General features: G+C 34.1%; 1 protein-coding gene across 2 annotated transcripts; it reads left to right on the forward strand.

The window, feature by feature from the left end:
• The first annotated feature begins 18,054 nt into the window (after positions 1–18,054).
• Positions 18,055–27,944, forward strand: LOC149537871 (F-box protein SKP2B-like). 2 transcript variants are annotated; one of them, XM_089799266.1, is made up of 5 exons: positions 18,055–18,125; positions 23,409–23,780; positions 26,270–26,621; positions 26,831–26,972; positions 27,076–27,944. In XM_089799266.1, the coding sequence occupies exons 2-5, from the start codon at positions 23,479–23,481 to the stop codon at positions 27,624–27,626; spliced, it is 1,347 nt and encodes a 448-aa protein (XP_089655392.1). In that variant the 5' UTR covers positions 18,055–18,125; positions 23,409–23,478; the 3' UTR covers positions 27,627–27,944. The 2 variants fall into 2 exon arrangements, with proteins under 2 accessions (XP_089655392.1, XP_089655391.1); XM_089799265.1 differs by having other exon boundaries at positions 18,055–18,107.
• Positions 27,945–72,089: the final 44,145 nt, after the last annotated feature.

Below are 72,089 nucleotides of genomic sequence, written 5' to 3' on the forward strand. Positions count from 1 at the left end.
TATATAAATTTCACCTTTATATTTTTTCTTCACATTTATATACTTGTGAATTATTATATAAGCATGTATCTTTTTTTTTTTTAACTCTTTTAATGCGTCGGGTAAACTTTTTAACGTGATCGGTAGCGCTGGCGCGACACACCCACCGGTACCACGGGGACGGGGGAGACTAGAACCCGTGACCAACCCCCTGCAACAGGGAAGATTTAGCCAACCGAGCTAGGGCCTCTGCCCCTATAAGCATGTATCTTAAAATAACTAAATACTCACAATTAAATATGCGAAGAAAATATTTGGAAGTAGAAAAAGATTTAGATCCCTTACAAGATAATGAATTCCTCTCGATGTTGTTATGGTACTAAAAATCCTTTAGCATATGTGCTTTATGTGAACCTAAAAAATAAAGAAAATATGCATTAATCTTAAGTAGTAATAATCATAAATGCAATTGAATTTACTATTAATGGCCATGAAAATGACAAAGTGAGGTTGGGAAACACGTATTTTAAAAAAGTGGTGTAGTGTTACTTCTCCTAGAGCAATTAACATGTGATATCATGGCATTGGGTGTTGTTTTGTCATGTGTTAATGGTTTTTATAAGCACGATAGTGTGTCTCTATGAAAGCCTTTTTAACTATCTTGAATCTCAATAGAGGAATGTTAGTAATGCCCCAAAAAAATGCCCTTCACAATGTTTGCATCCATTGAATGTATAAAAATAGAGGCAATAAAAACAATACATAAAATGTAAATGCAATACATACATGCAAATCATGTAAGCTAATAGTATACTAAACATATCATGTAACAAGTAAGTAAAACATCTCAAATAATAATCGTGGTAAGCACATGGATTAGGGAAATTGATATAGCTTTATTGTTTGTTGCTTTAAATGGTAGGTTTGACTTATGGGTTGAATTATTTAATTTTGTTAAATTATCCGATCTTAGATCTAGATCATTAGGAGTGTAGGCATATATCTAAGGCTGCATAACGCTATTTTATCTTATGAGTGAGTTATGATTGTAAACTTGGGGCTTGTCCTAAGTGTTATTTAATCTACTAGGCCAACTTGTGGCTTGAGTGTTTATTTAATGTAATTTGTCAGGCTGACTTGTGGCTTAGTTTGGCATAAGTATAGGGTCTTGTGATGTCTAGAGTCATTCAGTTGAGCACGAAGTATCTAGGAGCATGTTAAGGGATGATAACTAGGAAATGGATCTTCACATATGGGGATTGAGTTGTATTCTTCTTTGTAATGGTCATAACCTAGAAGGCCTTATAGTCAAGCATGTTGGATGTAAATATTATGGTTCTATATTGAGAATATGCATTGTTTTGGGTTTGAATACCTGTGTTATTATTTATTTTCAATTGTGCGACTCCTTGTCGGGGGCTAGGTCCCTCCAAGTAGGGTACACCTAGCCTTGCACTGCATCATGTAGACACACATGTATACACACACACATGCATGCACACACACATGTACACAAGTAAATGTGAATATGTATGTCTAAATATGTACATGTATTGAGAAACATGACCAATAAAAAGGTAACTAAGAGAGTTTTTTTGGTATGGTAATTATTTTTTCTACCTTTGTTGCATTGTTTACTTATGTAATAACATGTTGTTCAAAGTGTTCATTTGTATTGCTTGATCCAAATGTATTCAAGTAGTTGTAAAATTAACTTGTAACTCTATGAGGTTTTTGGTTTCAAGAAACTTTGTTGTAGATGTTTTGTCAAGTATCAAAATTATGTGGAAAAGGAGGTAATGCCTAGCAAATGTATTTCAAACATATAAAAACTAAGGGTATTAATGTTCACACTATTATAACTAGTGGTGTAGCTATTTTCAATTGATATACTAGAGTTGCAATTGTACAAATACGTCAAAATGATCAATCTAGTATATGTCCAATACAGTGAATTCACAATAGGATTATCAATATTGCATAACCAAAAATGGTCCAGTAATTGCATGTGTGTGTGTATTGTTGGCTTATCCTAAAAAAAACAATGTTGAACTTATATCATTGTATAAACTCGAGGAGCATTGTTTGTACCTTTCTTGTATACAAAATGCCAATGTAAAGTTGACAATTGTAATTCATTTACAAGTTGTTGGCTCTACCTTTTTGATGATTTTTATTACACTAAATAGTTAACTTATTGCATGTGGTTTAAATTTCAAATTTGTAATTCACAACGTCATAATAAAATATTATATATTGATTGTGATTGACTCAATGTTGTTGCTTGCAAAGGTATTTATTTTAAGCACTATGATAATTTTAGTGCAACAAGTTATAAAATAATGAACAATTGTTGAAGCAAAGAAATTGAATCTTGCATCAAACAATTCAAGTTTGAGTCCTTTTGTTGCTATTTTTTCTTGTAAGAAGAATATTATTGTTGCAAGGAATTGATGACCATGTGCTATTTCTTATAAATGAAAAGTAAGACAATGTGTATTTGAAGAACACACCTTAAATAGATTTGTTGGAACAACAGAAAGACTATGTTACCATTTTTTATTGTGTAGAGGCTTTGAGACATCCCATTTCGCTATAAACATTTATGATGTTCTATAATTTTGGTGATCTAATGTTTTCATCAAGTACAATGATTCAATATTTATTTTATGGGCAGAGCAATGTAGGAAAGGCCACGTTGATAAACTTTGCATGGATAAAAAGCCACGACACCAATATTTAATCAATGTGCTCTATGAATGGTGTGTTTATAGGCTGGTTGAAAAGGGAATTGGTATTAACTATGTCCATAGTTATTCTCACCTTTTGAGAAATTCTTGTTATTAGTGTCCAGACAAAACATGTAGACGTTGTGTGCAAGCTTTGCATCTTTTATCATCTTAATTTTCCAATTGTAGGATCTTTAAATTGGATCCAAATAGTCTCTTGTTTGTCAAACTATGTGGAATTAGAAAATCTCATCTACACCATTGATCAAGTCATTTTTTATGTCATTATATTTAGCAATCGCAATAACTAAAATATTTGCTTGACAAAAACAAAAACATGTAAAAGACATAAACTAATTTTTATAACTACTTAAATGTATTTGACTTTACATATACAAAAAGTAGAGTGAGAAAATACTTTTGGTTCATTTGAAACATAAAATATTTACAAAATACGACCCAACGATTCTACTCAAGAAATATATATTGCATTTTTAAAAAAATAAAAAATGTGTAAAAACCACACACTAATTTCATAACTGCTTAAATATATTTGGATTTGTCAATACCAATAGACACTTTGAACACCAACATGTGTCGCAAATAAACCAAACAACAAAGAAAAAAAAAAATTAATTGTAGAGGTCAAAACCCTCCCTTACCTCTAGATCTTTATCATGCTTTGTTTTGCCTCAAAGGCTTCTTCAAACAAAAATACAAAAATGAACACTAAGATAAATTCCATCAACTTCAACTATGTCAACTACTTACTCCCACTATTAAATGCCATAAATAAAACAATGCACAACCCACTAAATGTATTATGGGCTCAATATACATGGAGTCCTTTTTTCCTCCCAAATTTGCACATTAAAAGTTAAAACCCACTAATAAAGTTATAGTCAACCAATCAACTAATTTTACAAAATTGTGCAAGAAAAAATAGTTTTGAAATATAAATATCTTGTACTATTGAAAACTATATCCTTTTAACACAAATAAAAAAATAATAGACCTCGATCAATCAAAAACATTAGTTTCATGTCTATAAGAAAATGGAGTAATAAAGGTCCAACATCTTTTCCAGCCAAACAAATAAATTATTTTCATGAAAGAGAAGTATAGTAAGTTACGTGGGCTACTAGATCTTGACTGAGATTTCTTGAATTAACATCTTTTCCAACCAAACAAATAAATTATTTTCACGAGAGAAAAATATAACGAATTATGTGGGACACTTGATCTTGAGTGAGATTTCTTGAATTAGATTGGCTAGAAAAAATCTTTCAAATAGATCAATAATTAAATAACCAAAAATTGTGTGCCATACTATTGATACTTATCCTTTACCTATGCCACTTTTGAAATTTGTGTTCTCTTCTACAAATTATTTATTAACTACACTTCAAAAGTTTGTGTCCTCCATGAAAATTAATATTAAATAAACTTCTTTCTTTGTAAGAAACAACATTTTTTTGAAGGAAAATATTCTCAATGCCAAGACCATGACATTAAAGCATAGCAAAAATATTGAAAAGAGTATACAAATATCATACGAGACTTTGATGGCATTTAATTTTACTCACATTTTAGTAATTTCCTTATATTAAAATTAGTTTTGAAAAAAATGCAGTGGGAGAAATAGAGATGAGAATAAATAATATAAAAAAGTAGAATATCATTTGACAAATAATTTATAAAGATTTTAATCGTAAAAAAGTATGTAATGATTAAGTAGTCACTTTGTCATTAGATTTGTGATCTTTTATGAATCTCTATAAATTTTTTTAAGTTAATCTATAATATAATTAAACGATTGTACATATGGGCTTAAATCAATCTAGATTAATGAGATGAACAATTGTTGGAATATTGAATAGCAAAATTAATGTCAATTGCAAACACAAATTTTTCACAATAGATGAAGATAATAAGATAAACAAATTTATCCAAAACATTCTTACATTGTTTAATCCCTTTGACATTCTTACTCAATTGATTCAAAGATAGGAAATTAAATACAAAAGATGCCTTAGGCACTTAACTCTATGGGCAAAGTCGCTAAGTAATTTGATGTAGTTTTGAAAATAAATCCTTGAAACTCAAAATTTATCTTCTCTATTTGTCATTTCCCTTAAAACTATAACATTTTGTCAACTTTGTTGTTGAGTGCTTGATTCCTTAAAAATAGGTCATTATGGGCATGGATATGTTTTGTAATTTATAAAATTGATTTGGTCAACTTTTTTGATAGGTAAAATTGATTTTGTCAACTTGACAATTATCTTCTAATTTTCTTAATTCTTTAAATTTTGTCGAGGATAAAAACTAACTATATTGAGAAATATGTGAGGAGGCTTCTAGATTGCTAGGGTCAACTTCTCCAAGGTCAATGCCCTTGAAAGATTTGTTTTATGATTATAGAAATGATCAAGGACAACCATCTTCACTCATATAAATTACCTAGAATAATTGTTCAAACGTGATTCCTTTTAGCACTCTAGTTGAAGTATTCTTGGAATGATTCCAATGTATATTATCTTGTAAATGTTCATCAATTTTGAGAGGAAGATACATGGATAGTGAATGTCTATAAATACAACTATTTAGGAATTAGTCATTGGAAACATCTATGAACTCAACTATTGGTAAGATGAAAATGGGTATAAGTTAGTGAGATAAAAATTCAAATTTTCAAGGGTGATGAAGTGACAATATGAGTCTCGCACCTATAGAATTGATTGGGATCAAGGAGTAATTGTATTATTGTGGGTAATAAACACTTAGATGGGTGATGTAATAGATATAAAGCATAACCAAAATGTGTGGGAACAAATAAAGCATGGTTGGATATTTGGACACATGTCTAAATAGATAATTGTGACAAGTACATGCGAATTCAACTTCACATAAGATTGTATTGTTTGTCAATATGGAAAATTTCAAAATCATCCTCTTAAAACATGCTTAAAACTATATAAGAATTGGCACAGGTATATAAATTTCACCTTTATACTTTTTCTTCATATTTATATACATGTGAATTATTATATAAGCATGTATCTTAAAATAACTAAATACTCACAATTAAATATGCGAAGAAAAATATTTGGAAGTAGAAAAAAATTTAGATCCCTTACAAGATAATGGACTCCTCTCGATGTTGTTATGGTACTCAAAATCCTTTAGCATATGTGCTTTATGTGAACCTAAAAAATAAAGAAAATATGCATTAATCTCAAATAGTAATAATCATAAATGCAATTGAATTTACTATTAATGACCATGAAAATGACAAAGTGAGGTTGGGAAACACACATTTTAAAAAAGTGGTGTAGTGTTACTTCTCCTAGAGCAATTAACATATGATATCATGGTGGTGTTATTTTCTCATGTGTTAATGGTTTTTATAAGCACAATACCATGTCTCTGTAAAAGCCTTTTTAACTATCTTGAATCTCAATAGAGGAATGTTAGTAATGCCCAAAAATAATGCCCTTCACAATGTTTGCATCCATTGAATGTATAAAAATAGAAGTGATAAAAGCAATACATGAAATGTAAATGCAAGACATACATGCAAATAATGTAAGCTAATAGTATAATAAACGTATCATGTAACAAGTAAAACATCTCAAATAATAATCGTGGTAAGCACATGGATTAGGGAAATTGATATAGCTTTATTGTTTGTTGCTTTAAATGATAGGGTTGACTTATGGGTTGAATTATTTATTTTTAAAATATATATATAATCATTTTTTTATGGTTTTCACTATATGTGGATTGATTATATCATTTTCATAATTTTTCATGTAGACTAAGCTCAAGATTTATGAGAAACTCTAAAAGTTACAAGTCACTAGCATGATGGGTTTGCCACCCACAAACACAAACTTGGCTTTTTTAGAGGCAATGTGAATGTGAAATATGGTGATCATGATTTTGTTTTTCCATGACAAAGAGGCAATGTGAATGTGAAATATGGTGATCATGATTATGTTTTTCCATGACATTCATATGCTCTCTATTATTGTAGGGAAAATGTGATTGAGACACCAACGCCACTCACTCGTTGGAATAGAGATATGATGATCTTAGAGGATGTGTGAGAACTATTCCATTAAGGTCAACAAGTTGAATCTTACTATAAGACTAATAAGAGAATTGAGATTTATGTCAATGTAAACAAAACTTCCAAGATGTTGTCAAGATGGAATCTCATGCGAAGAGAGAGTTATTTGTGATACATTCCATAAATACAAGTGGTTGAATACTAGAATCTCATAGAGTAAGATAACTTTCTTTGTGATACATTTCATAAACACAAGTGGTTGAATATTGAAATGATTCTTGGAAAAAAAAGAAAGGAAAAAGAAGATTAAGATACCATCCTAAAGAAGGAACTTATTCTAAACAGTTACAACCTGTTGAATGGTATGAAGAATCCTCTTGAGAGAGACTTGGTTCTTCCTCTTATTGAAATTCTAAATAACTATGACCTAGATATATTAGATGTGTCCCATATTAGACTGCGCTAGATTTCAATGGTGTGTGTGCTATGAACATGTGTACGTACCCCAAGGGAACTAGTTTCACCCGACTCGCCCCAAAATGAATTGTTAGATAGGTAATAGAGACACCGCTTAATAAATAATAATAATTCACCTATTCTCTTATAAAACTTCTCCTTGTATAAACTAATCCAAAATATAATACCATTTCACCTACTATTAAAATAACATGTTATAAATAAAAAATAATATAAAAACACATCAAGGTATACTATCAAGTTAAAAGATTATACCTCTTTGAGAGTCCTTATGATTTTGCAAACATTGAAGGAAAAACCAGAAGGAATCTTAAATCCGTTTCTTTCACAACCCATAAGAAGCCATAGAAAGGACCTCACATACCTTTATCCTCAAGAGAGATATGATTCGCTTTGCACATCAAGGTGGTCAATTCTTTGTTTGTACAAATATAAAAGAAAGTAGATGCCACCGCTTAATATCAGATGGCTTGTTGTCAGAGTAATAATGAAAATATATGAGTAGATTGGTATACGGTCAGATGAAAAAGGAAAATATATTTTATTTTAAAGAAAATTTGTTTTGCCGTCTTTCCGTAGAATAGTACTTTTTGTGTGACCATTTTTGTTTGTAATATATTATTGAAGATCAGATTTTGGGGCATGAAAGATGCCCTAAATTCCCAACTTAAAGAAAATAGAGGAGATTCTTTCCTCCTAAACTGTTTTTATGACGTTTACAATAATTTTTTTTGGGTTTTTGACTTTCCCCGTGCAATTCTTGTGTTCCTCAAAATCTGATTTCGCACCGTCTCAAGGGGAAATTATTAGTAAATTTTAAAAAGTTTGGAGCCTCATAAAGTGGAAGATGTCATTATGGAAAATAATTGGAAGTGATGATTGTAAGGGGAAAATGTAATATTTACGTACCTCTTTCTTATGTGAATTTGAAATTTTAAGTTTCGAATTTTCAAATTCAATTTTGAATCTCGTTGCATGTTTCTATTAATTTTTATGAGTGATTCAAGTGTAGATTATAGTAAATCATATGATAGGGAGTATATTTAAAGTCAAATATTTTTGTTTTTGTCTAGTAATCTTTGGTTGTTTGGTAGAGTTGAGTGATATACAAATGGTATATTAAGATTGAAATCTTATTAACTGTGAAGCATGTAATGCTTTTAACATGTCTTAGATAATTCTAGCAGGATTGATTTAATTTAATATTTGACTATTAATAGAAAAGAAGATGAATATTCATCTAATCTTAATTTGTGCTCATGACACATACATTTTGCACAATAGTTAATTATGCAAATAATTCTAAAATATATGATGACTAATTCTCATTGTCTAGTAGTATGTGGTTTATTGGAGAAATGGGATGATTTATTGAGAGTTTATCAAGGTTCAAATCTTCTTGAGTTTGAAGTGTAATTATTTAAGGGGATAAGGCTAAATTCGTACATTACATGAGTTTGATAGACTGGGTAATCCTTAGTCCTTGACCATCAACTAAAGGATATTAATAATTACTCGTCCAACTTTAATGTGTGCTCGTAAAACCAACAAGTTGCATACCAATCACAATTTGGTTTTCCTCTCAACAAAAAAAGACCAACCCTCATTGAAAAAGGATGACACGCTTCTGGTTTCAAGGAGATGGTTTTCAAAACTACATCGAATTATTCATTTTTCTTTGCCCCCTTTTGCATTTCATTTCCTAGCTTAGTATTAATTAAGAATGATGAAGGAATAAACTTGGTAGGAAACATTTGCATCAAAGTTCTATTTATTATGTTTATGCTTGTGGGTTATAGAAAAGTTGTGTCTACAAACTTTATTTGGCACTCTACTCTTAAAGAAAAAGGGATTGATTATTTGCTAACTTTATTTTGTGCTCATACCACCAACAAGTTGTACACCAATCAAATGTTGTTTTTACTTTCAATAGAAATAGGCCAATTCTCATTAAAAAATGAAGAGGAATCAACAAAAAAGGTCTAGAAATTAGTAAGTAGAATAGAGAGCATCAGTGAATATTTTTTAGCTCAATATAGCCATGTCAGTATTGCATTGTCACTCTAGGAAGATATTCCACATTTGCACGTTGTTCTTAACCTTAATTCACCATTGTTGGAAAGTTTATCCAAGAGTTTGAGAATATGATAGTTGTATTTCAACAAATTCCTCTAATGTATTTGTAAACATTTCTCATTCCTTATTAAATTCTTGGTGCATACACGTAGTTTAAATAAATTTTGGAAATCATAACTTGTCCATTTCAAATCCATAAATCATAGATTGAATTCCGTAGAGAAGTTAATGCACAAATTCACAAAGATCACTTAAAATCTCATGCATACTTCAATTTCCAAATAAATAACAACTATACAATAGATCCTTGTCCTCTAACAATCAGACAATGCAATCTATGTCATATCTAGAGTTGAGTACCTCGCATTTTTATTATTCATCCTTGAATACAATAATATTAAATATAATATACATTATTAGTCCCAATAATACTACTAAGGCTAGTCATATATGCGTGTTTGATTGCATTGTTGAATTAGCTTAGATAATTTTTGTAAGTATTGTATATTTACCCTTAGATTTTTTTTGTGAACTTTTCTTAAATAACCTAGACTTATAGCCTAATGCCATGTCCTCCTTTTATTTAGTATTATATTTACTTATGATTTAAGCCTTCATTTCGTCATACTTATTTGATCACACCCACCACCTTTGAATTATCCACCATCATAGATCCTCATAAGTCGTTACCTTTAGTTGATTCACATGCATGCTTATTTGATTATGATGGGTTCCTATCTTATATTACTATTGACATTTCCATCATTTATGCCTTGTATCTTCTATGTTATAGACAATGATATACTTTGTTTGGAGATATTGTTCTAAATTGGCTTGCTCTAACATCCTTCATAAAGTTGATTAATTCTTATCCCTTTTCTTTAGACACGCTCATGTCACATTATCACAAGCTTCGTCTTGACTTGGTCTCACTTATGGCTTGGAATAGCTATGGGCATGCATTACCATATATTATTGATACACCTTGTATGATGGAGATTAACGAAGTTACTCTATTTACTGCCTATGCCTAATCTTGTTGTGAATTATGATGATATTCTTCTTGCATGTCATGTGATAGCCCCATGCCAATAAAAATAAATCCATATTATTTCAACGACACACTTTGAGATTAATCTAGAGATAATAAATAGTGTAAACTAGATCTTCATACATGTGTATATGTATGTACATATATTTATATATATATGTATATTTACACATACATACATGTACAAATCCTAAACCAAATGCAAACATACAAAAGTTCAAGAAAAATATATATCATTGATTAGTGTGCTTGGTTAATTCTTATCCCTTTTCTTTAGACACACTCATGTCACTTTACCACAAGCTTCATCTTGACTTGGTCTCACTTATGGCTTGGGATAGCTATGGGCATGCATTTGGTGAGGCATTACCTTATATTGTTGATACACCTTGTATGATGGAGATTGACGAAGTTACTCTATTTTACTACCTATGCTTGAACTTGATGTGAATTATGATGATATCCTCTTGTATGTCATGTGATAGCCCCATGCCAATTAAAACATATCCATATTATTTTGATGATACACTTTGAGATAAATCTAGAGATAATAAATTGTGTAAACTAGATCTTTGTGCGCGCGCACGCGCACACACACACACACAAATGCTAAACCAAATGCAAACACACAAAAGTTCTAGAAAAATATATATCACTAATTATTGTGTTGTGCTATCACTAATTAGTGTTCTCTAACATCCCTCATAAAGTCTGTTAATTCTTATCCCTTTTCTTTAGACACACTCATGACACTTTACCACAAGCTTCATCTTGACTTGGTCTCACTTATGGCTTGGGATAGCTATGGGCATGCATTTGGTAAGGCATTACCTTATATTGTCGATACACAATGTATGATTGAGATTGACAGGGTTACTCTATTTTATTGCCTATGCTTGCTCTTGTTGTGAATTATTATGATATTCCTCTTGCATGTCATGTGATAGCCGCATGCCAATTAAAATATATCCATATTATTTCGATGACACACTTTGAGATTAATCTAGAGATAATAAATTGTGTAAACTAGATCTTTATATGTGTGTATATGTATGTACACATATTTATATATATGTATATATACACATGCATACATGTACAAATGCTAGACCAAATGCAAACACAAAAAACTTATAGAAAAATATATATCACTAATTAGTGTTCTCTAACATCCTTCATAAAGTTGGGTAATTGTTATCCGTTTTCTTTAGGCACACTCATGTCACTTTACCACAAGCTTCATCTTGACTTGGTCTCACTTATGGCTTGGGATAGCTATGGGCATGCATTTGGTGAGGCATTACCTTGTATTGTTGATACACCTTGTATGATGGAGATTGACGAAGTTACTCTATTTTATTGCCTATGCTTGATCTTGTTGTGTATTATGATGATATTCCTCTTGCATGTCATGTGATTGCCCCATGCCAATTAAAATATATCCATATTGTTTTGATGACACACTTTGAACTTAATCTAGAGATAATAAATTGTGTAAACTATATCTTTACGTGTGTGTAGATACATGTACATATATCTATATATATATATGTATATATACACATACATACATGTATAAATGCTAAAGCAAATGCAAACACACAAAAGTTCTAGAAAAATATATATCACTAATTAGTGTGCTTACACTACCTAATGTACAAGCTCACTACAAGGAAGGGTATTTTATTTGAAAACTGTCTAAAAAGCCTTGAGTGTACATACACCATGCTAGTTGTGTCTACACGACAAGCTAGTGTAGTTACACTACTCTATAGAGTGCTTACACCATGGGCTTGTGTATAGGATTTAAGGTAAATAACTAAATGTAAATGCTTTGTTACATAGAGCACCTACACTAAACTAGGAAATAATAAAACCTATTCAAGCATATACAAAATAAATAGAAAATTACTTTACATGATAAAAAGTAGACAGGAAAAAGGTCCCACTACACATGCCATTAGCACGTGTACTAGAATAATAATAAAATAATGCATAAACATATATTTCTATTCTATATATAACAACACCTTTAATTGAGCTAAGGCAAGCCAACAAATAATAGGACTCGAAAAAAATAGTCTTATAAAAGAAACATTGTTCATGAAGTGATCTACTCAAGATGGTTGATTGGTTTGAGAAAGAATGTGATTTCTCAATCAAACAACATAACCTTGTCTTAGATTTTATTCCTATTCTTGAAAATGGTTCGTAGAAGGGAGGATTTTAAGGTTTGGATGAGAGCTCTAGATGTATAAGATTTGATCTTGTGTAAGGAAGGGACATTGTTATGTTAATATAGTTTACAACTTATTATTATTAATTATTTTAGTATTTTACTTTTTTATTAATTATTAAATTCTATAAAACAAAGGGGACATCACAAGAATATATATTATGTACATATTTAATTTTTAGGATAATGCGATATGCATGTGCATGTGTGTGTTGGAAATGATTGAAATGATCATAAGAAAAGTTGTTGGAATAATATATGGAACTGGTAAAGAATGTCCTCAATCATTGTTTTGTCATTGATGTCAAACTTGCTACTTGCAGGAATGACAATTGCTTTAGTGATCCAAATACTATCAATTAGTTGATTGTCAAGGTGGAGGCAATCAATAAGATGTAATTAGAACACCTAGAGAAAGGTTGAAGTTATGATGTTGTAATGAAAGTACAAAGATCAGGTAAGCCATTGATGAAAAAGTGTATTTGATGACATACTATAAGATACAAAGAATGGGCACACTGAAACATATCAAAGATTTAAGGTTTTAGCTAAGTCTTTTGTAAAGCTCAAACTAAGTTCATTAGAGAGAAGGAGCCGAGCAAATTCCTAGTTAATGCCGAGTAAACTTCAGATGTCAAGTGACACAGAGTTCATCAAGTGCCGAGCAGAACCAAGTGCCGAGTAGAACCAAGTGCCGAGCAGGTATAGGTGCCGAGTAACACAAAGGTGCCGAGCACCAGTAACTCAATAATTTCGAGTTGCTGCATTATTCTGGAAATCAAAAATTCGCCAGATCTAAGCCGACAAGATTGTTATCTAGAAATTTGTAAATTAAAAGAAAGATAAGAATGATGAGCTGGTGGTACAGAACACCATGTAGAACGTTTTTAAAGATACAACTGGCGAAGTTTCTAGAAGAAAACAAGATATGGGGCAGATACATTGTATCCTACCTAATCCATTTTGAAACCCTAAAATTGGAGAGGGAGAATTGAGTGGCAAAGGAAAATCAGATCTCTATTTAAGAAGACATAAGTTAATGAAAAAAAAAGGGAGAGAGAGAGAGAGAGAGGTGGTCAAGCATAAAAAACATGAAGTACTGAAGAAGGTGCTAAGGAGAAGAAAGAACAGGAACTTTGTTTGGACAGACGACCACAAGGATGATTGCATTGGAAAAATGAGTAAGAAGACTCAAGGAGACAAAGCTTGAGAGGAAGACAAGCAGTCAGAGCTAAAGTGATTGAAGCCAAGCATAAGGATTGAACTGAAAGTGTGATATGAAATCTGCAAAGTATGTTGTAAGTTATATCAGATCAAAAGGCCATTATCGTTACTTTCTAGCAATTGTAACAGTAAGTTTAAATCCTATGGATTTAGGTTGGTTTAATAGCCATAAGATAAATCCTTTAACAGGGTGACATTCCAAGCGAATGTTCTAAAGACCTTTAACCAGGCCCATTCCTAACAGTTTGGTGAAATCCTCTAACAAGGTCACATTTAACAGTGTGTTGTAAGCCTTTAACAGGGCAGGCTTTTAATAGGGCATCACTTCAGAAGAGTGAGAATCAAGTAGCATGTTACTGGTGGTTTTTCCCAAATTGGGTTTTCACGTAAATCATTGTGTCATGTGTTGATTATGGATGTTTTATCTTTGCATATTGATTTACTGTAACTTGCTTATATGATTGATTTAATTTTGGATGGATGAAAAGTGTATGGATTCATTAAAAGTACTAAAAAGGTATTAATAGGGCATTTAGACCTTGAATAACTGATTCACCCCCCCCCCCCCCCCCCCCCCTCAATTATTCTAAAGAATTCTAACAGTGTGGTCCTCATCCACTGAAAAAATAGTTATATATATATATATATATATATATATATATATATATATATATATATATATATATATATATATATATATATATATATATATATATATATATATATATATATATATAAGGATAATTTGATGTAGGAGCATGCATGTGCATGTGTGATCCTCATCAACTGAAAAAATAGTTAGTGTTAATGTTTGGTAGTTTCAGTTGGATAAACCCATGAGACTAAATTTAAGATAATATATATATATATATATATATATATATATATATATATATATATATATATATATATATATATATATATATATATATATATATATATATATATATATATATATATATATTTTAATGTCACATAGGTAAGAAGACAATTAATTTGTAGAAAATAGAAATTAATAAGAGAGGATATAATCACAGGGAACAAATGGAAATTAAAGTTTATAATTAGGGATCAAGTCTACCGACAATCAGATATTCATAGATGGCCTTTATTAAAAGATAAGAAATTTAACGAATTACATAATCATTAAATCTAACGCAAGGAATTATATGGAACAAAGGAGATATTGATAAAAATACCAATGACAAGTTCAACAAAAACACCATATACGACAAAGCCAACAAATTGATAAATTATCATTCAATCATTAGGAGACAAGATCCTAGTCAGTATGCAAAGACACAATCAACAATTGGAAATTATCAAGAGTTCCCAAGCCATTGAATCAACAATATCATTAGTGAAGCTAGCGAATTGCAAGAATGGAGGAGTGAATAGTAATCTATATACATAATCAACAATTAAACTGAATATACACCGTGAATAGGCAAGAGCCTACAACACAACGGTAAATTATGAGCCTCTTATGGAAGAGGTCTTGGGTTCAAAACTACTCGCACTTGATAAACAATAGTAATAATTAATCTTGGCTTCGACCTCTTACCAATAAAAAAAAAAAAAAAAACACCGTGAATAATAATAAGACTATTTGGTGACATCTAAATATTGCCAATGAACGTAGAGTAAGGAGACATACATTATCAAATATATAAATAAGGAGAAGCTTGTGTGAACGTTCAACATTACCTTGGCAAAAAATAGGGAATGATCAAAATCAGATTCCTGAGCAGCGAACAATTGCAGCAAAAATATTAGGAGGATTGGCAGGTAACATATAAGAGATAAAGGAAGACTAATTAACTAGAAGTGTTGAGAGCATATTAAAAGTTATTGTTTTTGGCATTTGAGAACCATTGCCACATGGGCTCTCTTTAACCCATCCTTCCACTGTAACAAATATTTACTCATGACCTTTAAAGTCGAAGGCTTATCAATGTGTTGTTTGCGAACAAGAACCATAGTTCCCATGACCCCCTTTCCCAAAAATTTCATTGCCTTTTCTTTCCAATTGCCACACGCTTTGTTAAGATCACACCTTCATTGGCACCTATTCTTAAACAACACAACTGGTGCCTAGATTAGATAAAAACCAATGTTCAAAATTAAATGGAGTTGCAAGTCGACTCAAACCTTCCTTCATCAGGCCAAAAACACAATGAACAAGAGTGTTAATAGAGAAATGAAAATTATAGAAAATTCTAAATAACTATGTTTTTTCCAAGAATAAATAAGGATAAGAATGGAAACAGATCAATGTAATTTGTCAAAACAAGAATGAGAAAATCGAAAGTTGTTTTCATAATTGGAAAATTAAAATTCAGGGAAAAGGCTGACAATTATTTGGGAAAAAAGACATTTTCGGGATCAAAGCTCCCACATATAAGCCTATCAGCTTAAATTATAGTCCTAATGAAAATAGTAACAATAAATAATTTAATTTTTAATTAGTTACATTTAAAAAGAAATAATCTTTTTTAATTACTACTTAAGCCATAAAATGATAGCCTACAACAATTCCAACAATGAACAATAAATGTTGTATAAAAAATTGGTACTAATAATGAACAATAAATGTTGTATAACAAGAGACACAATGTGTCAAAGTTCATACCAATAATCGGAAAAGAATGAAAATGAAGATTTATAGGTAGAAAGGAAGGATATGAAGAGAGAGCTAAAAAAAAGAATGATATGCTATTATATACAATTAAAGGTAGAATGATATAGAGAGTTGAAGAGAATTTAAAAAATATTAACGATTATATTATTTAAAAATATATATAAATAACAATAGAAATTATATTATATGCATGAACTAGCTATTTCTACCAATTCAATTGAAATATTTGATTTAAAAAAATAAATTATTGATTACTAACTAGCGATTTCTACCAATTCAATTGAAATATTTGATTTAAAAAAATAAATTATTGATTACTTAATTCAAACTACCAAAATATCAGTTAGTTTGAGGGGGTAGTATTAGTTTTACAATTTATAAAATGGTATAGAAAAATTAGAATAAGATTGTAAAATAGTAGCTAGTAAAATATAGTGTAAACTTAAGGAAATAACATTTTACAAATGACAAAAATAAACATCAATGTAAAACTAATCAATATATTTAAAATTAGAAATATAAAATATTTAACTCTATATTTAGAGAAATAGATAGTGATAATTAATATTGATTAGACATTTATTTGGAAGGTAGAAGATAAAAATGATTATTTTTTTTGAAAAGTTAATCCACTTGTCACAAATGTAGAAAAGGTAAAGTTGTAATTAATGTATGATAGAGTTGTTACAAAATATTTATATTTTGGTTAGAGAAAGTTGAATTTTCTTCTTACCAAAAGTAGTATGATCCAATAGAATGAATGAAAAATGTGATTTAGAAAATAACGAACAATTAGAAAATGATATAAACATTTGAAATTTCTTTTAATCTTTTATATCCTATGAACTTATTGGTCAATTAAATTGAAAAATCGAATTGAATGATTCCACGAACTAAAAAATTGATACTAATAATGAACAATAGATGTTGTATTAAAAATTGGGAGAGACCTAGAACATACACAATCATATACATTTAATAGACCCAAACATCTAAAATTCATGCTGTCATTCTACGTTGGCTTGTGCTCTTATCTTTACTTTTCCCAATTGAGCACAACTGGATTACAAAATACCTCAAAGTCTCTACTTTTAAAAAGTCCCAAAGAAAAATTAAACAATTATTAATAAAATAAAATAATATTCGTTCAAAATTCAATTTCCTTCGGCAGTTTCAATGGCTCACGCCCCCAAGAATTTCAGAGTACACGTGGCGCCCAGGAGTGGACACATAGCTCACAAACGACCAATGATACCCTATTTTCAGACCCAGTTGATGCCACGTAGGCTCATAACCCCTAAAGACTGGGTCCCACAGACGTCACTGTCAGAGGGGGAGGTTTCGTCTTTTACCTCATCAAATGGCGTGGCGGGACCCACGCGCCACGGCATCTCACCCTTCCCGCGCGGCTCTGGTTCTCCGCCAAACGACGACTTCGTTCGATTTTTTTACTCTTGACAAAAAAAAAAAACAATTTTACTTAATTTGGGCATCGGCCTTTTTACCTGTCAAGGCCGGTCGGGAAATTTGGATTATTTATTGGCTGTAAGTTTTGTGTATTTTTCTACCTTTTGAGGAGGTACTCTGGAGAAGATAATCGAACTGGTTCTGTTCTCCTGGTACGTTTCGCTTCTGAGGTATTTATTCTTGTTTTTTGTTTGCACGCCTGTGGCTTGATCATCGAGTTGTGCTTGTGTGTGGAAGATTTGCGATTGCTTTTGTGTGTGGAAGTTTGCGGTTGTTGGTTTAGTGTGTGGAAATTTGGGGTTCATAGTTTAGTTTATGGGAATTTTGGGGTTGTTGGTTAAGTTTATGGAAGTTTGTGTCGCGGTGGATAAGAATTGGGTTTTTTTTGGGGTTTGAAATATTTGATTTTGTGGCGCTTTGGTTATGTTGATTGATGGGGAAATGCTGACCAGTGGGTGAGTTGGAGGGGGGATTTTGATTTTGTGGTGGAAGTCTGGAAGTTGCTGGAATGCTCCTGTGATTCATGTGTTCATGTTTTTATTTTCTCTCTGTTTGAGCTGAATCACTGAATGCCTGCGGGCCGCCTAATTTGTTGGGGGTTTGGAATTTCGGACTTTGTTGCGGTCGGATTATGTTCATTGAAGGGGGAATTTTGATTTTGTGGTGATAGTCTGGAAGTGTAAGAATAGGTATTGTAGTTCACGCTCTCGTGTTTTTTTTTTTGTTTCTCAACAGTAAGAGTTTTTGGATTTGATTGTGTTGAAGTTTTTTCATCAACTTGTCTAATCAATTCATCGTGAGGATGATCATAAGAGAGCAAAAGGAAACTGATTTCTTTTTGAGGCCGAATCACTAGTGTATGGAAATTTGCGATTGCGGTGGGTAAGACCGTAGTTAGAGCAAAAGGAAACTGATTTCTGTTTCAGGTCTATTCGCTGAAAATGCCTACCAGCCCCTCTACCTTTTGTGTATGAAAATTTACGATTGCGGAGGATAAGACTCTTGTTTTTGAGGGCTTGACATTTCTGATTTTCTGGTGCTTTAATTATGTTGATTGACGGGGAAATGCTGGCCAGCCGGTGAGTCGAACAGGGAAATCTGATTTAGTAGTGAAAGTCCGGAAGCTGCTAGAATCTCTCACGTAATTCGTGTTTTTATGTTGTTTTCTATTTGAGCCAAGTCACTGAATGCCTGCCGTATACCCAAGCGTTGTATATTTGAACGATGGAATTATGTGATTTGTGGTAAAAAATGAAATTTTAGAGGGTTTGGGGAATTTTTGTACTACAGTGCTTGTTAGACGCTGATGGCTTGAAGCATTCTGGCTTTTAGCTTGGCTTGGGGTGTCGAAGAGTTTTAGGTGGAGGAAAAATCTGGGTTGTACACGAAGACTATTCATGTATATATATATATTTTTCTGTGTGCTGTTGACTTGGAAAATTAGATTAATTGATAACATGATTGCAATTTTCGGTCTTTGTTCAATTGTTGTTGATGAGGGTTCAATGGTCGAGAACTCTCAGAGGGTAGATTCCTTCATATGGTTTAGTTCAGGGTTTATTTCTAGCTTAACAACTTGTATCATGTTATATTCATTCTTTGTTGTGGTTTAGGGTTTCATGATGTAAATTTCTGGCTTGAGGGCAACTTTTGTAGCTTTAATTTATCAAATTTTCGTTTAGTTGTTCAGATGCTTGTTTGGGGGTGCTTTGTTGAACATTATGATATAAATTACATAAAGAGTATGCAGTTGGAGGAGGTTAGGACTTAGGAGCATGCTCTTTTTATCAGTGAATGAATGGTTATGGCCAACCCCTGGGGCACATATATATTGGGGATACATTCTCTTGGAGCCAAATTTACCGGGATGTCTCCAGTGTGACTAAAACCTGCAGCTGAGGATGTGTAACTTATCTTTGCTTACCATGTCAACATGGCCTTAAGGCATAATTGATGTATTGGTGATTCTAGAAAATGTAGCCTTGAGATTGGCCAAGCACAGAATATAATCGAAGTTTGGAGAATTCTAAATGAGTAAAATGATGGAAACAGGGGACAAAGAAATTTAAAAAATTACAGAAATTGGAAAAGACAAAAATAAAACATATGAGGAATTAGTAACTATAGAAATGGACACGACGATGGTATTATCTGGCAGTTTCTGTTTGTAAGATATCTGTGTGTTTTCTTTGTCTTTTATTTGTTGTGCTCGATATTGTTGGTTGTCTTGGTAAGTTCATCCACCAGTTTTTGTCAAATCCATGACTGGTATTAGCTAGATAAAGACGACACAGTAAATTAGACATCATACACTTGGTCTGCTGTACGTATAATTTAGTAGTGAGAGATGCAATTACCATCAAAGTAATCATAATAAAACCCTCAGACTCAGGGGACATTTTTACAGCATGCATTTTATGCAAAAACCCAAATTTTCTTACTCTATTCAAAATGTCTCGTGCCTGTCAAATCTAATGTAACAAAGGAGCTCTATGGGGAACAAACTCCACAAGAAGTGGGACATGTTGACTAACGGCTGAATGCAGTGTTGAGGGGAATTCTAGCCACAGCTAGCTTCCGCCTACTCACCAACGATTTGTGGGACTATTAGATGAGGCGGATAGGGCCACTGCACAGAATGGCACTTATTAAGCGTGGAGAAATAAGAACAAGAGAAGAGAACAACAGTAATAACACAGCCAGATATTTAGATATGATGATTGGGTGTCATGGCTTATAATCATTAGCACTTTCTTAATCATCCATCACATGTTCATCATAAGGTGTATGCACTTTGCTGTTGTTGTGCTGATCTTAGTTTTAAAACAGGAAGTGACACAGTTTTTAGAGACCTTAGGAGCATCATTAGCTCTATTAGATGGGTGACTTGGAACTAAGCAAATTCAATAATGGTTGCTTCAAGTTACTTTTTCATGTTGTGCTTTATTGTTTATATCCATCTCATATTTGAGCTATATGGTAATCGTTTTTACATCTGTATGAGCTAGAAGGATTTTTTGTATTGGACAGTGGAACCTGCCCTTTGTCTTATCTGACATTCTCTGGTGACTACACACACACACACACACACACACACTAGCTCTACCCTTGTATATTTACTCGTTTCATCTCATTTGAAATGGTACCCTGATAACTGCATCCATGCCCATGCTTCTTCACATGAGCATGCCATGAAGGCCTGCCTTCTACTGAACTCTAAACAGCCAATGTCCACCTGATTGCTGCCAATAAATATCCTAATAGCAAATCTTTCTGTTATGCTGCTGAGTTGTGAGCTGTTGTTCAAAGCTATTTGAGTTTATTAACATTATTTTAAGGATTTTTAATTCCTTTATTGCCTGTGAGCAAAGTAATCTATTCACTGGACTGGCACAGCCAGAATGTAGAAAATAAAACATAGGAAACTCAAGCAGGTCCAGAGCCTTGCAGGTCTTAATTCTCAGTCTCATTTTCTGAATTTTACTTCTGTACTGCTGAATGATAGACATCTGTGACATAGTTTATATTTATGGAGCCTTTTTTGAAAATCACTTCCAGGCTCTTGGATTTGTCCACCTTGTATTATGCTGTACAAGAAATTAGTGAGTTGAATATCTTTCTGCTGTTCGAATTTTCTTTTGAAAATATTCTTTAAATCGATACCGAGGAGATTTCTCTCTAATGACAGTACGCATATAATCATTTCAGAATCCCCATAAAGTTTTATATGTTTGATATCTGAGAGCATGCCTTTTTTGACCTTTTCCTTTCAATCATTTGAGAATCCCCTTAAAGTTTAATATGGTTGAACATGGAATTTGATGGCACGTCTTCTTGCATTCTTTGAACGTTTGCAAATTTGTACATTGCTTGCACTTAAGTTTTTTTAGTTGCCATGCAAAGGCAATGTTACCAACATTTCCTTGCTCATTGACACATCCCCAAACACTGCCTTCCATGTGTTATCTTGACAAATCCACAAATTAATATTTTTGTACTAGCAAATAATTTTTGTTAGGTCTAATTGTCTTAGGGATCTCTACTAAGGGTATCTGCAACATTAAGCAGGACTTGCATATGTTGCACTTAAGTTAAAGGCAATGTTACCAACATTTCCTGGGTCATTGATACATCCACAAACACTACTGCCTATTTATTTTGTTGACAAATCCACGAATTAATATTTTGTGCACTAGGAAATTTATTTTTTAGGTCTAATTGTCTTAGATGTCTCTACCAAGGTGTATTTCATCTGTAACGTTACTTAGGACTTACATTTGTCCTCATCATTGTGGTACGATGGACAGAAGCCTGATGATTTGCCACTAAAACTCATCCCACCCAACAACTCATGAATCAGAATTATTATTATAAAATATTTTGTGATTTACCTTATTTTTGTAGAAGGTGCTATATTCAAACAAAGACACTTACTTGCAAGAATGATGAGGACATTATAATCGTCAAGAATGTTTTCAAAAGGCTTTCTGATCTTTTAATTTGTTTCTTGTGACAATTTATGGAGTATTACTTTCCTGTTGATATTATGCTTGTTTGGCAAATTAATGCAGGAGCCTAATGAATGATAGGGTCTACACTAACTTGATTTGACATGTTTTTCCAAAGTTTCGTAAATGTTTTCATGACTTCCCTTTATTTTTATGAAGTGGATTTTTCTTGAAGTTAAGGTAGATTATTGCTTTCGAGATATTTGCTGGCAGGCTTAGTAGGTACTGGCTAAATAGCAAACTAAAATGCAAATTGTTGGAGGAATGTTTGGGAAAAAAAACCAAGTTTTCCTCTTGGTAAGATATACGTTTTAGTTTGCTATTTAGACATTACTGGCTTAGTAACTTTGCATTGGATGCATACAATCTCTCTCTCTCTCTCTCTCTCTCTCTCTATTTTGGTTGTCTATTGCTGGTGCTGACCTCAATATTGTATAGGCCTATAACAGGGCTGGCCATACCAGCACAAACATGATCAATAATTTGCTATAAGTGCTTGAGATTGAACTCTTAAGCACTTTTGGGAATCATGTAAACAAGTTCTACACATGGGCTTAAACACTATAGATACTCATATTGGTTGCAATTCTTGTCTTTGTAGAATGTAAATTGAAATCAAAGATACCAAAATTGTTTACCTTGTTGTAAACGATATCCTACATGAAGTTGTGGCTGTGTTCTGCCTCTGTTCATATCATTTTTTATCAAGAGACATCAAATGGATAAACTTGATTGATATGAAAATTAGTCGTCTATTAATGTGGACAAGGTTATTTGTCCTTGTAAATATGAATAAGAAAAGAACTTTACAGTTTTGTTGTCTGTTTGATGATGTTACTTTGTTTTGTATTAACCTTCTACACCTTATTTTAAGCTTCATTGTTCGGGAAGTTAAATTTTCTGTTGTTATTTCGTCTTACTTATTCTTTTGGTTTGTGTATGCAGATTTTAGGTATTCAGTGTACACTCTAGCAGAATTAAATTGGGGTCTTGGGGTCTTGGCTGACCATTAACTATGGCAGGGAAAGAAAACATCAAACCTATGACCCCCCTACAGCTCCAAGTATCAGAGACAACGGCCTTCACAATGATCAAGCAAGACAAGAATCCTTCTGCGCAGAATTGCGGCATCTTGTACAATGTGAAGATTGAAACTGAAGATGATGCTGCATATTCCAAATGGCATGATTTACCCATGGAGCTCCTTGCACATGTTCTTCAACTTGTGGATGACCGCTCTATCATTGTTGCCTTATGTGTATGTACTGGCTGGAGAGAGGCAATCTTTGTTGGTGTTCAAGATCTTTCTTTTTCTTGGTGAGAATTGGATGTTTACCTTTTTATAATAACCAAGCTAATTAAAATTGACACTATTTTTTTCACTCCTGAGAGAATTTGTGGTACTGGGGCCATGGAAAGCTCCTTGCCCAAGGAAAAAAACAATCATGATAATAAATAAAATAACATAGAAGGATCTCTAAAAGTCTGATTGAACAATTTAGTTTGATTACAAGAATAGTTATGATAGCCTAAATGATGATAATAAACATGAGAAGCACTACTCCCAAATGACCTTGAAATTATCCTCTTCAAACAAGCTATCCGATTGAGAATGATATGCTGCTTCTGGTTGTGACAGTAAACTTATATTGTGTTTGTCTATTCAGAGGTCATACAAAATACTCCATTTTGTCTATTCTAAGTATTAGATTCTAGTCCATATCCCTTGTATTCCATGAATATATTCTTTTTTAATCCACATGACGGAGAAGAACAGGTATCCTCTATAGCAGTTCAGGAAAGAAGATGGTGATTATGTTTCATGCCCATTTGACTCCCTTGGACATTAGTAAATAATTGATGCCAGCTACTTGGGTTAAGCTACCTGCAGATGTGCAAATTTACTTTGTTACTCAAGTTGACCTTTTCTTGGCATTTTGTAATTTTCATTTTGTGGTTGCTATAGACTGATTGTATCTCAAGCTTGAACATTTTGATTAGGAATCCTGCCAATTCGCAAGTATTTATTAGGTACTTGAAACTTGGAATCTTAACGGACAGTTTGCTTAGTTAATTGTCTAACTGAAACTGGGGTCACCAAGGATTCCTGAGGTGAATTTTTAGTTGTGTGCATCATTTTAACTCTTAGTTATTCCCCACATTCAAATCTTTAGAAGAATTTTCAGCTCTTTCTTTGGATGTTGGAACCAAATTTAGATGATTTGTAATCTTCAATGTACAAACATGACTTTGACTGTGATTAGCTGTAGTTAAAAGGGGGAATAGTTGGTGGCTTTGGTTTTATGTGCAGGGTTCCTTTTTGGGTAAATTCATTTGCTTCTACTGCTCATTTCTATTTTCATAAGCTGCTTGGCTTGCAAGACTGTTTTTAACCCATTCCTATAATTCTTTTCTGGTCAGAAGTGCCAGAATCAATACCCTATTGGAGCATTATCTAAATAAAGATATTCTCTTTCAATTGTGCGTTAACTCTTTCCAGCACAAGAAGTTACTGCCTCGGATCATGGCTATTGGATTAAATACCATGTGCAAACCTTTGCTGCTCTTCTATTCTTCATGCGTATTAATATATTTGGATTGTCCTTTTTTAGGGAAACCCTCCGTGCCACTGCTTGTTCTTGCTATTTGTGTCAAAAGTCATCTCATTTATTGCTTTCATAGTGTTGGGAAAATTAGAAGACATATACTTTTGCTTCTCCACTGAAATATCTTAGAGTTTTAGACATAATATATTAATTTTAGATATAATAAGGTATATCTAAACTTTTTTGCTATACTGAAATATCTAAAGACTAAAATGCTTACATTTTGAAAGGGACAAGATAATTGCTGGTGCCTGCAATAGCAAGTCTAGAATATTGCAGGTAAACTTGAGAGTGATCAGGAATATTATTATTGACAGGATAACTGAAAATTTCTAAATGTCAATCGTGGTTTTCATTTTGCTTTGAAACCTAGTGTATTGATTTTTAGTTTTAACCTACTATGGGATGGAATCTTTCTTGCCATACAGGTAGGGATCCATTTATTTGTAGTATATAGCAATTGCTGAAGAGATTACTAGGAAATGTGTGAGCAGTGATAGTGAATCTTAACATTTTAGCATCAATTACTTTTTGTTATGATTAAACATCGTTCTACAAGGCATTTTAGCCCTTTGAGGCATCATTAGATGGCAGTTTTATGGCTTGCTGTGTTAGTATGAACCTTAATGTCTCTGAAGGTCATTCCTTGCAGTAGTGTTGTCATTCTTGTAATTCCTGTTGGACTCCTAACATTATTTCATAAATTAGAACACCAATATTGGTGTCTTGATCTTAATCAGGTTTGAAATAATAATGCAAAGGTGCATTTGTAAATTTAACCTGTGTCATACGTCCTTCGCTATCATGTTAAATATTATTCTTGGAATATATATTAATGGTGTGTGAATAATACAACCAGAATTTGATTTTGTTGTCTTTCAGGCTGCAATTGTGTTAAAAGTCATGAAACCAAATTTTGCTCGTAAAATTGTAGATATAGTGGATGCCACAAATGTTGGCTTAACTTCGAGAGGGAGATTCCAGATGATTTTTCCGAAAGAATGTTTCTTTTATCACCACAGATTTTTCAATTAAAATCGTTGCACCATATTATAGTGGATGAATGATTTCTAACTGGAATTTAGTCTTTGCACCATATGTTTTTATCAGTCTCTATTCCTGCGCAAGAGGTGTTTAAAGTGGGTTCATCATGAGTGTTTTCATGCCAATTGAAGTAACTATTATCTTTTTGCAATGTAGGTGTAAGGGGAACATGAGCAACTTGGTCCTGTCAGTTGTTCCCAAGTTCACCAATCTGCAATCTCTCAATTTACGCCAGAATCATCAACACCAGCTCAATCAACAAGCAATAGAAATGGTTGCAAAGCATTGCCATGATTTACGTGCTATAGATCTTTCAAACAACCCACAACTGACAGATAAATCTTTAGAGGCGTTGGCACGAGGTTGCAATCTACTAGAAAAGCTTAATATAAGTGGATGTTCTGGAGTCAGTGATCAAGCACTTACCTTTCTATCAGAGCAGTGCAACAAATTGAGGCATCTAAATTTATGTGGCTGCGGTAGAGCTGCATCTGACAGAGCTTTACTGGTAGGTCTATTGGCAAGTGTGGCAGATTTTATATGTTTATTGGAAATCAAAGGTTACTGTCGTAGAATTTATTTTCTTTCATGATGCTATAGGAAGGCAAATTTATTCTTCATTACTAATTTTGTAGTTCAACTAGGATCAGTTAAGTAGTCCAAAATCACTATCTTGTGATTGGTATCTAATATTTGCATATACATTGTGACTCCCAGGCACTGGCTCATAATTGCCATCACCTGCAATCTTTGAATCTGGGTTGGTGTGAGGGCGTTACTGATGTTGGTGTTACAGGATTGGCACAATGGTGTCCCGAGCTAAGAGCGCTGGACTTATGTGGTTGTGTGTTTATAACAGGTATATAAATGAAAGTTTGCATATGTACTGCAAAAACTTTCGTTCAGTTAAATTATAGAACATGAAATTTGTTCTCATTTATTGATATATCTAACATTTGCAGATCAAAGTGTCATTGCATTGGCTGGAAATTGCCACGACTTAAGATCATTGGGACTGTATTACTGCCAAAACATCACAGATGCTGCCATGTACTCATTAGTACGCAATGGGATATACAGATCAGTGAAACCAGATACCAAATGCAGGAGTGGCAATAACAGATACACCTCTGAACTGGTATCTCAGGCAGTTATAGCCCAGGGCTTTCCAAGATGTGGGAGTGGTGGTAGTGCAAGCAGTTGCAGCAGTTATGATCGCACTGCAACTACAAGTCGTGATTACATGGAAACTGTTTTGAATGATCAAGAAGAAAATGGTCTAGGGCATTTAAACATTAGCCAGTGTACATCATTATCTGCTCCGGCAGTTCAAGCTGTTTGTGATACTTTCCCAGCATTGCACACTTGTGTAGATAGGCGTTCCCTCATCATAAGTGGCTGTCTAAATCTCACTTCTGTGCATTGTGTGTGTGCTGTTGAAGCCAGCAGAGGACGCAGAAATAAAGCTGCATCATCTTGTTCAGGGATTCTAAATGCGAGAGCAGTACGGTGAAGATTGCATGGCTGAAGACCATTTGAAGTGAAGGAAATTTGGGTGTTCCCAAATTTGTGTTTGCTTGTATGTAGCTTCTTAGTTGTGTTGCATGTGGATAAATGGTATAGTTGAGCATACTCTTCTTACTGGAGTTTCTAGTCTTGTAGAAATGTTGCATTATGTGCCTTCTATTTTGTGAAAATGAATGTTCTCAAATTACCTGGATTTCTGGTCGATGAAGTCCAAATACACTTTGATCCAACCAATACAGATTCTCAAAAACAATGTGGATGCTTTATATTTATGCTATATTGAAAACCGTCTAATATATTGTCATTTGTAGGCCTTGATCTAGCCCTTCTCCAGTAGGTCTTAAATTCAGACGGTTTCTGTAGTTATCGCATTTTTATTATCGATCATATTACATGATTTTGTAACTGAATTTATTTTTGTGGCTATTTGGCAAACTCTTCGTCATTTCTCTAATGTAATACTATTTGGTTTGTTTATGTTTTTTGTGAGCAAGAACTTGGGACGAATTATATAGTGATCACAAAAACAAGACGCATCTTTTCATGAACACTTTGATGCAGTTAATTCTTACTTGTCTTTGAGGTATGGAATATTGACTACTAAGTAAAATGTTCCTTTGGGCCTTTCTCTTTCGTATAAAATTGTTGGTAGGGAGTTGAATTGTTAAATTACTCCAATGTTTTGTCAGATAGGCGAAACCCTTGAGGAAATTTTTTTTAGATGGGTATTTATTTATTTTTGTTGTGGGCAGGTATATGCTTTAAACTTGCCCTGGGTTCGGTGTCAGGTATGTTGGTAATGTCCTTTTTAGTTTGTGAAGAAAAAAAATACCATATGCCGAAGTTTAATCTGGGTCAGCTATATCGATCTAGGATCGGCTTGTTTGAGTTTTTAATTATTTGTTGAAGTTTTGGACTCAGCCCCATCTAAATACTTAGAACATGGACTTCGTCACTAAATAAAATCAAGTGCCTTAGTAAGATTTTATCTTTGATCAAACTGTAGGCCTTTGTCATAGATCGACAGATGCCATTCGCCCACGCCATGTACAGTGTTTTCTCTTTTTGGTTGTCTCTCGAAAGCTGTTTTTTCTGTTTAAAATTCTGGATCAGGATGGGTTTAGAGTTGAGTAAACGCCATGCTGTCCTTCCTTTATAATGTTTTTTCCTTGATCTGGAATTTTTAAGTTGAGGAAAATGCTACTTATGTCGTTTGTGATATCGAAATCTCCTTAATGCTAAGAAAATGCCTCTAATATGTTTCTAATTAATATTTATTAAATATGCAAAACTAATTTAGTTATAATCTTTATTCTTAGAAACATTATTATGGAAATCTGAAAGTGGTAATTGATAACCTATTTGTCATAGGTGATGAAAAGGATTTTAATATGATTTTTCAATCAATTCCTTCCATTCCCTTTTTGCAAAATTTCAAAACCTTACAAATTGATTGGTTATAAAAGATGCATCTTAGATGTCATTTCCGTAGCTTATCACTTCGATTTTGATTCAACACAAAATTCAATAAAGATTGGTTGGACATTAAAAAACATCACAATATTTTTCAACATTTGAAATACAAACATAACATTATATTTTAAACTATTGTTTCAATTGATTCTTTAATCTATAATCAAATGTATTTTTGAACATTTGAAATACAAACTTAAACATTATATTTTAGACTATTGATTCAATTGATTCTTTAATCTATAATCAAATGTATGGTTCTAGCAAGACATATAATCCATCATGTGATTGAAGGTTAAAAAGTAGAAGTTAGTCTATCGCTGTGTGTGATACAACTAAAATCATGGACAAGGTTAGAAAGTAGAAGGTAGTCCATGGCTTTGCATGCTAGAGCTAAATTTATGGATAAAGGCAAATCATTACAATGGATTGATTCAAGTATTGCTTTTAAGGACTGTCCCTACAAAACCAATGCCACATCAACAATTTTAATAAAATGTGAAAAATTCAACGAGTATTGACCAGTCAACATTATTTAAGTAACTATCATTAAATTTAACAAAAAGGATACATATATATATAGAAATCTAAAAGAAAACATAATTCAATTACCAGAATATTGAGATGTACCGATTATGTTGTCCATTTTGATAGGTGCTTTAGAACTTGTCTAAGATCACAAGGGTGAGAATATTGTAGGAGTGCTTTACCATCCTACCATGAAGCTATTAAGCTTCTCCAGAATCTTTCATGACATGAAAGATACTCAGTTCGACATCGAGGAAGACTAAACAAGAAAAATTAATAGGAGAGTAATGGAATTGTGTACACATTTTCTATAATATAATCTAAATTTTTCCATTAATTGTTTAACAAGACAAGTAACACAATTTTTTAAAGCCAATGCAAGGTAACATATTTCAATTAATTACATAAGAAAACCATATTTAACTCAATAATGTTCTTCTCATATGTTCATCAGGGAGCATATCACAGGATAAGAAAAACTTATTTCAATATCAAAACTTCATCAGGTAGTTCATTCACTCTCACAGTGACTCATAGTTGAAATCAATGTAATCATGTCACAATAGACCTAAATGATGATCACATTGTCAATAAGTTTTACAAGGATAAATTTTGTGTGCATTATTTCCAATTATTACGCCGAGAGGCATTCTATACAATTGCAACATGAATGCCTAGCATGAGAATATGCCAAAACATGAGAATATGCCAAAAAGATTCTTCGTCAATAAAAAAGAATTGGGAGCGATTACAAACTTTTAAATCATAAAATACAAAAAACATTCCCAAAATAATAGCTGGCTCAAATAACACAAATATAAAAGAATCTAAAGTAAAGCCGAAATAATAGGTGGTCAAATATTAGAAAGCCAAATGGCATGCCTGGATTAATAGGGCCCAAAATAATAGATCTTCAGAAATTGCTTATAATACGAAATTAAAACTAATAAAAAAAGAGAGCTCAATTTAGACCACCTATTAAATAATTTAATAATAATAAAAAATAAAAAATTAAACCAAAAAAATTTAAAAAATTATAAAACAAAATAAATAAAAAAATTATTAAAAAAAATATAAAAAAACAAATATATATATATTTTTTAAAATAAAATAAATAAATCAATATTTAAAAAAAAAATTAAAATAAAAAACAATATTCAATTTATTGAAACCCACCATGACCACGGGGGTTATACCTTGCACGTGGCAGGTGACGACATACTGTCGTTGCTGACAGCGACACTCCTGTCGAGGTGGGGTGTGCAAAGGGTGGTGGTAGGTGCCTAAAGGGTGGTGGGTGTAAGTGGCATTGCCACATTTTTCTATTTTGTTTCCATTCACATTCCCTCCTCCATCGCATGCGTTTTGTTTTCGTGTTTTCCAAGATTGTGTAAGGTTAGTTTAACACATTTTATTTTATTGGCTATTCAATTTTTAATAAATGAATATACCATGCAAATATTTCATGGGGTGGGAGAGGAAAAGTTTTTGTGGGGAGAGGAAGAGTTAGTTTCACTGATTATATAAGAATGTTTCCATTTCATTCTTCTGTTGCAAAGGAGAGTGCATTTACATTGCAAAGGAGAGTGCATTTACAGAGAGTACAATAGAGATCATAATGGCATTTTGGAGAGTTTGAGTAGGATAGTGTTGTATTTTCACAATGCACGCCTCATTTTGCCTAGATATGGGGACCCCCTACTTTATTTTTTGGATTTTCGGATCCTTAGTTCAGGGTCTGAGTCCTTTTTAGGGTTTTATCTAGTATTTTTGGTTGAAACTGGGTCCCGACTGGAAAACCCAATCTCCGAAAATCAAAATTTTGAAGGGGAGAAGTCTTTTTACAAAAGAAAAAGGCGCATTAGCACACTTCATTAGGTGCGCTAATGTGCCAAAACACAAGGAAAAAGCATCACCCTTGGTGATGCCCAGCAACGCAGCATCAAGGATGTGTTGGGTCCCCGGGTCTATAAAACTCGAGACCCCCCACCCTTCTCCTCATTTAGCATTTTCTCTTCCTCCGACCTTCACATCGCACCAACACGTCTCATCAGGTGCGCAACTCTGCGCCTCCACCTCTTTCATTCATCTTGCACAAACAAAGCATGAACATATTAAACCTTAAGTATAGGTGCGCACCTTATTTTTTGCTTTGGAAACCTCAAAAAACTAGAAAACATAATTTAAAAAAAAAAAAACTTAAACAAAAATATCCATTTAAGGTAGCGCACCCTTAAATACTTAAACCTTTCTATGCCAAAGTGCCAAAGTAATGCGCACCCCATGAGGTGCGCTGCTGCGCACCCTATATCAGTGATTAAGTCAAGTATAAAGGCACACCACACACACTTGTCAAGTGCACCAGGTGCACCCTTTTTCGCAAATAAGGGTCATAAATTTTGGTTCTTTTGATGTTTTCGGGTAGATTAGGGTTTTGGGTTTTGTTTGTGTTTGTATTAGGGTTTGAATTAATAGATATTTCTTTGACTTCGAACTAATATGTATTCTTTTTGTGCAGATTCAATGGCTTCTTCATCGTCCTCCCTTGAAACAAAGATGGTCCCAAAGCCCGTAGTATCAAGTTTTAGGGTGTTCCAACAAAGTCATGTTTTCAAGATGATCATTTAGAGATCCAGGATACCAAACTAGGTCACACAAATTTGGGTGCATTCTTGGCATTGTGTAACAAACTGACAGAAAGGTCTCCGATGATTTTTGCATTGATCCGATTAGGACTTGTCAGTGCAGCATCACACTTGGTGTTAATGCAGTCCTCAGAGCTTATTATGACACTCGCAGAAAATATGTTCTTGAAGAAAGGATAGTCAAGAGCATAACTGGAGAGGTTGTCCTGGATCTTCGACCCAAGAACATTGGGAAGGTGTTCCATCTCCAAAGGGTACATCAATTCATTAGATTAACCTATCACCAAGCGAAGAGATGGTACAAGGAACATATTGATGAAGCTTTCGAGATCATCCAATCTTCATACCTTATTGAGAAGACTCCTCTAGGGCGGAAAGCAGGCAAAGTGGATATGACACGAAGCTATATGAAGGAAGATATTGGATATTCAATCATACTCTTGAGTAGAGTTATGGATTTTCCGACATCTGGACACTTGAACATTTTTATGGTGCATTTTATTGAGACGATCAAAACAACGGAGATGCCAATTGATTGGTCTTCTATTCTTAGTGAAAACTTGGGTGAGCAGTTGGTGGTGGTTAAGAATAACCAAAAATTCTATATGACATCATATTTGGGCTACTTATTAGTTGTTAGGGCGACAAATTATCTAGGGTTATATAAAAGGGGCAGTATGCAAGATGCAAATGCATGGCCATACATAGTATATCCTCAACTAGTAAAGAAGAAGCTTCAAGAGCGTAACAAGGAGTACATGATAATAAATGATGATTTCATTTTCACAATAATCCGGTTCATCGAAGGAGATTATGCAAAGAGGATGTTTGAAGAGGTAGCTACTAAGATATCAGAGGTTGGAGCTTATTACATCCAGTACCAAACATTCACATATTTGAGGGTAGCGGGTACAACTACCAAACCTAAGAAGCTCCCTAGGTATCCTAGTGATAGACTTATTCTATTGGAGATTGCTCAATAACTCTTGTCTGCATACGATAGAGTATAGAGGTAACAGAAAGTGACATGGGTGTGGCCCATGACGATATGACTGCTCAATGTGGATTGGAGACAAGATTTTCCATCTTTTGAGTCTGAATGGGATCAGTATCCTTTAGAAGAATATAATTCTCCACGTCCCTATTTTGATAACATTTGAAGAGTGCAACATCTCGTTGGCAAGACCTTTCAGCATGAGGATGCGATTGAAGATCACTAGACGAACGCAGTGGACAGCTACGATATTCGTATTCAGGATTATTGTAGGATGACTCTCTATCTGATAGGAAGTGCTTTAAAGATAAAGATTCCTTTGAAGACAGTACAAGAGGATATAGAGGATCTTCTCAATCCATTGTTTAATAGGGATAAGATTGGTGACTGACCTATCATGAATGTGAAGATTGACAAAGAAGAAAACTCAGACATTAATCACAAGGCGAGGCACACCATCAAATTGACAAAGGATTGGATCAAGAGACCTTTCAAAATTGATCCAATTCCTCAAATGGTGGTCTTCCACGCTCAAGCTTGCCCCAACTAAAGGTCGAAGAGCTAAGGTCACAGTGCCTACATTTGCAGCCTAGTCACCAGTGAGACCAGAAATGATGCACCAACTTGATAGACTAATTGGATATTATAGGGCTTAGAAAGGTAAAGGAAAAGGGAAGAGGATGCGGACTTCTCCTCAACAAGCCAAGCCAGAGGAAGCAACCCAAGCACCTCCACAGATAGGAGAAGAAAATGTACAGGGGTCTAGGAATGTGGAAGCCGCACAAGCTCAAGATAATCCTCAAGTGCCGCCAACTGAAGTTGAAATTGAAGTACAAAATAGTGCCTTCACAAGAGGAACAAGCCTCCCCTTTTGCTCCTAAGAAAAGAAAGATTAAGACTCTGGTCAAGAGGAGACAAAAGGTTATCAAAAGAGTGATTCCTTTCCCATCAGTTGCTGAACCTATCCCAGAAGAAGCAGAAGAAGAGGATTATGAGGATGAAGCTACCTTTGAGTTGGATGACTCATCTTGCAAGAGCCATAGAATCAAAACAGAGAAGAAGCTCCACAATCACACCACCACCCATTCCTGAGCAACCCATTTTGACTACAACATCAGAAGATGAGATGCAACAATGGACAAATGAACAAGATGTTGAGGGGACTAATGTCTTTAAGATATCAGATTTTGATTTTATGCCGGTAGGTACTGAATTGGTGGGAGACAAGATAAGAGACACTCCAACCAATCAACCTCAACAGGAGGATTGGAGTCAGTTGCCACCAGAGCCACAAGGACCCGAAGTAGCACCACCATCCCCAGTGCAAGTCACATTTTGTGTAGATAAGGGATCAGCTACTCCTTTTCCTCCAAACAATGAAGAACATGTACAAACAAAACAAGAGGATGATCCACAACAAGTATCCACCTATGAAGTGTCATAAGAAGGACAAATAAGTGAGCAACCTCAACAAGCTTCCCAAGACACAGAGGTGAGGACTATGGATTCCACGGACACAGAGATTCCCGATGTGAATCTCTTACAAAGGGAGAGGACTCCAGAGAGAGGAGATAAGGGAAAAGGCATTGCTGAGCAAACTCCATCATCATCAAAATACAAATCTCCAATGGAGCATATCCCAAGATGGATGAGAAAAGAAGTAATAAGAAATAAGAGGCAATAATTCACCATTGAAGAAGAGGATAGAATGGAATTGATTGAAGTTTTAAGGAAGCTTGAGTCACCGCCAAAGGATGCACGAGCATTAGCCTTTATCTTGAGTGATCAGAACCAAGACTTGTTTGCACACGTCACTATCTCTCCTCCGCATACAAATGTAGAAGAATTGACTCTAAGAGATGATTAGGTCAGGGAGGTGATGCTTGGAAAACCTACCTTGGATACTGCTAAGCTGATGGTTACAATAGGGATTAAAGAAGTCTTTAGGAGCTTAGAATAGGAGGGGGTGGAATTGATAACACTTCACAGACAAAATGAAATCCTAAAGGGATATCTAAGTGAAGTTGTTGGTCCCTTAGATCCTGCAAATCCCGAGGAAACTTTGAATGCAACATTAGAGAAGAGGGATAAGGGAGCAGTATAGTTAGACCCATTTTTGAGAGTTTGTCTGCAATGATGAGAAAGTTTTGAGGAAAAGGGTGTACAAATTATACAAGGAAATATGAAGTTGTTACACATTATGTAGGATAATGTAGATAGGCTAGTGGCCATTTTGAATCAAGATTTTGGTCTAATGGATGAAGTACATACCTGGGGCAAAGATTTGCAAGCATTACAGTCTATAAAAGGACAAAGGTATGAGATGTTAATGGAGGTGTATACAGTTGAGGAGTTAGATAAAATTGATGATTAGATAGAGAAGATTGTGGATGGCAATAAAGTAATGGAGACATTACATGCAAAGGTTCTCAAGCTCAAGGATCAAACCCGAGAGCGAATTTTGGAGGCAAAGAGGCATTATAGTGATGCGTGTTTAGACATTTTTGAGGATGATTCCAGGGAGAAGTTAATACCATTAGAGATAGTAGTTGAGTAATTTTGGAAGACTTTTGAAGAAGCTATTAATGATGATGTATCAGGCAGGCATTCAGGACAGAAGAAGCACTGTTAGAGTTGGATGTAAAACTTGGAGATTTTGCTAAGACTCGTATTGAGGTGGGCAACTATAGGCAGAAAGTGAAAGACAAATATGAAGCCTTAGATTTTCCAGATGCGGCTCAAGTCACTGAGATCATTGAGAAATTCAAGGGAAAATACCTAGACATAGCTTTGGTATAAAGGGGAACAAAACCTGGAAGCCAGAATTTCAATTTTGACACTCAGTGAAATTTTGCATTTTTTGGAACTTGCTTCCGAGGTGCGCTTTTTAGAGGTTTTCCAGAAGTTTTGAGAATTCAAAGGTGCGCCAACAGTTAACTGTCAGTTCTAAAATTAGAGCCTTCCATGCATCAGAAACGCATTTTGACAGTGGTTTAACTCCTACAGACGCCTAGTGAAGATGGAGCTCCTATTTTTAGCACTTCCAGACACTTATACATCATCTCATGGCTTTCTTCTTCTTATTTTCTCATGTTTACTTTATTTTATGACATGTAAAGGCTCATGCATCCATTAAATGATATAAATAAGGATGGCATCCTACTAAGCACCAGTTAGAGAGTCAGTTTGTACATAAATAGTTTTGTTTTATTAGTTTAGAAGTATATGATTGCATAAAGACATCTCTTACTCTCAACACAAATTGAGGAGAAGATTTCTTATAAATTCAGGAATGTAATATGTATTCTGGGCTGCCATTTTTTTGATGCAATAATATATGCTATTGGTGCTTGCATTTGGAGTGTAGTAATTCTTGCTTGAGCGTGTTATATTTTGTGGATGTATATTCATGGAATGTAATTAAGCCAATAAGTTTTATTGCATTGTTTTGGTTGTCCGAACTTTAAATTTTGGTGTTTTCTACGGGTCTACGAATTTCACTGACGTACTTAGTTCGAGAAGAGATCATCCATATTGTTCTTGCATAGCTTTTTGTCTTGCATGAGCACACTTTTTGTAGCCTTGCGATTTGATGAAAAGTGTAACATCTTACGATTCTTGAATTCCTATCGACGATTGCATCAGTGGAATTAAGGAAGTGCTGCTCCTATTTTCATTGGTTACTTATCGAGCTTTTCAAAAGCCTAAGTCGCAGATGCGTTATTTCCGTAGTTTATGTCCGTTAGGATTTACTTTCCATGTTATTTGCTTCAATTTCTTGTTTCCCTACCTTCATTATTTTCTTTACTAACCCCTTGGTTAATTTAGGAATTCATATAGTTGCATTGTTACATTGCATTCATTAAAAAATACAAAAATACAAAAATATATTTCTTTTTGTGTATTTTACTCTTTTGAAATAGCAAATAGATTCTACATCTTATCCAAATTGTTCGAACCAACAAAGGCCTCCTCGTGAATACTCACATTTATCTTCTACTGAGCGGATTCTAGTAGGTCGCAAGATCACCCAAAACCTTGGAGTTGATCCCTAGATCAACTTCTCAAGAGAGAAGTTCGAAAGGATTCCTATCATTAAGCATCGTGCAAAATGATAGCTCAACAGATAGAAAAGAGAGACGATGAGTAGCATATAGATTTTTTGTGAAAGATTATAGGTTGTTGAAGAACAAAAGAAATTGTGAATTTGGAGATCGAGATTCAAGAGTCACATCCATATAAAAGTAAGTTTCTGCTTAGATTTTCAAAATTTATTTTGAATTACAATTGTATTTTATTTAGATTGGTATTTTGATATATAAAAGTAGATATATTTATATTATTCGTTAGATTTACATTACTAATTTCATTTACATTACTATTTTCATTTATAACAGTCTTTTAGTTTAGGTTAATATTTAGATTTTGAATAATATTTATATTTACAATAGTATTTAGATTTAGATTACTGTCTACATATTATTTCTTTTTAACTTTTAGGCAATAATATTTGAAAAGTGGAAGGCAATGTCACCATTTTTCTAATATTATATTGCTATGTCTTTTATTAAAATATATTTTATGCATAAATTAATTTAATGTTTGAAATGTGGAAGGCAATGCCGCCATTTTTAAACATTACAATGTAACTTTTTCGTAAAATATTAGAATATAATTTTTATTCATAAATAAATTTAATGTTTAAGATGTGGAAGGAAATGTCGCCATTTTCAAACATTACAATGCAATTTTTATGCATAAATAAATTTAATGTTTGAAATGTCGACCATCATTTTCGAACATTATAATGCAATTTTTTATAACGCCTATTTCAATACTAACTATTTCTTTATACTCTTATTTTGAACGAAATACATGTAATTGAAAAGATTTTATGTACTTTGTTTATGTTAAAGGTGCACATCATGAATTTTAACTATGGAATGAAAGTGTAAGTTTGTTGTGACGACAATGGCTTCCAGGGAGCATGGTTTCCTAGCATCGTAATAGGTCGAGTGGAAAATACTCAAAGGCCAACATTTGTTATTCAATATGATCATTTTTTATTATAGATGAGCTAACTTGAGAACCTCTTATAGAGGAGATTTTTTTATATCATATTAGACCTACACCACCAAGAGAAAGAGCAAGATTGACATTTGTGGCCGTATCTCGTGTTAAGTCATTGAAAGGTTTGAGGATAATGCCACCATTTACATATGACGGCTATGAGAAAATGAAAAGTGGGAAACAACTTTCAAAGAGAAAAATATAAGAATGTAGATTGAGAAGTCTTAAAAACCATTGATGTTTTCAAACATATTATTTAATTATAAAGATTTATTTATTCTACTACATTATGTTATCATCATCATGAACTATTATGTTGTTATTCTTATTATGTACATTGATAGTTCATATTCCACAATTAATGACAACTATAATTGGATATGCTCAATGCAACATTATAACCTTATTATTTGCACATTTTAATGGTTTCAAGTACCATTAGGCGAACTATTATGTTGTTATTCTTATTATGTACATTGATAGTTCATATTCCACAATTAATGACAACTATAATTGGATATGCTCAATGCAACATTATAACCTTATTATTTGCACATTTTAATTGTTGCAAGTACCATTAGGCTGAAATTGCATTATACTAATTCTCTAATTTGTAAATTTAACTATGATTATCAATTGGGTCCTCAAATTAAGGTAGCTATAACATTAATTCAAATTATAAAGACCACCTTCGATTGAAACAAATTATAATGATTGTGCTTCATGACTTTCAACCAATACATTGCTACTCAATATTTGAAAAGTATGTTTGTCTATTCTTCACTATCCATGAATGGTCATAATATTACCATGTTTCCATACCCAAAATTTAATTATAAATTTTAATACAATTTGGTTTTTATATTCATTTTCTCCACACTTGATTATACTAAGTGACCTGTTATATTTTTTTCAAAACCATTATTAATTTAAAATTTACGGCTCTTTGATTAAGTATACATTTGTTCTTCTTTTTTATTGGTGCTAATGCTTCCTAAATTGTTTTCCATGATTTGTTTCAGGCATGATAGCCTCTGATAGATAGTCAAGCATTGTTGACATGAACCCAACTTCTTCTTTAGGATCAAATCATTTTTTCGAGACAGAGTTTCAAAAGTGTGCACAAATAATTAAACAATATTGTACAACTATGGTAAAAGCACTTGAGAATGCAACTTTATCAATTGATCATGTACAAGAGATAGAGATAATGCAGATGGAAGATGTGCCAAATACGCACGCAACACATTTGCAAAAGTAGATGCATTTCGACCAATGATGAAAGAGGTCTATGATGGTCATATTATGAACAAAGGTCGTAATACGATTTTAATCTGTGAAGAATATGTGATGTACTTACATCATTATGGAGAGCTTTACACGTGGTCCATATGACGATTTCACATCTTTCAATTTTTCACTTATTACTTCATCTAAATAAGTTTACTAGGAGATATAGTTCTCCTTTCATCTATGTATCAGATTAATAAATAAACAATTTAACTTTTTAGCTCAAATTCTTCTCAACTATACTTGCAAATATTTGAAACATTTTTCTTTGACCTTTTTGTTTGTAATATTAAAGCTTTTTCATGAGATATATCATTAATATTTTGATCATTAAATTATGTATAAAATTGATGTGCTATTTCTAACTATTAACCTGCTCTAAAGCATAATATTCATTTTATACTCATTTTAAGTGTAATCATTACCTCAATAACATTTACTAGCCCTTCATTGTACATACTATTCATGCTAAGCATAATTAACATTAACCAATGGTCTATTTATAATTGTAACTCATAAAATTATAAAACTACTTAAGGAACATTGTAATCATTATATTGCTCTATTATGCTAAGAGGCATGTGTAACGAGAACAAGCTCTCCTCCTAAATGTAACTCTAAACGCAACACTAACTGTAACTCTAACCATGGTCCTACTTTTTCCCCTAACCCTAATCCTAACCATAATTCTAATGCTTTATCTACCCCTAACTCAAACTATAACCCTACTTGTAACTTAGACTCTAACCCTAACTCATATTCTAACCCTAAACCTAACCCTAACCCTAACCCTGACCCTAACCCTAACCCTAACCCTTTCTCTACCCTTGTCTCTAACCTTGACTGTGATCCTAACCTTAGCCCTAACCCTAACCCTAAACTTTAGCCTAACCCTTTCTTTACCCCTATCTGTAACCCTAACCCTAACCCTAACCTAACCCTGACTCTAATCCTAACACTAACCCTAACCTAAACCCTACTCCTACCCCTACCCCTAACTCTAACCCTAATCTAACTCTAACTCTAAATCTAACTCTACCATAATTAGACTCTAACCCTAACCCTAACCCTAACCTTAACTCTAACCTTAACCTTGACTCAAACTCGTACCCTAACCTTAACCCTGATGTAACTATATATATAATCCTAACTCAAAATATAAACCTAAACCTAACCCTAACCCTAACCCTAAATCTAACCCTTTCTTTACCCCTTTTTCTAACTCCAACCGTAATCATAACCTAACCCTACCCTACCCTTAACTCTAACCGTTAATCTAACTCTACCATAATTGGACTTTAATATTATCCCTAACTCTAACCTTATACTTGACTCAAAACTCTAACCTTAATACTAACTCTAACATTAACCCTAACTCAAACCCTAACCGTAACATTAAATCTATTTGTAATTCTAACCCAAACTCTAACTCGAACTCTAACTCTAGCTCTAACTCTAACTCTAAATCTAACTCTTACCCTAACTCTAACTCAAATCCTAAACCTAACCCTAATTCTAATATTATGTCTACCCCTAACTCAAACTATAACCCTAACCCTAACCCTAAATCAAACTCATGTTCTAACCCTAAACCTGACCCTAACCCAAACCCTAATCCTAACCCTTTCTCTAACCCTATATAACCCTAACCCTAACCCTAACTCTTATCCCAACCTTAACCCTAACTCTAATCCTAACACTAACCTTAACCCTACTCCTACCCCTAACTCTAACTATAAATCTAACTCTACCATAATTAGACTTTAACTTTAATCCTAACCCTAACTCTAACCTTAACCTAACTCAAACCCTTACACTAACCTTTACCCTGATGCTAACTCTATATATAACCCTAACTCTATATATAAACGTAACCCTAACAATAACCTTAAGCCTAACCCTTTCTCTAACTCCAACCCTAACCCTAACTATAACTACAACCCTATCCCTACCTCTAATTGTAGCCCTCAATCTAACTCTACCATAATTGGACTTTAACCTTAATTATAATGGTAACCCTAACCCTAACTCTAACCTTAACCTTGACTCAAAACTCTAACCCTAAACCTACCTAAAATCATGACTCAAACTCAAACCCTAATCCTAACCATAATTCCTATGCTCTGTCTACCCTTAACTCAAACTATAACCCTAACCCTAACTCATATTTTAACCCTAAACCTAACCCTAGCCCTAACCCTTTCTCTACACCTATCTCTAACACTAACCCTAACTCCAATCCTAACCTTAATCCTAACTCTAATCCTAACACTAACCCTAATCCTAACTTTACCCCTAACCATAATCCTACCTGTAACTCTAACCCTAAATCTAACTCTAACTGTAAATCTAGCTCTACCATAATTAGACTCTAATCCTAACCCTAACCCTAACTCTAAACTTAACCCTGACTCATAACTCTAACCCTAACCTTAATCCTTACTTTAATCTTGACTAAAACCCTAACCCTAACCTTAACCCTGACTCAAACCCTTATCCTAACCTTAACCCTGATGTAACTCAATATACAACCCTAACTCTAGGTATAAACCTAACCTTAACCATAACCCTAAATCTAACCCTTTCTCTACCCCTTTCTCTAACTCTAATCGTAAGTCTAATTTTAACCCTAACCCTAATCCTAATTTTAACCCTAATTATAACCTTAACTTCAACTCTGACTCTAACTCTAACTCTTTTTCTAACTCTAGCTCTAACTCAAATCCTAACTCTAACTCTAACCCAAACCCTAACTATATTTGTAACCTAAACCCTAATTCTTACCCTAACCCTAACCCTAACTCTAATTCTAACCCTAACTATATTTGTAACCCAAATTCTAACCCTATCCCTAACACTAACTCTAACTCTAATTCTAAACCTAACCCTAACTCTAACCCTAACAATAGTTGTAATCCTAAAAATAGCCCTAGCCCTAACCCTAGCACTAACCCTAACTCTTCTTGACCCTAACTCTAGCTCTAATTGTAACCCTAACCCTAACCCTAAGTCTAATTAAAACCCTCACCCTAACCCTATCCCTAACCCTAACAATAGCCTTAACCCTAATTTAAATCTTAATGCCAACCCTAGCTGTAATTCTTACCCTAACCCTAACTATAACTCTACTCTTGAATATAACATTTTACGTAACAATATCTTTAAAATAAAACTAAATTAAGGTGATGCAAATAAACACCATATATATAATTAAAAAATAAAATGTTGAAGAATAATTTTATAGTAAGTTTATACTACTACAATTTTATAGTAAGTTTATACAACTATATTTAAAAAGAAAGAAATAATTCGACACTAACCTTATCAAAAATAGAAAAAATTAAAAATACTTTTCCTATTGTGCCGCAACTACCACTAGCTTATATATACCTATATATATTATGCTGAGAGTAATCGTTCTTGATGCGCTTATTTTCATGAATCCCAATTGAGAAAAAATAATCTTTGGATTTATGAAAATAGGCACCTCGAGAATGATTACTCTTGGCGTTATATACATATATATATATATATATATATATATATATATATATATATATATATATATATATATATATATATATACAAACACACACACACACACACACACACACACACACACACACACACATACATATACATATACATATATAAGCTAGTCTTATCCAAAGAAGACAAACATCACTATGGGTACACCAATAACATCTATTAATCAAAACTATGCAAATAAATTTTTTATAAATTGGGACTTTACTTTACAAGAGAACAAATTAAACAAAAATATACTTCTCTTTAAGTTCCATATTCTACACAACATTTCGCGCACAAGGAAATTTAATGAGTAATGAAGACACATCTCATAACCCCTAATTTGCAGGAATACATACTTCTTCATCTCTAAAAATCACAAGATGACATTTTCTAAGACACTTTTAGAATGCAACATTCATCACCCACAAAATATTACAATTTCATTTAAGAGCTAAAATGTTATACAAGGACATCTCTTGAATGCATATAAAGATACTTTAGGAATAATTCAACTCATCAAAAGTTGTCAAATGAACTAATTGAAAGAAAATATCCTACTCATGCACTAGTCATAAAGATCATATCCCAACCATTCATTTTCAAGCTAAGTGAGAATAATAACATCAAATGATGAGATTTAAAAAATAATTCCACAAGTCCTAGTGTATTTATCCGATGAATATCAAACAAGGATGTTAAATTTCAAAGACAGACACTCTCCTTATCTCTAACATAATCATTTAGAATCTTTAGCTTTCGTGTAGAAAATTCTAGCCACTAATATTCCTACTAAGAATAGTGAACACATTGTTGGATAACTATTCTAATTATAGCCGTCGCCATCATTTGAAACTGAATTATAATTTTATGCACAATTGAGCTTGATTTCTATGTTATACATGACCCATAACATTTACATTGTTTGTATCTAAGCTAGTGCTTTCCAAGACAAGGTGTTAAAATGATATTATTAACAATGAACTCTTATAGATAAATGGTCCTTCAAAGGATATTTTGGATGTCTCAATAATTATTAGCAAGGTGTATCGTACATCACTTTGGTGCTAGCTAGGTTTGCAACTGATTCATTAACAATGGTTGCGAAATGCCACCTAAAGATATTCCACAACTCATTAGTATGACCATAAGCTTCTGCCTATGGAGAATCACTGTGGACAGTCCCATGGCATAATTTCTACAAACAGATCTTATCATGCTCAATTCAAAGCTGCACTATAGGCACTTATAGATATTTAGGAAAGCTTTCAAAATTATATGCATTGGTCTACTGTCATCCTAGTTGTTACATGATAGAATCCACTTGATTTCACCATCTCAGGTACCAACATTGTACTTGAAACAATTATAATGTCATAAAGGGTTCTGACAATGATAAACAAAGATTTTGTAAGCAAATTTATCATGGCTTAGTAAATTTTAGAGTGAAGGGATATCTTTTGGCTATGTCTATGGTGATCTGGTTGTAAATCTTTTATTTGAATTGAATAAATTCATATTGTTATGAATTAATTTTTATTAATAAATTATATCAAAGGTATTCTAGTAAATACGTTTTATTTTTATAAAATCTATTAAAGCAATACAAACATTCAAGGACACACAATGAAACCTTGGACAAAAATATCAAAATAGTATTGCTGAAAAGTATGTTAATTAAAAATAAAAATATGATTTCTAAAAAATTAAATCTTGGTACATACACGTCTGTCAAATTGGTAATTTGTAATGTGCTATGAACATTCCTTAGTTCTTTGGCCTTTAAAATGCTTAAAAAACTAAGTGTTGTGCAAACGGTAAATAATAGGGCATATTTTAAAGCTGATTTTTCATCATTGTTATGCATTTAAAGCTTTGTATTTCTCAAGAATTAATATAGAAAATGTATTTCTAACCATCTTCCAAATGAAGAACTCCATTAAAATGCAATTAAAGGTAGATTTGTTGCTTCAACATCATAGATTGTATACCTATACAATTCAAGCTCGCCCAGGCCTCATTTTGGCATTTCCAACCTCTCATGCTTAACCACGTTTGGATCTACTTACACTGGCTCAAAAATAAACATCCAGTGTAAGTAGATATTTTTGATACCTATTGTTTCCATACATTTGTAGATCTACATCTATTGTTTGCATACCTATTTTCTATAACTTTGTTTATGCTTAAAACCTTTATTTTCTTATCTTTAACCTAGGTCTACTATTCACCTTACTTATTTTGAGTATCATTTTCAACTCACAAACAAAGATTGTTGAATTGAATTTGTGTTGTATCTCTTGACTAAGTGGACCACTCTTCTTCAATATAATTAAAGCAAAAATAGGTGTAGTTTTGTAGTGTGCATGCATAAGTTAGTGAACCCTATTTCCTTGCACCACACCACATTTTGATAAACATATTGCATCTAACATTTGCCATAATTGTAATTTCCTGATCTGATTTATCCTGACAAAATTTATTAAATCCAATTGGCTTGCTATTTCACATGTGATTACGACATTTCTAGTTATATATACCAAAATCATGTATTAGATAATGACTTATTTCATTTCATGTTACTTGCATTCATCCATAACACTCTTAAATTTTGCACCATAAGATTTTTAAAGATATTTCCTTCTTGAAAATAATTTTATAAAGTGTATATCAATGTTTCATATTGTAATATGATAACACTTTTAAGGAAGTTTAACAATGTGTAGATCTCATAAAAGCTTTTGCAGAAAAAGACAATCCTAGAGATGAAATTGAAATAAATAACACTTGTACCTCCCCTAAGTTATCACTTTTCAATGTGGACATAATCAATACTACTATCAATGATCTCTCCAATAGAGATGGACCATTAAAGTGTAGTAATTAATCCTTTCCCCACAAAGGCACTTTGGTGCAAAAGAGACAAGCTAAGCAAGTTAACCTTAAACCATCTATTCTTCTCGATCCTCCTCATTCACCTAGATATTTTCTTAACCACAAACATATTTTAAGGCAAGATGATGTTATGCACCTTATTCAAGACCTATCTCCTATAGTAAAATTAAACAAAGATGAAGATTTAGATGAGACCACTTCTTCCCAATAGACCAAAATGGATATGATTGTTCATAGGATTAAGAATATCCCTACAAAGATCAATTCTCCTTATATTCATCCCTATATAACAACTTTCAATCAACTCTATGATGTTAATTTTTAAACTTCAAAAAGCATGATATTAAATATGTCATGACATTATCTTTAAGCAAGGCTATAGTGGACAATGCTATAGTCGAATTTCCTGATTAGGGTCGACATCTACCTAAACTAGAAAATCAAACTCCCAAGTACAAATCTCACATTCATCAAAACAATATAGATATGATGTAGAAAATGATGAAAACATGCAAATTAAGGCAAAAAACACTCAATACTAGCACTTACCTCAAGAAGTGGTGCGTCAATTCTCACAACCTCTCTCAAAACCTCCATCAACATGAGCTCCAACTCCTTAGGTATTGTTGAGTTGTCATTTTGCACGATGCTCAATGAAAGGAATCCTTTTGATTTCCTCTCTTGAAAAGATGATCTAGGATCAACTCCAATGTTTCGAACAATCTTGCGACCTATTGAAATTTGCTTAGTTGAATATAAATGTGTATGTTCATGAGGAGGCCTTTGCTGATTCGAACCAATTTCGGATAAGATGTTTGATCTTCTTGTTATTTTGAAAAAAGTAACCACAAAAGAGATATTTTTTGTATTTTCCATTTTATGATGAATGCAATTTATCAATGCAACTATATAAATTCATATTTTTAACTAAGTGCTAGAAAAGTAATGAACAAGATAGGGTGATGAGAGTTTAAAGCAAATAACTTGAAAGGAAAATTCCTAATGGACATAAACCACGATAACAACACATCTACGAGTTAAATCATCTAAAAAATTGGGTAGTAAAACCAATGAAAATAGAAGTAATGCTTCCTCAGTTCCATTGATACAATTGTCAATGGGAACTCAATAATAACCAAAAGATGTTTTACTTCTCATGAAATCACAAGGCCATAGAAAGTGCACTCATGCGAGACAAGAAGCTATGTAGGAACAATAGGTGATCTTTTCTCCAACTTGGTACATCAATAGAATTTGTTAACATGAGACAAACACCAGAACTAAAATTTCACGCAATCATAATAATACAATAAAACCATTGGCTCCATTATTATTCATGAACATGCATTCATAAAAAATAACATATTGCGACAAGAATAACTACACTAAGAAATAGAGCACCGATAGTATATATTATTGCATCAAAATAATGGCCTAGAGTACATATTAGAAACATGTATTGATAAAAAATCATCTCCTTCTTTAGTGTTGAGAGTGAGAGCTCTTAAAATGCAAACACATGCTAAAAACTAATAAAACAAATCTAATTATATACAAACTAACTCTCTAAATGGTTCTAAGTAGGTCTCCACCCTTGTTTATATAATTTAATAGGTGCATGAGCCTTTACATGACTTAAAAAAATAAAAGAATGAGTAGATAAGAAGAAGTAAGCTGTAAGATTATCTGAGAATCACTAGATGCTCTAAAAATGGAAGCTTGGTCTTCTCTAGGCATTTCTGGGAGTTGAACTGCCATTAAAATGTATTTCCAATGCACTAAATGCTCTAAATTAGGATATGACAGTTAACTATCGACGCACTGCTTCTTCTTCAAAAACTGTTGGTGCACCTTTGTGAAAAGTGCACCTGCACACCTTGATGATAGGTTCCAAAAATGCAAAATTTTCTGAAGTGTCAAAATTGAATTTCCAACATCTAGGTTTTCTTCCCCTTTATACCAAAATTATGTCTGGATGTTTACTCTTGAATTTCTTGGTTATCTCTACCACTTGGATAGCTTCTAGTGAATCCAAAGCTCCATATTTATCCTTAACTGATTGCCGATAGTTGCTGACCTCTATTCGGGTTGCCGCAAAATTCTCAAGTTTAGTGTCCAGCTCCAACAATACCTCTTCAGTCTTGAATGTTTGCTTGATATCTTCATCTAACAAAGCATCCTCAAAGGTTCCTCAAAATTGTTGGACTATTGATTGCATCGTATTGAGCTTAGTTTTTGACTCATCTTCAAAAATCTCAAGGCAAGCAACATTGTAGTACCTTTCTGCTTCCAAAATTTGCTCGAGTTTGATCCCTTATTCTTTGAATATCTTCATGTAGTCCTTCCATGACTTTATTACCAGCATATATCTTCTTGATCCAATCATCAAGCTTATCAAGCTCCTTCACTCTATATACTTCCATGAGCATATGATACCTTTGACCTTTTATTGATGTCAAAGCCTGTAGGTCTTTTGCCCAGGTATGTACCTCATCCATCAATCCAAAATCTTGGTTCACTATGGATATTGGCTTGTCTGCACTTGACTGAATCTGGTGTAATAGGTTCAAGTTCCCCTATATTATCTATACACCTTTCTCCTCAAAATTGTCACGCTATTGCTGACATGCTCCTAAAAATGAATCTAAATTGTACAATCCCCTTTTCCTTTCTCTCTAATGTCATAGCATGAGTGATCTTTGGATTATCCAGGTCTATTAGGCCCACAACTCCAAGCAAATAGCCTCTCAAAAGCTCATTTTGTTTCCACAACATTAGTAACTCAAACTCACCTCGATCCATATGTTTGGACACCTCCTTCATGCCCATAGTGATCATTACTTTTGCGGTATCTACCGTGGGCCTTTCCAACATGATCTCCTCGATCTGGTAATCTTTAGGAGTTAAGTCTTTGGTGTCAATGTGTGGAAAGGGAATAGCCATGTCCACAAGCAAGTCCTAATGCTGGTTCTTCATAATGAAGGCCAGTGCTTGTGCATTACCTGTAGGTGGCTTGGGCTTCTTGATGGCTTTTACCAGCTTTGCCATTCCCTCCTTAGCAGTCAAATCCAACTGCTTCTTTTGTCGAAACATTACCTCCCTCTTCAACCAATTCAGTGTAGTGCCCATTGGAGATATATACTTGATTGAAGAGTGGGTTTGTACTGTAGGTCCCTTTCCCTTATCAGTTCTCTCTGGAGTCTTTTCTTGTTGATAAGGATCACTAGTTTGAGTCTCTGTATCTGCTTGGGCTAAGGTCCTAGCCTTGGTACCTTGAGGAGTATTTTGAGGTTCTTTTGGTATATGTCCCTCCTCTAATACTTCATAGGCTTGTAGTTGTTGGGGCTTTGCTTCCTCCATTACTTGTTCTTCTGCTTCTATAATAGGAGGAAGTGGCGTTGTTGAACCTTTATCTAGGAATGATATGTAATGCTCCACCTGAAGATCCTTGGAACAAGGATTCAATACAAGCCAAGATAAATTTTTTTACAAGTATGAATGCACATGATAACATCATACAGGGATCACAAAGATCACAATGGAAACTTCACCAACAATCCCAACAACCAACGAATCTCCAAACATCATTGCCTAAATAACATGACCAAACTAAAGAGCAAAAAACCAAAGATGATATTAGAACACAAAATCTTCGCTCTGTCGAAGCATGGGACCACTCAAGGGTACTCCAAAGTCCAAATTGAATTCTCTAAAAAACAACAGAGATGCCCCTTACTTTTTACATGAGAGAATCAACAACTAATATTCTCAAGTGAGGAAGTACCTCTTCATGCAAGAAATTACACTAAGCTGCGTGAGGAAACACCATCACGCACAAGGAAGTGCTGGGTTCAGTAGCCAAAAAGCATTGCATTGGTGCCAAGGTTCACACAATGAAGTGTTAGGAGATAGTCGAGGAAACACAAGGCCCTGTACAAATCTTCCACAATCTTGCATGAGGAAGTACAATCTCATGCGAGGAACCACAAAAACACACCAAAAAAATAAGGAATAAAAAGGTAGAAAAGATGATTCTTCAACACTGGGGAGTACTAGATCTACAATCGAGGCATAAACACTTGAATCATAACAACTGAAAGACAAAAACTGAATCTAACCATCTAAACATAGTAGTAGAAGAAAAGTACTAAAAGCAACATTGCAATGTATGAACATAACAAAACTCATGCACTGTTCCTCCCAACCATAATAGCATCATGAGGCCTTGAAGGTCCTAGCTATCCACCAAACTTAACATCCCAAACTGCCAACTAAATAGTCAGAGTTGTCTTATGAGAATGTCACTACTAAAGTGTAATAACATCATAACAATAGGAAATCTAACATTCTAAACCAATGAGCAATAGATACTCTAACTAAAAAAATCACATCATCTAATAATATGCTAAACATCATAAGAACAAGAAATCTAACATGCTAAACCAATAAGCAATAAATACTCCAATTAAGAAAATCTCATCATCTAATCATATGCTAAACATCATAAGAATAGGAATGCATCAAATAAACTAACATCATCTAAATATGACATCCAAGCATTCCAATGAAAGCATACTTCGGAAACCAAAGTGCCAAGTGAAAACATTCAACAACGGTTGCACTGGAATAATAGACCCTCTTTGTATACTAGTCCTGAATAGTGGTATAGGTAGCTGTGTCTCCCAATCACGTGAAACCCATAGGTCCACTCCTATCATGCTGATGGAGATAATGATCTAACCAAAAATACACATAAAATAGACGTATATGGCTAATACTCGTACGAGACAATAGTGATGACTGAAACCAAGATCATGAGACAATGCAAGTACTATAGGTACTGGTCAGACACTCAATGGGTAACTATGTAGGGGTTGACAACATGGAGAGCCGCTTGGCATTGGAAAGCCCAAGCCATTATTGGTAACATCAACTTCCCAATAGAAGGTGCATAATCTTGGTAGCATCAATTTCCCAACGGAAGGCGCACAATCCAAATTTTAATTATCTTAAATTTTATTACTGTTACTAAAATTTTGCACACATGTAAAACTTAAGTATTCATATAAGGAAAGTACATAAATGCCATTCATTTCAATAAAAAATAGAAATGTCCTTGTATTATTCATTTTCAAATATGCAATCGATGTTTTTCAAAAAATGAAATGAATTGATATGCTGTAAGAAAAAGATCTCACACAAGTCATGAGTATAGCTTACTATAGCTAACCTTCTTTCATAGAGGAACACACAAATAGATAACATATGTTTAAAAGAAAGAAGTGAGGATAGAGATAACCAATCATTGCCTTTTGCTTTGATTGGTTATGAATTCCCTAGTGTGCTCGTCCAGCTCCAAGCTTTACGTTCTTCAACAACTACAAAAATGTAGGAAAATGATACTAGATCCCAAAGGATCTAAGCAATGAATGCATATCTCTACTACTACACATATTATCTGTTGATGCATTTCATTACAAAAGAAAGTAAGCAATGACATTGAAATCTAGTGCTGAAATAAATAAAAGTCATTTGTGAGTGTCACAAGACCGTGCTCGAACCTCATAAATAATATGCTACAGGATTACAACAAAAAAAAAATGATTGATATCATGATAAAATGTCACAAACTCCAAAACAACAAACATGAATATCAAAAGACAAAACAATGATATAATGCAAGGATGACTATTTTATAGGCAGAAAATAGACACTAAGAGCATAGAAATTGTCTTAAAACAAAGTAAATGCTTGTATCGAAGTAGTAGTGTTTGACATATTGAACAGAGAAAGGAACCCAAGAATATTTTGGTGGATAATTAATTTCCCATGCACTTGCTGCAACAAGCAAATCTATGGATGCATATATATAAAATTGCCAGTTTCAAATATGTTATCAACATAGAAGTGGACAAATGCACCTTCGAACTACTCTACTGGCCAGAAGATGGGGAAATGGTCAAAGAAGTACACATGAATTTATTGATGGCTTTCACAAAGAGCTAGCAGCCAAAATGAACTACACTGGTTTCTAAGGTAACTCATGTTTTAGGAGTTAATTCTTGTAATGTCCTCACAAAGGAGAGGCAAAAAAGTCAAGTGTCTTATTTCAATAAATATCAAGGAATTTCAACAGTTTGAAGATCACTGATGAAAGATAGTAGCTCTTCTAAAGATAGGTATGCATTCAAGCACAACAATTGCAATGAATTAAATTTTTTAAAGTTAGTAGGCAAATTAAAAAGATCAAGGCAGACACCTTTTGAAGGGAGGCCAAATTACAAATGTATGCAACAAGTTCCTTCAAGTTACTACAATGGTCAATGCACAGGAATTGGTGACTATTTCAAACATTAGTCACACAACAAAGGAAGAACAACCAGCTAAAGGACTTATTGAAGGAGATTTTTGTAGACAAGCGTGCTTTTGCTCATTTAGATTTGGGCTACATTCTATCTTAATTTTGAGAATGAGAAGTTCAACCCAAGAGTATTTGTGGGAACATGGAATGTAAGAGGTGAAGTGCCCCATGGTGGCTTCAATTTGGATGAATGGGTAAAGACATTATCAACTTCAGCAGATATCCACATTTTGGGTTTCAAGATATTGTGCTATTGAAAGCGAGGAACATATTGGGTACAGGGGGCATCTGTTTAATTATACATGTGCTCTAGTAATATATTTTACATGTGTGGAGGAGCCCAATGTAACTATTATAGATGTAATTCATCAAGAGTAGTAGAAATATCCACCTTATCCACTAAGTACCATTGAATTACACAAAACGTGCTTCCCATTATTTTGGTATAAGTTCTGAATATACCATGAATGTTGCAAAAGAGCTATACCAATGGGGCTTTATTAATGCAGACTTACAAAAAAAAGTGAGCATTCTGTATGAGAAACATAAATACTAAGAAAATTATTGCATCACTTTTGGTACATTATTCTTATCAGCAGAGCCTTTTAGTGAGAATAAAGAGAACAACACTCATAATCAGCCATTATCATCAGACAAGGGATTCCAAATACCAATTAAATTCCTGAGCAATGAATCCTTAAGGGAAAAAAAAACAAAATTCCCCATCGAATCCTCAAAATCTAGTAGCAGAAAGAGAATGATGCTCAAATAGCAAATAGCAAAGTATCTTTTATGTTCAAATGAAGACTCTTGCGGATTTCACAGTCAAAGATAAAAACGTCTCTACCTTTTAATGTGCTATTTGGTTTAGGGTGGTTGAAATATGAGGTCCCTTAGAGTATGTTTTTGTGACAAAAGCAAAAATAAAAATAAAACTCAGTCAAAAATCAACAATGGAGGGAGCAAAGTCACAGATAATAGTGAAAGAAGTCATCTTAAAGCCGACCATCATATTACCAATAGCAAAAACATGGAACAGGAGTCGAGTGAATCATATCAAGAAATCATAGTAACATCATAGAAGTTCTAGCTAAATTTTTAAAACATATAGCAAGGTTTCTATTAGTGAAAGGAAAATTCGAAGAAAACCCAAAACTCAAGCTCCAACAGATTTTTCAATGGTGGCTTAGCAAATCCATGTTTCTAGAAAATAATATTTTAGCAATGGAAAAGTATTGCAAAAAACAACTGATAAATGCATCAAATACCTTCCATTTTCATGCATGGCGGCAGTAAAACCCTCCATAACCAACAGATTCTATAATGGCTGCTACAGGAACAAAACAAGAAACCCTCACTCCTCTTCTCAACATTTCCAGAAGGTGTGAATATGAAAATGAATACCCTTTTAGGGTTACAAAGGCTTTTATGCCTTTTTGATATTTCATAAACTTTCAAATCTGAGAGTCTTTAATGGGATTATCTTTCCTTTTAAAACATTTGTTTTGAATTGTAAAAGAGGTGAAGTTATTTGCATATTCATGTCTTAGATTTGTTAAGGGTCTCATTTGTTTTTTTTCCCCTTTTGCATAGATTTTAAATTATTGTAAAGAGGAAAATATTTAAATGATATAGGTATGAGTCATTTAATATTTTTTCCTTTATATTTTAAATGCAAAAGGTGATTCATTGTTTCTATGTCATGGTCCTTTAAGGAGGAATCTTTTGCAAACACTAGGAGCTCTTCTAGGAAAGAAGATAGGCTTCTAAGGTTGAATTTTTTTTAACCCTGTCAGTTTAAAGATATTTGTGATCAGTTAGAGTGTTTGGGGGTAATTTCTAATGAGTCATAGGCTTCATTATGGGTTAGTAAAGTCTTAGGAGTTATAGGACTTCATTTTTGGAAGTTTCTAAGCCTTGATTTTGAGGCTTTTATTCTGCATTCGACCCAAGGGTTGGATTTTGTACTTAATGAGTTTTTCAACTCATTTTAAAGGAGTTTTGATTATGCAAAGAAGTGGATGTGACTTTTATTTTGAGTCCTTATTATTTTTTGTAGAATTTGTAATTCATCTAGGGAAATTCAATATAGGTGACATAATTGTGTTCATGTTATTTTGGTATTACTTATTAAGCCTTCCTTCTTCCTGCAGTTCTGTGTGTGTATCAAAATGATTTGATGAAGTAATTTGTGAGATTTTATTGTTCCTTATTAGTTTGTCTCATTTCAGCACCTGGGTGTAGGAAAGTAAGTCTACCTGCAGGTTGTAGTTTGTGTTTCAAAATCTTATTACAAATAATTTATGCAAGTCTTTACAGAAAGATGTGTTTTTTTTCATGTACTCCAAGTAGCTATCTAATTTTTCTCTGTTAAGTGTGTTTAAGTTTTCCATATCATTTTGGTGTATCACCATCTCCTAGTTTAGGCTGTAGGTTTAGGTTCATTTTTAGCAATTTCTTCCTTTTTCCCTGAAGTTTAAGTTAGAATCTTGGAAATATCATTGAATATCCAATAGGAGCTAGGCTAGAATCTGGAGGTCTCATTTCATTTGCATGTCCCACGAAGTAAAGTGATTCCCATGTTAAGTCAAGATTGCTGAACTCTTTCAGTTCAGTAAGGGGTGCAAATTCTGAAACTTAACAATTACCACACAATATTTTATTTAGTTATCACTTGATTAAAACTTCTGTACACAAATGCATTGGGCATGGACACCGGGTTGTAGAGATAGAAGCCCCCTTCATGGATGCTACCCTACCCTACCTATACTCATTCAATGATGAGCGCCCGTAGGCATGCGCATTCCCAACCCAACCCCAAATGATCATAACTCAACCACATTACCACCGAGAGATCAGGCCTCAAAAGTCACCTGACAAATATAGGCACATGTGCTCGTGTGTGGTGCACCACCATCATGATGATCATAACACAAGGACTGGATGAGAACATAAGAAAATATCACTCAACTGAATATAAGTTCAGGAGGATAAATTCTACATGAATCCCAAAGAATAATAAAACCATACATCATAAATTCACTCAACCAGCCTCAATTAGGCAGTATGGATTCTAAATGAATCCCAATGATGCAACAAGACCAAACATCATAAACTCGCTCAACCGGCCTCAATCTGGGAGTATAGATTCTACACCAATCCTAGTGTCCACAAAATAAGAACAAGGGTCCAAAAGAAACAATAACACTAGGTATAAAATCACTCAACCAACAAAAAGTCAGGAGTATCGATGCAAAACACATCCCAATGCAACATAAAAGTGCAACAATGATCTAACTAGTATCCCAACGGATGATCCAAGTCCACGGCCATCATCATGCCAAGAAAACCTGAGAAAACACAGTGACACACAAATCAAGACAAAAATCCCAAAACTCAAAAAATTTAAAAATAAAATCCATTTGGTATTAGGGCACAAAAGCCACAAAGATCCAATAAAATATGGGTTTAGAGTCTGTATGAAAAATGACCATCATAACCAAATCCTCATCCTAAAAAATAGGGAAATGCTCATATCCACCCAACCGAGTAGAGCTAGCATACAAAAATGAGGGGAACACTAGTTCTTAGTCTCGTAACAAACGAATACCAAAAAAAAAGTAGAAATCAAGCTAAAGCAATAAAACAGGAGAGCCCTACCTCATAGCCAAAAGGGCAAAATGGGAATTTGAACCATAAAATAAAAATCGTGTAGAAGTAACAAAAAATTGTGCAATCTAAGGTCTCCTCGAGCTGGATGCAACGAGATCGATCTTGCAACTATCCCATGCCCATAGCTCCCACAATGAACATAACAGTAAATCCTCATGAAGAGGATTTTGGGTTTTACTCTCAAACTTTCTAATTCAAAAATGAGTAGTGAGGAATTAAATTCCTTGTTAGATACTTATTCACTTTTCGAGTGAATAATTGATTAGGGTAAATAACCAACCAACCTAGTTAAATCTCGAATCAACCCAAATGGAAATAGGCTATCCAAAGTAATTGGAATACATCTATGGAAAAGCTACCAGAAATTAAAATTAATTAAAATAAAGCTCAAAATCCAAAAACCAAAATCATAGAATCCTTAACAATTTTGTGACAATGCAAACCTCTAAATGCACTAAAGAACACGATCAAGTGCAATTGCATATAATAACACAGCCGAAGTAATAAATGCATTAAATAACCTAATTTACCATTTATTTGATTATACTGAAATAATCTATTTACATCACTCACTCTCGCATGAAGCATCATAAAGTAAGAATGGAGTAAATAACCATAGCATCAAATCCAACGTATAAATGAAATTAGAGAATATGGCCAAATGCCAGATAACTAGATATCATAATAAAACATATTGTCATCTCAAATGAAATCATCATCATGCAGATATGATCAACTGAACAACACACTAATCTAACATGGACAATTCATTTCTAATTATTTAAGCATTTTATAATGGTTGTTTAAACAACATGAAAAGGCACTTAAAACACATAAGCAAATACAATCATATACATGACTAACCACTACTATAGGAACCTATTCTAGTGTATTAGGGTAATAATAACACAATGCAATCTCTACACACATCTCAGGGTAATCATGGAACAACATCATGATACCACATCGATCCTAGTAACCATTGGCACAAACCTTAGTGAATCATCTAACACATCATAATCTCATAAATCATCCATAAGCATAATCAAGGAAATTGATATAGTAACATAAATCAAATCACCTCAAGGGTGTAGACCACTCATGGTCCCAATCATGATCACTCACCAAGAAAGATCATCAAGGTTGCATCCATCAGGATGACTTACATAAATCAAATGGGAGAGGCACTACATGATAGGCCTTGAGATGGGGGTTGTGGGATGTGATGCTACATTGAATAGCCCTAATTTGATAAGCACTGATACCATTATAGATCATTCTTTTGGCTTATTACAAATGGTGAGGAATACGTTCCAACCAATGTGTTCAAGTTTAGTATCTCTGATTTCGGCATGTCCATCTTAAAAACAAGATTTCTTTGGTTCACCTTAGTATTTGAAAATGATGAATTTGGGAGTTATCTTTTCTACCATTGAGGATGATGATGACACCATTTTATCTACACAAGAGAGGAAACATTAGTTCAGAAAGCTAAAACCATACCTTAATAGATCAAAACCTAGCATTAATCCACCCAAAATAGTTAGAAATAGTCAATCTTCCCCCAAGAAATCCATTTATCTAGATTAGTGCACCTAGTGCACCCTTACAAGTGCACTAAATGGTCCCTATTTGACTATTTGTGTGCAGTTGTGCATGTGCGCACCTTGGTGAAGTGCGCACATGTGTAGTGGCAAGTGCTCATTGTTGGGAGATTTTATTTTTGAAGTGTGTGCACAAAGGGTGCACACCTTCAAGAGGTGTACACATTCACACCTTCTTGTCTTAGATGTTGATTAGTTCAGGTTAAAAAAGTTGTGCACATGTGCACCTTGAGGTGACTTAGGTTAATTTTTTTTAGGGTTTGTTTTGCTTTGCTTTGTAAATGTGAAAGAAAGTGCACACATGCTCACCTTGAGGAGGTGTGCATGTGCACACCATTTGGTGTCTAACCTTGTTTGAGTGTTGTGATACAGGAGTAGAGGAAGCACATGTTGCAAGGTGCGAAGGTGCAAAAGCCAAAAGAGCGCAAGACAATAATGATGTAAGAAGGGGGGGTCGGGGGTTTATATAGACCCAAGGCCTTGGGTGCACACCCTTGTGGTGTGCACATGTGCAAGTGCACATGTGTGCATCTTCGAAGGGAGATAAGTGCACACTTGAGCATTGAGTGCACCTATGCACCTCATAGAGGTGTACATGTGCGTTAGTGCACTAGTGCACACTTTTGCACTAAAAGACCCCAAAAATTGACCTTTTTTACCAAACAGACACTCTAGACTTCCCCATTCAAAGACTGAGGCTTGACTCAGACTCTTGGGGGAGTCCAAAAGTGACCCAGGCCTCAAACTAGGGATTTGGGAGACAAAAATTTACTAGGGGGTCCCCATTTCTAGGAGAAATGGGGCATGTGTTGTGAAACCGCAATAGTTATCTTCAAGACTTCTATTCAACTTCTCCAATCTACTAAGGTAAGAAAATAATGGTAAGAATCCCTATTTATAACTTTTGAAAGGAGATTAGGGTTTTATTTTCCATGCATTTAGAATAGGCATTCACTCTTTTCATCATTACTTGAGCTATGTAACTCCAATTTTCTCGCTATTATAGGTGTTGAGATCGTGATTTAGTTACCCTCCCTTTAAAGATGGTTTAGTGAAATTTTGATAACTTCCTCATTAGTTTTAAAGGTATTTTGTATCAATATGCATATCTGGTTCATAAGGATAACTATATCACCCTGTTTCACATTCACTAAAAGAGCAAGCTGTAATAGGAGTGACATACAGGTACCTATGAACCTCACATATTGATTCTTAGTAAGCTTTAGGTGATTTGGATTTCTTAAATGGGATCTAGGTAGGACCTAATAAGTCCTCCCTAATATCCCTAGCCTATAATGCAAAACTCAAGGTAGGATTTATTTACTGAGGTCCTCCCCTTTCACTTATTCCAATAATCTTAACTCCTTTGCAACACTGAAATACAATTTCCTCAAAATCTGCACATGATTTTTGAGTTTCAAGACCTTGTTCTAGGATTTGGAGATAGTTCTGAGTATTGATGTACCTAGCTAGCATAGACACAATGCATCCCTACTAGATCAATCAGAGACATAATGTTTTCCTGTTTGGGTCCCATTTTGGGCCCTACATTAGGGGTTGATTTGAGGCTAATTTATTGTGTGCTTGACCAAAGGGAGAATGTTAATCCAAAATCTTTTATAAGCATATGAAATTTCTTCATTTGGCATACATGCAATGATAAATGAGAATGCCCAAGCAATCAAGCAAGAAAGATCAAGAAAACACACACATACTTCATGTGGACAAGCCATTGTGGACATCCCAATTTGTCTTAGTACATTTGCAAAGTGAAATCAAGAAGGTTTGGAAACATCTTTTAAAGCAAGAGAGTTTTTTTATTTATCCATTCTATCATTCAAACATTCAAAATTCAATCATAGAGTAGCAAATAGGGATCATGAGTATAGCTTAGAGTACTTTAGCCTCAGGAGCTTGGTATGCTTTCTAGGTTATCCTCAAATCTATGCATTGTTGCTTCATCATCTCTCAAGTTCAAACTTCATGCTCGGGTTTGGATCTAGGGATTTAGATTTTGACATTGCGTAAGCAAAGCTCATACATGAGCATCACACACATTACTATTGATTAAACAACTATCCATGGAGGTGGAAACCATCAAAATGGGGGATTGACTAAGACAAACCCCTACATAGCCACCCAAACACACCATTTTTTAGATATTAGAAGATCTTAGAGGGTAGAATAAAATATAGATTTGGATACCCTTTTCATAGAACTTTGGAAGTATGAAACCAAATTTAGGTTCATACATTGCCTGCAAGGGTCGTATTTCTTTCCCACTCAAAAAATTCACCTCTACTAAGAAAAGTCAAGTTTTCCAAAAGGACAAAAGATTTCTTGCTTTTGTAGATTTCATAGTTTAGGTCTAGATCTAGCTCTATTTATTGACATGATCAATGCAACAAGCTGAAATTCAAAAACAATCATTTGACTCCCTTTTGAAGATAAATACCTCATTTGCTCTTATTAATTTAGTAATGTGTACTTTTTTTTGCACTCTTATTTCATGGATTTAAAATTAATTTATTTTTATCTCAAGGGCATGGTGCATTAGTTTACCCATCTTTAGAACCATTAAATCTTGGTTTGAGTCAGTGCTCCCCCACTCGTTCTCCCTGCCCTCCACCCTCAACCTCTGCTCCCTCATTGTCCATGCCTCCACTCTCTATGATATCCCTGGTCAAATTTCTCTCTTCTTCAACCTACCTCCTAGCTACCACTTGTTCACCTTGTCCATCATTCATGAGGCCATCAGATTCATGAGCTTTAGTAGAGCCACAGATGAGGAGGGTTTTTAGGCTGAGCTCCTCAATCTTGGCATCCTTGTCCTAGTTTCCTTTCTTCATGTGCTCTTCAATAATGTTGTTTGCCCTAGTCTCCCCAACTCATGGTCGAGGCACATCATCTATCTAATTCTCAAGATCAACTCAACTTTGGATCAAGGTAACTACAAAACTATCATGATTGGGCACACCATTGCTAAGTTCTATGCTACAACTTTGAACATTATTCTTTCTAGCAAGCTTGATAGGAAAGCATGTAGAGCTAGGGGTCAAGATTATTTTTCGGTTGATTAGCACACCATGGACTAGATTTTGACATTATGGGTCATCATTGATGATGCTTTTCATCTCTTGGAGAAAGTCTATTGTTGCTTCATGGACTTTCTTAAGGCCTTTGATACTATCCCATAGGTTTCCCTATTCTAAAGGCTAAGAGACATTGGTATTTTAAAGATTTTGTTGACCGTCATTATGAGATTATATGAGAGTGTTACTGGTAGATTCAGGATGTTAGAGGTTTTCTTAGCCCCTATTCAAAGCACTATTGGGGTGAAACAAGGTTGCCCTCTTTCCACTACCTTGTTTGGTATTTATATTGATGAGCTGGAGACCTTCCTCAGAGACTTCTCACTCCCTATGGATGGTTTCTACCTACATTAGGTCTTGATCTCCATTCTCTTATTTGTTGATGATGTGATCCTTTTGGCCTCCTCTTCGGTGAGTCTTTAGAGACTTCTTGATGACCTGGCATCCTTTTGTGATCTTCATCAACTCTCAGTGAACCTGAGCAAGACTTGGGTTATGGTCTTCAACTGCCTGAAGATCTCTCATTTCAATTCTACTTTTAGGGTCATGAGACCGAGATCACCACATCATATGTGTACTTTGCGGTCAAGTTCTCTAAACCTCACTTCAGTTTGAGACCTGCCATCCAACCTAGGGTTACTAAGGGTATGGGCTCCCTTACCATGCTCAAGAGATAATGCTTCAAACATCACTTCTAGGACACTTCGTCAAAGTTTTCCCTCTTGGACTCTTTCGTTAGATTGATAGTTCTTTATGGCTTAGTGGTTTGGGGGCTCTCTCTCCTTGATTCTAACTGAGATTCCATTGAGCGTATCTTACTCTATTTCTTTGGTGTATTATTAGATGTCATTGGCTCACCACCCACAATATTGTTTTGGTTGAGTTCAAAGCCCATCCCTTTAGGTTGGCTGCCATTTTTGACCTAATTTGGTTTCTACATCATCTTCGTGGTTTTATTGACTCTGTGAGTGACCAATTTAGATACTCTTACTTGGCTTATTGCTCCTCTATCATTGTGGCAGATTCTATCTGACCTCCTAGGATTTTTCTTGGTTCGTGCGGGCTTTGTCTTTGTTGAGTTCAATTTGGATTGATATTGACCACTTTCATCTCTTCCAATTCTCTCTCGATGCTCCTTACCACCTCCTTCCCTCACAACAAGAGTTGAACTAGCATGTCAAACTCAACATTTATAGATGGTATATCAACAAGACTTAGTGTAGGTTACGCTCGAAGATGGCCTTTTATAAAAAACACTTTCTTCTTAACAAAAATGATATTATTGCACCCCCTAGCTACTTATCTCAATGTTGGTGTCATGCCTTACATATCTCTCTGGGCTCCTTTAGGGTTGACTCCCACCAGCTTTAGATTTAGATAGATCACTACGTGGACAAAGAGCACTGAACTTTTCACTTGTGTACCTTGGGCACGACCAAGATAGAGATCCATTTTATTTATCACTGTCTTGCCTACTACAAGATTTATAGGAGATTCTATTGCTTATTTAGGGAGTGTAGCTCCCTCATGACCTTTTTCATCTATATGGATGAGAGATACCTTGCACTATACCTTAGAGAGACTATGTAGCTCTGTGACGACACCTTAAAAATCTTATTCCCACAAAGAGTGATCCCAGTTCAACTTCTCACCACTTTCTTCTCTTCCTCATCTCCCACACATTGGACAAAGTGGTCTTCCAGTGCCACCATCTCTAGCCACTCTAGATCCATGAGACCTCATAGCTATTATACTTGTTAGCGACACCCTCCCAACTTTTCTTGGCAACAGTTTAGGGTACTTTATCACCCTAGTTCATACCCTTCAGTGCTTGGCTTCTTTTTACCAAGGAAAGACCCTTAGTCCTTTCCTCATTCTTGTGCCCCTTGCTTCTTCTTATATGTCTTGTTTTTTCTATTTGCTTTCTTTCCTTGGCACTGTTTGGTGCTCTTGTTGCTAGTGGTCTTGTACCTTGTACACTTTTTAGTCATAATGACCATTGTGGTCTCTTGTTGGACATTAATAAATTTATCTTATCTTATCTTATATGCTATCATTTAGATTTCATTGACCTCGAAGGATCTAACTTCCTTGATGATTGGCTGGAAATAATCCTTCTCCTTGATCATATCTTCTTTAGGTGTAAGGCTTTGTGATAAACACAGGGTTTATTCCCTTGATTCTCATTTCCCTCCCATTAGGATTAACCTTAGATCGAAATAAAAATTACATGAAAATATAACCAATATCAAAAAATAGTAGATCACACGTAAGAGAATGCAAGACACCAAGATTTAACATGGTTCACTCAATCCCTGGGCTATGTCCACCAATAGCATGTCCAATATTATTATTATCCAGTGATTACAACCTGAGTACAATCCGTAATCTCTTACAACTCAATACCACTGCAAGAACCAATTTTCACATCACACATTATATTATGAAATCCCTAACCCTAAGCCTTTTTATACAACCTTTTACTGCTTACAAAATTAGGGCTAGTATAAGTCATCCAATATAAAAAAAAGCAGCCAATGCCTTTTACAATATAAGGGCATTTTTTGGCTTCGAGAGTGTTGCCCCTAAAAACCCCTGCAGGTGCATTGCTCCTCAACCCTACCTTGTACTGCAATAGGGAGCACACCTGGGGCACTACCTTAGGACCTCATAGGGGTACTGCACCTTGACCCTATCTTAGGGGTGTTGCCCCCAAACCCTCATAGAAATAATATGGGGAGTAAACCACACCAAATAAACCTCTGAGTCTAATTAAGATCCATATCACAAAAATCTCCCACTTGGAGACTAATGAGGCTCCACAAAAATAACCTCCCACTTGGAGATTGATCATAGGACTACTAAACTTGTAGCTCCCACTGGAATATCAAACCACTCTAGATGCTACTATTCTTTTATTCTGTTCAGTTGAGAAGACTTACTAAAGCTAAAGAGGAGTTCATCTTCTCCCTTGTCACTACCTTTGTAAACATATCTGCTAGATTTTCATTTGTATGTATATTCTCTAGCTTTAACTATCCATCATCCAAAACTAATTGAATGAAATGGTACCACAATTGTATGTGTTTTGTCTTTGAATGTAGAGTTGAATTCTTTGCAAGATGAATGGCATTGTGACTATCTATAAAAAAATAATTATCCTTCTAAGGTGTCCCAATTATTCCAAGAAGAACTGAAGCCATATCATCTCCTTGGCTACCTCTGTAGTAGCAACATACTCTACCTCTATAGTGGATAAAGCATTAACCTTTTGTAATCTATCAACCCAGCTCACTGTTGCCCCACCACTAGTAAATACATAACAACTAGTACTCCACTTGGTATCAATATCCCCTGCCAAATTTGAGTCAACATCGCTCTATAAATTAGAAGTGGAGCTCCCAAAGTGTAAACACTTACTGGATGTTTCTCTTAGATATCTGAGAATCCATTTTACTGCATTCCAATGCTCAATTCTTGGATGACTCATATACCTGCTAACAACTTCCACTGTATGTGCAATATTTGGCCTTGTACATACCATAGCATACATCAAGCTTCCTACAACTAAAGCATAAGGTACCTTGGACATCTTATCCTCCTCTTCTTGTGTCTTTGGACACATATCCTTAGTCAACTTCAAATGACCAAGTAAATGTTTGTTGACAGCTTTAGCATTCTCCATAGAGAAATGTTGCAACACCTTCTCAATATAAGTAGCCTGAGATAATGTCAATTTCCTATTCTTCCTATCTCTATAAATCTTCATGCCAAGAATTTATTTTGCTACCCCCAAATCCTTCATAGAAAATACATGTGCTAACTTGCATTTTAGCCCCTTAATGTGATCCATGTTAGACCCAACTACAAGCACGATATCAACATATAAATATTTAATAATGTAGCTACTATCATCCAACCTCTTAAAATAAACAAAGTGATCTGAATGACACCTGGTCTATCGATGTTCATGCATAAAACTATCAAATTTTAGATACCATTGCCGAGGTGCTTGCTTCAAGCCATATAATTTTTTTTTCAATTTGCACACTAAGTTCTTCTTACTTTTGACCTCAAATCCTTGTGGTTGAGCCATATATATTTCTTCATCCAAATCACCATGAAGGAAGGCTATTTTAAAATCAAACTGATCCAAATGCAAATCTTCAATAGCCACAATACTTAAAATAGTGTGAATAGAATTCATCTTAATGATTGGAGAGAATATCTCATCAAAATTAATGCCTTGTTTCTATGAAAATACTTTTACAACTAACTTGGTGTTAAATATTTTCTTACCTCCATCCTCTTCTTTCAACCTATAAACCCACTTATTCTGTAAAGCCCTTTTACCTACAAGCAAATTGCATAAATCCCATGTCTTGTTTTTAGCAAAGAGTCCATTTCTTCTTTCATTACAAACTCCCACTAAATCTTTGTATCCACCTACACAGCTTCATCATAAAATTCAAGTTCACTAGCATCAGTAAGTAAAATAGAATACAAAGAAGGAGAAAATATTTCTGGAGGTCTACTTAGTCTTGTTGACCATCTAACATTCACTAGTGTGTGTGCTATTTGTTGTTGCGGTTGTTGCACATCATGAGGAATTGCTAGAACATCAGCTTTTGGAGTATCATCCAACACCACATAATCATTTTCTTTCTTCTTATGTTGCTACAACAGATCTTTGTACAAAACTTTATCATTGAATATGACATCCCTGCTTCTTACAATTTTTTGATTTTCAAAATCCCAAAGCCTATAACCAAATTCATTAATGCCATATCCAACAAATACGCATTTCTTTGACTTATCTTCCAGCTTTGTTCTTTTTTCAGAATCTATATGAGAAATACTTCACAATCATAGGTTTTGAGAAAAGAATAACTCACCTTCTTACCAATCCATGCTTTCTCTAGAATACCAGAACCCAAAGGAGTAGAGGGACCTCTATAATAAAATATACAATTGCATTAACAGCCTCCACCCACATGTTTAAGGGAAACCCTGCATGCAACCTCATGCTTCTTGCATGCTCCATTATAGTCCTATTCATGTGTTTAGCCACTCCATTTTCTTGTGGAGTCGTTGGACCAATTTTCTGTCTATGAATACCATTAGCAGAGCAATAATATTCAAATTCATGACTGCAATACTCACCACCATTATCAAATCTAAGACATTTGAATTTCTTTAGAGTCTCATTTTCAACCAAGCATTTCCATTTCTTAAAAGTTTGAAATACATCAGATTTATGTCTAAGGAAATAAACCCTTACTTTTCTAGTTGCATCATCAATAAATATAACATAATAATGAGAGCCACTAACAGAAGATACCTAAGCTAGTCCCAATATATATGTATGCACAAGCTCTAATTTCTCACTTTTATTTTCCTTCCCAGTCTTAAAAAATTCACTCTCTTTTGTTTTCCATACACACAACTTTCACAAGAATCCATATTAACACATTTTAGACCTGGTAAAACTTTCTTTGAATGAAGTACTTTCATACCTTTCTCACTCATGTCCCCAAGTCAGTTGTACCATAGTGTTGTATCAAATCTACAATAGCTATTTGTTCTCCCTTCTCAACTGTAGCAACTATTCCTGAACATTCATTTTTCTCAGAAACAATCAAAGTAGAAGGAACAATTTGACATGTACAAAGATATAAGGTGCCTACTTTCACACCTTTTACTACTACAAGGGAACCTTTTGAAACCTTCCAATTTTTATCATTAAAAGTAACTACACAACCCTCATCACCGAGTTGCCTTGGTAAAATTAAATTCCTACTTAGCCTTGGAACATCTCTTACCTCATGTAAAAGACAATGATTTCCATTCTACAACTTAATCTTAACTTTTCCCTTTCCAAAAATCTGAGGGTTCATTATCCCCCAAATAAACAAGCCTAAAATCCCCTTGGACATAATTAATGAAATAAACTCTATGAGGTATAGCATGAAATGAAGCACCAGAATCTAAAACCCGTGAATTATCAACACTTTCTAAAGATAGAAGCAAAGCATCCTCTGCAAATTTGTTACTTATCATATTTTCTTCCTTATTCCCTTCTATTTTATCTCTTTCATTGTTCTTTCAAGTCCAACAATCTTTCTTCTTATGCCCTAATTTCACACAGTACCAGTAATCTCTTGGTAATCTGGATTGAGATCTCTTCCCCTTTGACTTTCCTCTTGATTTTTCATAATTTCTAGAATTATTTCCTCTCTTAGTCCTTCCGCCTCTACTTTGTTCATTCAAAGCACTTCCTGATGTAGATCCACTTGAGGTTTTCCTACAAGCTTCCTCACTCAAAATAACACCGATAACATCATCATATTTTAGGGTATTAGATCTAGAAACAAAATCACTCACAACCATTACCAAGCCATTCTAACTTTTAGACAAAGAACACAAAATCAAGAGAGTTCTAATTTCTTCATAATAATTGATACCCATAGAAGATAAATGACTAGTGATAGTATTAAACCCATTTAAATGATCTGCAATAGATCCACCTTTTGTCATTTTCATATTAAATAAACTCTTCATGAGAAATACCTTGTTTAAAGCAGAGGGCTTTTCATATAGTTTCGCTAGGGTTTGCATCGACTCTTCTGTTGTCTTCACTTTTGTAATATTAAATGTCATCGATGGTGCCAGGCATAATCGAATGCTTCCAAGTGTCTTTTTATCTAAAAGATACCAATCGTCATTTGCCATAGATCATTGATTCTTTTTTTTTTCCTTTCAACGGCTTTCATAAATCCTTCTGATAAAGATAGTCCTCCATTTGCATCTTCCATAACTAAAAGTTTTGCCCATTAAACGTGTCAATCCTCAACTTACCCTTGTTTGCCATCGCTCCCACTCAACTATGAGACTCCCACTCAACCGTGAGACTACCACTCAATTGTGAAGCCTTCCTACAGAGGAATGCTAAAAAAAATGATGACTGTTTGCCTAAAAAAAGACTTGTTAGGATTAACCGCAAACAGAAATGATAGTTACATGCAAATATAACCAATATTAGAAACTAGTAGTCACACATAAGAGAACACAAGACACCAATATTTAGTGTGGTTCACCCAATCCTTGGGCTACGTCCACCAAAATCAAGTCCAATATTATTATAATCCAGTAATTACAACCTGATTATAATCTGTAATCCCTTACAACTCAATACTGTTGCAAGAACCTTCACATCAACATTATATTATGACATCCATAACCCTAAGAATTTTTATACAAGCTTTTACCGCTTACAAAATTAGGGCTAGAATAAGTCATCCAATAGGAAAAAATAGTAGTTGACACCTTTTAAAATATAAGGGTATTTTTGTCTTCAAGGGCATTGCTCCTTGACTCCACCCTGTGTTGTGACAGGGAGCACACTTGACCCTGTCTTGGGGGTGTTGCCCCCAAAACCATATAGAAATAATATGGGGATTAGACCATGTCGAATAAACCTTTGAGTTTGATTAGCGTCCATATCACAATAATCTCCCACTTGGAGACTAATCAGGCTCCATAACAATACCTCTCACACAAGTCGTCTTGTTGATCCTACTTCCTGCATGGTTAGTGTTATCACTAAGGAACATTTGTTTACTAAGAAATTGAACCGTGATTTTTATGATTTAACTTATACATAGATTTAGACTTGTAATGGTCTATTGTATTCTCCTCATAGTTATATTTCATTGACTATTGAACTTTGTGGTAAAGTGGTGAATAGCACCTTTGTTTTCATTCCTACTTTGACCAATTCCAAGTGAAGCCAGGTTTTTCTTGATTAATTTCTATGCAAGCCATTGCTTCTCCTATTCATCAGCGCATTAAATTTCCCCCTGATGATGAGATTAAGACAATCAATCATAGCCTTTATCATCCTTCTATGCCTAGACATTGTGCTAGCCTTGATTTCTTTTGGCCTTCAATTTCTACTACAAATCCTACTCATCCTAATTATCTTTTCTATTCATATCAAGCTCATAAATGTTGAAAGATTGCTGAGTTGAGTTTGAGTAGAGACATTACTCATGGTCTTTTGCCTATGTCTGCTACACCTATTTCTTCCAATTCTTCCATTTTTAATGGTCAACCACCTTCTACATCTAATGCTCCTTCTAGCGTGGTTCCTCCTTATTCTCAACCTAATGTTCTTCTCTTCTTATCCCATCTAAGATGGTATGGAACCTATGTCTATTATTCATACTTCTTCTCAACCAATTTTGAACAAGGCTAAGTGTAATCAACATGCTCATGAATGCCAAAATAATTGTCAAGCTCATGCTAAGGCTTGTATGCATGCTTCTCATTCTTCTTCTTCTTCCTTGGATCAACTAATGTTTGTAGAGGAAGTTAATCATACTAATGAGATAGATAAATGTGATATTCGTATTCTGGATTCTATAGCTATTACTCTTGATGAAGAAGATACGTTAGATAATGATGAACATGAGATTCTTGATCTTTCCGTTAATTAGCTAACATGCTTTTTATGCATCTTTCACTTGCGCCTAATATTGAGCATAGTGACTCTCCAGGGGATCCTTGTTCAGACTTAGATATTGTTCATGCTATGTTGGGCATTGCTCCTCTTGCAAGTTGTATACATAATCTAAACTCTACAAACTGAGATTAGAGAGGAGGGCAATGCACTTGAGTGAGTGCACTCACATAGTAGCTTTTTGTGTGTTTTCTTGTTATGATGTGCTTCCCCTGTACTATAATTGCTACATGTTTGTTTAGATTTCTTTATATGACCCTTGTAGCTCAGTTGGTCCAAGGTGATAAGGGAATCAAAATATCATATCATTCTTCTATTTGTATCTCACTTCTTCTATATGTTGTTATATGTTATGTTCTACATGTGTCAATGTTTGTAATTATGTCCTTATGTTTGCTTGCTTTGTTTTGTGATATGGCAGTACTCATTCTTTTTGGTCTTCGGTGATGATAATCCAAAAAGACTCCTCTTCGTAACTCTTATGTATCTTTCTTCCATTGCGTTGTAGTTCTACTTCCTTTGGGGAATAATGATATTTCATACTTGATATAATAGTTATATATTATCATATTATCATACTAATGCTAAATTTAGTAGATCCCTCTCTATATGTTATATGCCCATTTACCTTGATTTATATTCTCTCAGGGACATTTCATAGTGGATGTACATATACTCTGTTAAAACCATTTTTTGTTAAAGTGTTAACAATGACTTTAGCATGGGTGCATACACTTTTCTCATTTATTCTTAAAACCATGGAGTAGTAAATATCGATTTTGAATATGGCTTAGGATACTATAGCATTGGACACTATATGATTTTTGGGTTATCCTCAAATCTATGCATTGCTACTTCATAACCTTCTTTGCACAGTTTTTGTGAATCCCTTTATGGTGTTAATATTTTGGCCTAGAAATAGAAATAAACAAAAAATAAAGAGAATAAATAATACACAAAGATACAAAATATTTATCCTGGGAAAACCCTTCCACTTGAAGGGAAAACCCAGACACACCAACAAAAATCTATTTTGTTGATCAAGAATTGTTCATAGTACATAGCTTTCACTTGATTGATCTATGGTCTACCAATCCATCACTTAAATAGATTGTATAATATTCTTCATCTTTCACACGAATGTCTCTTTGAGTCCCAAAAATAAGACCCTTCATATTTCCACATATACAACACTTCATATTTCCATACACATACCTCTTCACATGACATGGGACACATGATTTTTGCATTACATTAACTTAAATATAATCACATATATCTCTTTCAGCTCAAGATGAACATAATGGTCATAACAAACATATTTTTATCTCATAATATCAGAGATAAAGATCAATATCGTAGCTACAAACTTCAACACTCCCTCTTAGCAAGAGAAAGATATTTATTTAGGTATGCACACATAGTTGTAACCAAATATGTTATCTCAACATAACATAATCCATCATAGTTGCTTCATAAGCACATAGAATAGAATTACACACATGAATTTCACCATGCCTTCTTGTAGTGGGTAGAATAAATACTTTTATCTCAAAACATTTTCAAAATAATGATCCATCTCCATTATACCCATTCGCAGAGGGTGATCCATTATACCTACTCACAGAGGGTGGAATGAGGGATTTCACCTTAGACTTCTCCTAGAGAAGAATGCATTTCTACGATGCCTACTCATAGAGGGTGGTCCACCATACCTAATCACAAAGGCTGGAACGAGGGATTTCACCTCAAACTTCTCCTAGGGAAGAATGCATTAATAATTGAGATTTTATCTTAATAGAGTCTCCCTCTCAGCAAGGAAAACTTTAATAAAAAAGACACCCTCTCAACAAGGACAAGTTTAATAACCATAATAAGGTGATTGACTATTGCATAAACTTGCAAAGGGTTGGACATCTCCCTCTATTACATAATTTCCCTTTGAAGCTAAATAGTCTCTCTCTCTCTCTCTACATATGATCTTCCCTTTTTAATAAAGTACCACTAGTTTAGTATCAAGACTTCAAAAAACATCACATAATCTCTCACCATCCCATTACACCTTGCAACCAAGAGAGATTCATAAGATCCATTTATCATTAAGATCAATGCAAAGATATACTTTATCATAGAATACTTATCTCTTTGAAGTCTAACATCAACACACATACACAATATTTGAATAAGATCATACCAATATTCGTATGATAATCATAAACCTTTTGAATTCAAGCTCTTATCATTTTCTCTACATAGAAGAAAAATTAGAGAACAACTTGACATAGGTCTTGAGAAATGCTTCTCAATAGCTCAGACCACATCCTAGCTAGAGAGGTTAGAGGTGTTGACCATATCATATATTTTGAGATTAGAATTACAATAGAGCTCTTGTGGCTGCATATTTTTGGTCTCTTCCAGAATATTATTTGTAGGGTTTGCAACCCACAAGAGCTCTTTTGTTGTACATGCTTGCACTTAGTTTTCTTGTAACATCATGCACAATGCTACTATTAAATATGTCAAATTTGTAGCACATGTCTTCTTCCATGTCTTTAATCAATGTACACGCCTTCTACAAGTTGTATTCTCCTTAGAACATCAACTTCCATCTGCAATAACACCACTCATTTCCTAAAATTTCATCTAACACAAGGAATGCTCTCATCAATTGGTAATGTCTACACATCTCATGGGCATGAGACAATACAAATTCTCCTGATTTCAATCCACAACAACAACAACTGCAATATACTATGGTTGATGCTAGTTATCCTGC

The sequence above is a fragment of the Cupressus sempervirens genome, chromosome 9 (genome assembly GCF_028749045.1).
Source record: "Cupressus sempervirens isolate cs-2001-9-10 chromosome 9, ASM2874904v1, whole genome shotgun sequence".
NCBI classification, from domain to species: Eukaryota; Viridiplantae; Streptophyta; class Pinopsida; order Cupressales; family Cupressaceae; genus Cupressus; species Cupressus sempervirens.

Coding starts and splice junctions, on each gene's coding strand:
- LOC149537871 (XM_089799266.1), top strand. CDS start 23,479: ATGGCAGGGAAAGAAAACATCAAACCTATGACCCCCCTACAGCTCCAA. Junction 23,781..26,269: donor CAAGATCTTTCTTTTTCTTG/GTGAGAATTGGA, acceptor TTTGCAATGTAG/GTGTAAGGGGAACATGAGCA. Junction 26,622..26,830: donor CATCTGACAGAGCTTTACTG/GTAGGTCTATTG, acceptor TGTGACTCCCAG/GCACTGGCTCATAATTGCCA.